Source organism: Bos taurus, chromosome 17, assembly GCF_002263795.3.
Source record: "Bos taurus isolate L1 Dominette 01449 registration number 42190680 breed Hereford chromosome 17, ARS-UCD2.0, whole genome shotgun sequence".
In the NCBI taxonomy this organism is placed as follows: domain Eukaryota; kingdom Metazoa; phylum Chordata; class Mammalia; order Artiodactyla; family Bovidae; genus Bos; species Bos taurus.
The window spans coordinates 56,537,673-56,609,761 of NC_037344.1; positions in this window are offsets into that span (position 1 = coordinate 56,537,673).

The following is a 72,089-nucleotide window of genomic DNA, read 5'->3' on the forward strand; positions in this document are numbered from 1 at the left end:
CCCACTGATCGTGAACTTGATCACACAGCTTGCTTTGACTAGTGGGATGTTAGCAGATGTGACACAGGGAGCATTTAAATATGCTTGTGAGCCTTGGATAGTCTCTCTTCTCTAGTGAACTGCCAGAAGTAGAACAAGCCCCTTCAGCCTGACCCCTGAATGAATACAGAGCAGATAAGAAGTCTGTGGGACCCAAGAATTGAGTCCATTTGTTCTCAGTCTGATGTAGAACTACCCAGCTGAGCCCAGTCTGGATCGGGCACACTGTGGTTGACCCACAGACCTGGAAGTCTGAGACTAGGCTAGAGGTTAGGAAACTATATAGCCCAAGGGCCAAATTCAACCTTTACCAGCTTTTGTAAATAAAGTTTTATTAGAACACAATCATGCCCATTAATTTGTGTGTTGTCTATGCTGCTTTCACCCTACAAAGGTAGAATTGAATAGTTGCAGTGGACAGTGTGCGATCAATGAGGCCAAAAATACATAACATCTGGCCCTTTACAGAAAAAGTTTTCCAGCCCCTGGAATGAAAACAAGTTTTAATAAGGCACTGAGTTTTGGGGTAGTTTGTAACACAGCTATTTCATGATGATAGCTGACTGATGTCTCCCTTGAAAGCTGGTTTTGAAGATTAAAACTGGAAAAGAAGGTTGATTTGTAAAGTACTCATCACTTAACAAGCACGTGGTAACTGGCTCCAATTCCTCACTGCATGTCAACATTTATGCATTCTCTTTAACTACCTGGAGGATCTGGACTTTTCCTCTGTCACATGCATTTGTGTGACATTAAAAAAAAAAAAACGTTTAGTACCCTTTTTAAACTTTTTTTTTGTGTGGTAAAAGTCACATAATATGAAACATACTATTTTAACCATATTTAATTGTACAGTTCAGTGGCACTAAGTACATTCATATTGTTGTCAACTCTCACTATTATCCATCTCTCCAATTTTTCACTTTCCTAAACTGAAACTCTGTCTGTATTAAACACTAAGTCCTCATTCCCCCTCCCCACACCCCCACTCCATCCCCAGCCCCACATATATATATATATAGTGTTTATATATATATGCTGCTGCCGCCAAGTCTCTTCAGTCGTGTCCGACTCTGTGCGACCCCATAGACAGCAGCCCACCAGGCTCTCCCGTCCCTGGGATTCTCCAGGCAAGAACACTGGAGTGGGTTGCCATTTCCTTCTCCAACGCACAAAGTGAAAAGTGAAAGTGAAAGTGAAATTGAAGTCGTGCCCGACTCTCAGAAACCCCATGGACTGCAGCCCACCAGGCTCCTCCGTCCATGGGATTTTCCAGGCAAGAGTACTGGAGTGGGTTGCTGCTGCCTTCTCCAGGCATATAGTGGAATAGTACTCAGGCATAAAAAGAAACAAAACCATGCCAGTCACAGAGATGTGAGTGAACCTAGAGACTATCATACAGACAGAAGTAAGAAAGAGAAAAGAAAATAATATATATTAACATATATGTGAAATCTAAAAAAAAAATAGTACAGATGAACCATTTGTTAAAACAAAAATAGAGACACAGGCATAGAGAAGAAATGTATGAACACCAAGGGGGAAAGGGGGGCAATGAATTGGGAGATTGGAATTGACATGGACACACTACTATGCATGAAATAGATAACTAATGAGAACCTACTGTATAGCACATGGGAGGAGAGGACATTTTTTCCCCGTCCCTTCTCTTTTACTATGTAACATTTTTTAAATCTATATTCATTCAGCTGCTTCTCAGCACTTCTGTCTTCTTCTCATAAAAACAATTTTATATTATTTTTAATTTTATTAAATTTAATTATTATTAATAATTTTAATGAAAAGGGAATTTTTTCTTTTCCCTTAGAGTTTCTTTAAGGATGGAATTCATGTAAAGCTCTGAATTATGAAAATATATCCTATTTAATTTTTTTGTACATGGATCATTTTCAAATACACACCAAAATAAATTCTGAAGAAAAAAAAGCAGCAAAACCTGTGAAATTGGTATTGCCCTCCATTCCTTGTCGTTAAGAAGAAACGTTTAATATGACATACTATGTTTAACACCCTCAAACTCCTGATGAGATTGGTACAATTTGGATTCTGGGATTTTTTTAAGTAAATTAATTTGTTGAAGTCGAAGAAAGCTAAGCACCGAAGAATTGATGCTTTTGCAGTCAAATGCTCTACCACTGAGCTATACCCCCAGAATTGATGGTTTTGAACTGTGGTGTTGGAGAAGACTCTTGAGAGTCCCTTGGACTGCAAGGATGTCCAACCAGTCCACCCTAAAGGAGATCAGTCCTGGGTGTTCTTTGGAAGGACTGATGCTGAAGCTGAAACTCCAGTATTTTGGCCACCTCATGTGAAGAGTTGACTCATTGGAAAAGACCCTGATGCTGAGAGGGATTGGGGGCAGGAGGAGAAGGGGAGGACAGAGGATGAGATGGCTGGATGGCATCACCAACTCGATGGACATGAGTTTGAGTGAACTTCGGGAGTTGGTGATGGACAAGGAGGCCTGGCGTGCAGAGATTCATGGGGTCGCAAAGAGTCGGACACAACTGAGCGACTGAACTGAACTGAACTAAATGTGTATTCAGAAAAGTGTATATATCCTAAGTGCAGAAGTTGATGAATTTTCATAGTGATCACAGCTGTGCAACAGCTCCCAGATAAGATCAGCACCCAGATCAGAGAAGCCATATGTCTCAAGCCAACCACTATCTGGATTAGAATAGTTCAGCTAATTTTCAACTTTACATAAATGGAATCATACAGTATTGTTTTAGCAGAATACTGACCTCCCCCCGCCCCCCCCCCCCCAACACACATATACAAACATCTTCAGCTTCCGAGGTGGTGCTAGTGGTAAAGAACCCGCCTGCCAGTGCAGGAGACATAAGAGATGAGAGTTCGATCCCTGGGTTGGGAAGATCCCCTGGAGGAGGGCATGGCAACACACGCCAGTATTCTTGCCTGGAGAATATTCTTGTCCTCCATGGACAGAAGAGCCTGGTGGGCTACGGTCCATAGGGTCACAAAGAGTTGGGCAGGACTGAAGCAACTGAGCACACACACACACAAACGTATCCAGGCCCTAACACTTAGAATCTGTGAATATGTTACCGTGCGTGGCAAAAGGTACTATCTGCTGCTGCTGCTGAGTCGATTCAGTCGTGTCCGACTCCGTGCGACCCCATAGATGGCAGCCCATCAGGCTCCCCTGTCCCTGGGATTCTCCAGGCAAGAACACTGGAGTGGGTTGCCATTTCCTTCTCCAATGCATGAAAGTGAAAAGTGAAAGTGAAGTCGCTCAGTCGTGTCCAACCCTCAGCTCCTCCATGGACTGCAGCCTACCAGGCTCCTCCGTCCATGGGATTTTCCAGGCAAGAGTACTGGAGTGGGGTGCCATTGCCTTCTCCGAAGGAACTGTGTGGACGTGGTTAAATTAAGGACTTCATATGAGGAGATTCTCCTGGATTTGGATCCCAGTTTTAAACATGTAGCCCAATTTTTTTTAAAAAAAGAAAGATTCCCTGTATACAACAGGGAATTAATGGGCTTACCCTGGTGGCTCAGATGGTAAAGAATCTGCCTGCAATGCAGGAGACCTGGATTCAATCCCTGGGTCAGGAAGATCCCCTAGAAAAGGAAACTGCTACACTCCAGTATTCTTGCCTAAAGAATTCCAAGGACAGAGGAGCCTGAGCCTGGTAGGCTACAGTCCATGGGGTTGCAAAGAATCAGACACAACTGAGTGATTAACACTTTCACTTTTCATAAGGAATTATACCTAGTATCTTATAACAACATATAATGGAATATAATCTGCAAAAAAACCCCTAATCATTAAGCTGTACACCTGAAACTAACATAGTATTGTAAATCAACTACACTTCAATAAAAATAAATTGAGACACACAATTAGGAGAGGCCGCTCATCTTCCCTGGATGTTATATCTGAACGTGACACCTGGAACCACAGCAGCCATTTCGTGACTTTGAGAAGAGCCAGACTGAAGACAATTCTCATGAGTTTAGAGGTGGAAAGAATCCAGGTTACACGATATTATTGAAATACTAATTAACCAACCACAGAACAAAATGTCCTCCAAACCCCTGATAGGGATATTATAAAGTCTTTCTTATTTAAGTACATTGAGTCAAAGTTTTCCATTACTTGCAGCCAGGAACACCCTCACTAATACCATGAACCTTAAATTCTGGGGTGAAACTGCATGGGTTCTAATCCTCACTCCACCATTAATTAGCCATGTGACCTTGGGCAAGTCTTTTGATCCTCTGAGCCTTGGTTTTCCTCCTCTGTAAAAGTTGGTGGGTCATAATAATCCAGGGTCATTGTGAAGATATGAGAGGATAAAAATCAAAATGCTTTGCGAATAAAAAAGACTGAGGTATCGTGAAAAAGTTGGCTTAAAGCTCAACATTCAGAAAATGAAGATCATGGCATCCGGTCCCACCACTTCATGGGAAATAGATGGGGAAACAGTGGAAACAGTGTCAGACTTTATTTTTCTGGGCTCCAAAATCACTACAGATGCTGACTGCAGCCATGAAAATAAAAGACACTTACTCCTTGGAAGGAAAGTTATGACCAACCTAGATAGCATATTCAAAAGCAGAGACATTACTTTGCCAACAAAGGTTCATCTAGTTAAGGCTATGGTTTTTCCTGTGGTCATGAATGGATGTGAGAGTTGGACTGTGAAGAAGGCTGAGTGCCGAAGAATTGATGCTTTTGAACTGTGGTGTTGGAGAAGACTCTTGAGAGTCCCTTGGACTGCAAGGAGATCCAACCAGTCCATTCTGAAGGAGATCAGCCCTGGGATTTCTTTGGAAGGAATGATGCTAAAGCTGAAACTCCAGTCCTTTGGCCACCTCATGCGAAGACTTGACTCATTGGAAAAGACTCTGATGCTGGGAGGGATTGGGAGCAGGAGGAGAAGGGGACGACAGAGGATGAGATGGCTGGATGGCATCACTGACTTGATGGACGTGAGTCTTAGTGAACTCCGGGTGTTGGTAATGGACAGGGAGGCCTGGCATGCTGCGATTCATGGGGTCGCAAAGAGTTGGACACGACTGAGCGACTGATCTGATCTGATTGCTGGATATCATTATTGTTGCTGATGTTATAGACTCAGCAGGGCTGGAAGAAGCCCGGGGGATCCCAGGGAGCCCAGAGCCTGCCCTTGTTCCTGGCAATGGACTCAAGGAAGGGAGCAGCTGCACACACTCAGATAAGGCCACATTTGCATTCCCCCAGCCTCTCCTGCCCACAATCTGCAGGCTGAGCCAGACAGCAGCCCTTCCCAGGGGCACAGGGCCAACAATGAGCATATGACGGAGAGAGGGATGCTGAGGTGGGGGCTGAGAGGAGGCTGCACCTCAGGCACGGAAGCCCACCAGAAAAGCTCATATGCCGGAAATGGTACAATATTCTAGCTGTTGTATTCTGACAGGCTCCTGGGTGGCCAGATCCCTTGATTTCAGCCTCTCATTCAACCCTCATAACAATTCTATGAAGTAGATTTATTCCTATTTTATGGATGAAAGGACTGAAGCTCAGAGAAGTTAACAACATGTCCAAGTTTAAACAGCCAGGAGTGGGAGAGCCAGACTCCAAAGCCATGCTCTGAACCACGATGCTGGAGCCAAGAAAATTATTAGATGCCCCTCAAGCTGCACAAATGAGCTTCCCAGGTGGCACTAGTGGTAAAGAACCTGCCTGCCAATGCAGGAGACATAAGAGAATCGGGTTCAATCCCTGGGTTGGGAAGATACCCTGGGGAAGAAAATGGCAACCCACTCAGTATTCTTGCCTGGAGCATCACATGGACAGAGGAGCCTGGTGGGCTACAGTCCATGGGGTCGCACAGAGTCAGACACAACTGAGCACTCATGCAAGCTGCATGAAAAGAAGAAAGCAAGAGCAGCACTAGGAAGAACTGGACTCCTGTGCTCACTGACCTGGCCTTCACGGATCTCACTGCCCAGCCTATGAGGGAAGCATTCAGGCTTCAGCTCCTTTTGACATCCTGGCCTATCTCAAAGTTTTCCTTTTCCTTCCCTGTCAGCTCTCTCAGTAGGGATCCTAGTCCCCAGGAGAGAGTTCTTGAGGGAGACAGTGCTCTCTGAAAATGGCTCCAGAAAAGTAGAGACAACACCTTTCACTAAGAGTCTAGGGGCCCGGGAGGGCATGTGGGAGAGTGCTGGCGACACTCCCCTATCCAGATGCACTCTCTGCCATTCTCTGCTCTGCTCTCTGCCTCGGGAGGCCCACCTGTAAGAATGGCATCCATAGGCTCCCTGCCCTCCAGCTTCCCTGTGAATTTAGTTAATGAGAGGCAGTGGTAGAAGTTGGAAAGCTGCAGGAGAGAGCTGGAGGTATTTCTCCCATCCCTCTCCTAGTCCCTAAGTCAGCCCTGTGGTTCTGGCTGTGGCTAAGTCCCTCCATGACTCTATTTCCTCTGGCCTCCTGGCCCTGGCCCCTCCTCTCACCAGATTCTGATAACCTCACTCCTCTCCTTTATATTCAAGACTAGGGTGGTATCTGCCCCCCATTTATTGCTAGTGTCTGGGTGTCTCAACATCTCTCATCAATGTCCCTAACCTTGTCCAATCCTCTGTGAGCAGTCTTTTCATCAACTGTTCCTCAAACTCCCAGCTTTCTATTTCCTCATGGAGTCCTGACTGTTGGGATGCATGTGTTGGGAGAGGAGGCCAGATTGTAATATATTCTCGAGGAGCTGAAACTTCTTGGCTCTGCCATTCAGTAAGTTGCCACTGGGAGGGGTTAATGGAACTGTCAGCATTTGGTGAGATCCCGTCGATGCCCTTGGAAGAAGATGGAACTCAGTGGTTAGGGGAGTTCTCCATTTCTGAAGGATGCAAGTTTGGAAAAGCCAGATTCCACCTGGCCTAGTCTGCCTTGCTCCTAGTGAAACTCAGAATGGTAAAGAGGAGACAGCCTTTGACAATGAGATGACACCCAGCTCTTATGCACAGTAGCTACATGGCACTTTTAAATTGACAAGATATCTTTTCATGAATTCACTTAGCTGAGCCTCACAATTATCCTGTGAGTCAGTTAAAGGCCAACTTCCCCCACTTTACTGATGAGAAAGTTAAAACCGAGAGAAAGGAAGGGACACATCTAAAGTCACACAGCCCCAACAGCTCTCAAAGCCCCAGCCATAGTGATCCCGAGTCTTTCCAACACACCTCACACTTCTAGCTGATGTACTCTCTGCCTCAATGGCTAAAGGATCGCTTGGCAAAGCTAAGAAGACAGTCCATCCCTTAGATTAAAAAAAAATAAATAAGTGGAAAAAGAACTAGGTGGCATTTGTCCATTGAGCACCTATTATATACCAGGCATTGGGAAAAATATTTTATATACACTCTATCCTTTTTAACTCTCAACAATACTAGGAAGCTGGGGCACAGAGAGTTTAAGTGATTTGCCCAAAGTCACACATCTGGTAAGCAACAGTCCTAAGATTTGAAACCAGATACTTCTTATGCCTCTGGTGCTTAACCATTGCACTGAACTGCCTCACAGCCAAATGCTCTGAAAAGAGAGCACTGACATGATGGATGAAAGGCACATTCTTTCCCTCTGCCAATGCCTGGAGCTGTTAGCAAGAATAGTGAACTGCAGTCTGCAGGCAGCACCCACAGCAAGGCAATCCTTCTCCTTGTGACTTGTCTTAAGTTTTCTGGTCCTACACAACAGTGCCCTGGACTTGGGGGATGAGAGAGTCAAGTTTCCATAGATGGAATGAATGATACCGCATACACCTCCAGCATATCTTGGGATGTGCTTTGACTTCATCCTTAAAGTAAACCTGCTGGGAACACAGGACAAATATTCCCTATCCTATCTTTCTTTAGAGAAAACTAAGGATGCAGAGAAGTAGAGATTTGCCCAAAGCCACACAACTGGCATGGGTGGATCCTGGGTTTCAGCTTACATAGATTGGGCCCTGAAGCTTATGATCACTCTGCTATAGCATGCTGTTTGGCTTGGGATATGAATCTGAGAGGGGAAGTGACTTACCCATGGTCACACAGCAAGACGATGTTGCTGGAATTAAACTCAACCACCACGCCATGCTGCAACCTGTCAGCCACCCAGACTTCTTCCTCTCCATCTCCTCCTCCCTTCCTGGCAGTTCTCCCCTCTAGTGGCTTCTTTCCCTCAAGTTCCTCCTCTAGAAGCAGCTCGAACTAAGAGATGTCTCCCACCCATGGCCTCCTTGGAGACAAATAAAGGAGAAGGAGAGACTAATGAGAAGGGGGAGAGCCATTATGGGGCTTATTTGCATGAGCTGGTGATAGCATGGTTTCCTGAACTCTTGGCACTATCTGCCTCTCTCTGCCTGTAGGAAGGAGGTGGAACAGCTGTGCGCACATCTGCCGGAGGAATTCTTTAAAGAGCAGAGATGACGCTGTTTTTCTACCAGCAGTAGCAGCAGCAGGGCAAATGCTTGAGGCTCATTGTGGGTTCATTCTCTCTCTGTCTGAGGTTCATGTCTTTAGAACAGCTGTACACACAGAGCAAGGCTGTGAGGCAAGGAAACCTCTGAAGCAAGATCAGGAGCCCCCAGCCAAATTCATGTAACTGATTATTCACAGAGGTTGCTTACAAACAGAAAATAAGGGCTGAGATACACTGTGTGCCAGGCACTCTTCTAAGCTATATATATATATATATTTTTTATTTTACTTACATTTCATATATTAATTTAATCCTTAAAACAGATAATCTAAAAAATCTCTATGCCGTAACTACTAGTACTATAACCAGTGATTCTCAAATTTCAGCGTGTTCATTGACATTGTTTAAAAAATAATATTCCTGAACTCCTGCCCTCTGAGCTCAGGAGAGCTAGAGAGCTCGGGAATCTTCATTTTTGACTATGTTCCCCTGTTTGATTCTTGTACAGGTAGTGGATAGAGCACTCTTTGAGGAAGACCGGTAAAGAGATGCATTCATTTGCAAACTTTATGGTGTAAAAACAATATGCCAGTACCTGGGATAGGCATATAGGAGTTGAGGAGAAGCAATTATAATGCTAGATGTTACCTGGATGTTAACTATATTTCAGGTGCCTTGCTAAATGTCTTACATTCACTAATGGTTAATTATCACAACACTGCCCCCCAACTCAGGTTTATATTATTACCTCCATGTTACAGGATAAGGAAACTAACTGAAGTTCGGAGGTAAAGTAACTTGTTCAAAACCTCAGTTGTCCAAAGCCTCACAGATAGCAGGTAGAAGAATCTGAATGCAGCATCTGAATGCAGGTCTCTCTGATTCCAGACACTATGACCTTAATCATGGGTGCACATTTTCTATCCCTGGGGAACTCCCAGACTAGTGGAATAGCCAAGCTAATGACCTAAACAATCAAAATAACACAATAATAATAATTTTTTTAAAAAAGAACCAAGGAGTTCTATAGTTCTAAAAGTTGTGAAGGCTAGTAGGGAAGATACATCACTTCCTACTAAAGGACGACTCTGGTAGGCTTCCTAAGGAGGGTGATATTTATATAGGGTCTTTTTTTAAAATGGCAGGATTTGAACACAGTAGTGAGGGAAGAAAATTTCAGGAAAAGGGAATATCATAAGCATAAGCACTGATGCCAAAGAACAGGTATTTGATGGGAAATGTGAGCAATATCACTTGATGAGTGTGAAACTATAGGCAAATCTGAATAGCTCACTCCCCCATCTCTTTCAAATGTTTACTCAAATGTCATCATTTCTATAAAGTCTTAGCTGACCACCCCATTTAAAGCTGCAATGAAAATTCTGCCCAGCATATTTCGTTACTCTGCTTTATTTTTTTCCCCAAAATACTTTTACCCTTCTAATATATAATTTGCTTTTATTTTTTAAACTTCTTGTCTGACTCCAACCACTAGAACAAAAGTTCCAAGAGGGCAGAGATTTTTGTCGGTTTTATTGTTGAATCCTGGGGGTCTATAACAGGGCCTTGGATGTAATATGTGATTGATTTAAATTTTTAAAATTTTCGATAGAGGGAACAAGGAGGAGCATCAGAGGAAGTGTGCTTGGGGGTTTCAGCACCTCGGACAGAGACCCATTGTTCTTGCTTCAGGGAGTTTTATCCTTGGCTGCCTCAGTTCAGTTCAGTTCAGTTGCTCAGTCGTGTCCGACTTTTTGTGACCCCATGACTCACAGCACGCCAGGCCTCCCTGTCCATCACCAACTCCCGGAGTTCACTCAAACTTATTGCCTAGCAGATCGCAATTTGGTAGATCTAGGATAGGGCCTAAATTCCTTCCCCCCCTCCTTCCTTCCTTCTAACGCTACATTGATGAATCTAATGTACATCGTGGATAAGACACCAGTCATATCATGCTGTGGCAGCCTACACAAGCCACTCCTACTGCAGACATCAGTAGAGTTTCCAGGATACTGATATTGAGAGGGTAACAGGCAGGAAGGCCAGGGGTCTCCAAGCAGAGGAAATAGGCTGCAAGTGTCTCTTAAAATTCTGTGTTTCCATGACGACACCAGGTTCCACCAGAACTTAACTTTTCTCAAAACTTGAGCTAACCAATGCGTTTTTCTTATGGAAATGTTTTTCTTAAGCTTTGTTAATGCAATGTTATTTGCTTTGGAATTTGCCTTTCTTCAAAATGGTTCCACCTAAGACTAACTTAAGGGGATGACAGAGAATGAGATGGTTGGATGGCATCACCAACTCAATGGACATGAATTTGAATAAACTCTGGGAGTTGGTGATAGACAGGGAGGCCTGGCATGCTACAGTCCATGGGCTTGCAAACAGTCGGACACAACTGAGCGACTGAACTGTACTGAACTGAAGACTAACTTTTTTTCTTTTCTCAAACTTTGGGCTGATAATAGCTCAACAAACCAGTGTTCATATCAATTGTTTTATGGCTGGGGGATGACACACGTCATGCCATCCTATCTCAAAAATGCATATTGTGGGAGAGGGGCCTGGTGAAACTTTGTCAGCCTTGAGGTGTCTCTCTTATCTGATTAATAGCTTCCTAACAGACATAAAACAGCTTGCTGAAACTAACAAAGGCGGCACTCTCCATCCCCTTCTGACGTCTATGTCAGAAGCTTTCTCTGTCCCTTTGCACTTTAATAAAACTCTATTACACAAAAGCTCTTGAGTGATCAAGCCTGGTCCCTGGTCCCGAAGTTAAATATTTGTCTTTGGAGATCACGAATCTGACACCTTTCACCGTAAGCTGTCAATATTCTGACCAGGCTGGTGACACAAACAATGTCCCAAGTCTGAGAGATACGGTGGAGTTCTCCCATTAAGGCAGGCTTAGCCCACTGGGGCGATTCCTAAATCAATCCCCCACTTCAAGACAGCCTTCTGTACTCTCTTCTCCACAGAAAACATCTTTGACAAATCCTATTCTTCTTGCTCCTCCTTTCTGATGAGTCCTCAGAGACTCCCACCAGTCCGTTCTGATTCATATTTATCAGCTTGGGGCTGTCTTCCCTTCCACCATCACCCTCGTATTCTCTCCCAAGTTAATCAGGGAAGGCAGATGGATGATGGTACCTCGTGTAACCTAATTAAGATAAAAGCTTCCACTGATCTCCCTGCTGAAGAGACAAAAGATGTTGCCAGCAATAACTTCTGGTGCCGACGTGTCTGATATGTGTAGCCCCATGGAGGCTAGGGTTCTGGTAGTTAACTTCAGAATTAAAGGATCCCAGTTATGCAAGCTCCCATGACATGGACAGCAATGGAAGATAGAGTAGATAAATCCTGAACCTCATGTTTGTGAAAAACTCAGTCTCTGTATCCAGAATCTGGCTACTCCTCACCACCTCCACCTGGTCCAAGCCCTACTTCATGTCTTACCTGGATTATTGCAGTAGCCTCTTCACTGGTCTCCTGGATTTCACAATTACCCTTCTATAGCCCATTCTCAGTGCAACAACATTGGCATACTGTTGTGCTCCTTTTGAAACAAACTGACTCATGTCATTCTTCTTTTCAAAATCCACCAATGGTCCCCCAGGTCACTCAAAGTAACAGGCAAAGTCTCTACCTGTTTGGCCACAGCTACTTCTATGATTGGACTCCCAGGTGGTTCAGTGGTAAAGAATCTGCCTGCCAATTCAGGAGACTCAGAAGACATTGATCCCTGGGTCAGGAAGGTCCTTTGGAGAAGGAAATGGCAACCCACTCCAGTGTTCTTGCCAGGAAAATCCCATGAACAGAGGAGCCTGGAAGGCTACTGTCTGTGGGGTTGCAAAGAGTCAGGCATGACTAAGCACATACATACAACCTCTATGATCACATCTCCTACTCCTCTCTTCTACTTGGTTCCAGCCATATTGATCTCCTCATTGCTCCTAGAATACCCAGCTTTAAACTGGCTACTCCCTCTTGACTGTTATAACCATCCCCCAGGTAGCAATTGGGCTCATTCCCTCATCTCTTGACTACCTTGTTTAAGATTCCAACATATGCTATCAACTACCAATCACCCTTACCCTGATTTATATTTTTTCCTATAGAAGACATCACCTTCTATTATACTGCTGCTGCTGCTAAGTCGCTTCAGTCGTATCCGACTCTGTGCGACCCCATAGATGGCAGCCCACCAGGCTCCACTGTCCCTGGGATTCTCCAGGCAAGAACGCTGGAGTGGGTTGCCATTTCCTTCTCCAATGCATAAAAGTGAAAAGTGAAAGTGAAGTCGCTCAGCCGTGTCCAACTCTTAGCTACCCCATGGACTGCAGCCCACCAGGCTCCTCTGTCCATTGGATTTTCCAGGCATGAGTACTGGAGTGGGGTGCCATTGCCTTCTCCTAGATAACCCATTTGTCCATTATTGGACAACTAGCACATGAACACCACAAAGACAGATTTTGGTCTATTTCATTCCCTGCTGCTTCCCCAGCCTATTAAATAGTGCCTGGCACATAATAAGCATTCAACAAACATTCACTGAATAAACAGATAAAAAATCAATAGGAATACAAAAATTAACATCACTCAAGATGGCTAGAAGGAACAAAGACAACTGTGGCAAAAACACGAAAACCATCATAAAATAACATTCCCTGAAGTGTAATCATCAAGTGCTTGATGTATAAGTGCTTGAAGCTTAATCATCAAGTCTACAGGTGTGCAACCCAACTGTATCAGTCCTGCAGCTTACAAGTACATCTCAGGTCATGTTAACATCCTTGCTCTGCCATTCCCAAACTGTGTAACCTTGGGCAAGTTACTTAACCACTCTGACCTTTGATTTTCTCATATATAATAAGGGGATAACAATAGAAACCCATCTCATGAGGTTGTTGGGGGAATTAAATGACATAATATATCTAAAGGGCTTAGAATAGTGCTTAAGCTTAGTGAGCAGTTATGACTTGGAGCCCTCATGTGCTGACATAGGTCCTGAAGAGGGACAGAGAACAGAAAACAGGGTCTCAGAGTTGCTCAAAGCTCTCTCTATGGCTCCTGCCCCCTGGCTATATCCCCTAGAGGCCAGAGCCTCACTGAGGACCTCAGGCAGAGTTGTAGAGATGAATTTTCCTTAAAGCAGGCTCCTATTTCTTTCCCTAAGAAGCCCTGCTTGGGTCCAGAACCACATATTTCTTGCACCTGACAGCTCTGACTTTTCACCTTAACTGATAATTTTGTGCGGATGTGAGTGCTGAGTCACTTCAGTCATGTCTGACTCTTTGCAACCCTATGGACTCTAGCCTGCTAATTTCCTCTGTCCATGGGATTCTCCAGGCAAGAATATTGGAGTGGGTTGCCATGCCCTTCTCCAGGGGAGCTTCCCGACCCAGGGGTTGAACCCATGGCTCCTGTGGCTCCTGCATTACAGGCAGATTCTTTACCACTGAGCCACCAGGGAAGCCCTCTAACTTCATTTGAGATCAAAATTAGGCCATTAGCTAGGTGTGGTGTGGCTGTAGGTAAGGGGAGGGACAGACACTTGGCTACTCTTATTTCCCTCTTCTCTGCCCCCACCCCCAGCCCTCCCTGGCCCCAAATCTCCCTTCTCCTTAACTACAAAGCAATAGTACCCATGCATGTCAATGAAAGCAAGCAATTCTAGTGAAATAGTAAATATTCTTTGTCAAAGCTGTGAAGTTTCAGAGTTATTTGTTATGCACAATAGATAACTAATACATTCGGAAAGAGACCTGAAAATCTGCACTTCTGACAGCTCCCAGGGGATGTGCTGCTTCCATGGACTACTCTATGAATGGCCAAGAGATTGGATGATTTGTTCAAGAAAAATATGGCTAGTCATAAGTGGTTGAACAATGGCTCTAAGCTCAGATCAACCTATCTTCATCCCTTTGGCACTCATTGTTCTAACACATGCTGAGAGTGTTTGACAGCAAGTCTCCAGCTGAGGGCCTCCTCTCTACCCACTCAGGACATTCTGGGAGTTCTCTGGGTTAATGCCCAATGGCAGCATTTTACTGATGATGGCTGGGAGCTGAAAGATAAACACCCCAGCTTCCTTACTTCTTCATGGGATAACTGAGGTGTGTTCTACAACACCTCCCAGAAGTTCCCAGTGAGATTGAATTCCTGTGGTTCACAGTGCTAATTTGCTCAATAACATCACTTTGTTGGCTTTTCCTCCCCTTCCCTATATCATTTTCCTACTACCTTAGCAATAATTCTTGGGTTCATTTCCCAAATAAACTACCTGAACTCAAACCCTTGCTTTGGGATAGTTACTATATGCCAGCCACTGTGCAAAGTGTTCTAAATATATCATCTCAATCTCTACAACAAGTAATATTTCCATTTTATAGACACCTGAGGCACAGAGAAGGTGACTGACTTACCAAAGTTTACACAGCTAGGAATGAGCAGCCAGTGATTTGAAAACAAGCATCTCTGGCCTGAAAGCCTAGGTTCTTATACCTCTATCCACACTCCACCCACTGCTATCTGCTCTAAAGCCATCTGTCTCCATTCTCACATCCTTTTCCCCAGCTTCCCTTATTGAAACTTCCATGTCTCAGGCCCCTACCCAGAGTGTCTTTCACTGCAGGAAGAGGCTACAAAATCAATATGAATGTTCCCTAAATTAAGTCCCTAAGTAACTAAGATCTTCTCAAGACCTGTACCCCCCAAAGCAATCCTAGCAATAGAGAATGTCATCAGGTTTTCTGGCACACCTGAGGATCCAAGCACAAGAGAATCCACCGTGACAAGTGGGTCCTAAATCAGTCCTCACGGGTGACAATTTAACTCAACAAATAGGGCTTCTTCCTAGGGATACAGGTAGAAGTTTTGCTTCAACTCATTCCCACAAATATTAAACATCTACCCTGTTTCTGGCTCATATCAGGCTCTCAGTAAATATTTCTTGAACAAATGAATCAATCAGTGAATGGATCAATGTACTGATGAATACAGGTGGACCACCTAGCTAGGGACAGAGCCTCTGGCTAAGACCCCACCCACTCCCTGGATATCTCCTGCCTATTTGATTTGACAAATGAGCAAAGTGCTGAGCCACCTTTAGTAAGAATCGTGCCTCTATTCATGTGGAGTGCTTTCCAAATTTTTCAAGATTCCTATGTGACATCTCATTTTATACCCATCCTATCCACAACAACCTTTGAGCTTGTTGGAGTGGGAATGGAGACAACTGAGTGTGAATGAAAGAATTTTAGCTCCTAAGTTCCAAAACCATTAAGTTCGAGTTCTGGTTTTGTCACCATCTGCCACTAACATGTGATGTGAACTGGGGATGGCCTCTTCTCCATTCTGAGGACCAGTTTCCTTGTCTTTAAAATGAAAAGGGTCAAACTAATTTAAGATCAAAGAGTCCCTTCTGGTGCTAACATTTTAGGGTTCCAATATCTATCCAAATAGGAAGGAATGGCAGAAGAGGACCAGATTTTATACGTCACAAATTTCCCCATGATTCCTCAAATCTCATCTGTGAATCTCTGAGTACAATTATTCCTACCAGTAGGAGCCGCTATTTTATCCTGGGCTCATCATGTTCTTGCTTCCCAGGTGGCGCAGTGGTAAGGAATCCACGTGCCAATGCAGGAGACTCAGGAAATGCAAGTTCAATCCCTGGGTTGGGAAGATCCCCTGGAAGAGGAAATGACAACCCACTCTAGTATTCTTGCTGGGAGAATGCCATGGACAGAGGAGCCTGGCAGTCACAAAGAATCAGACACGACTGAGTGTCGGAGCATGCACACATCATGTTCTTGGGATTATGCAGGGAACGCTATATATGTTATCTTGCTTATTCCTCACAACAACCTGTGAGTCTGGGCTTGATGTGTCATTTATAAATGCTTTCAGCTGCCAGAAGCAGGAAACCTTAAGCCATAAGGACATTCTTAACAAGGAAATTGGATGTCCCACTGCTGGTTCAGCATCTCAATGACATCATTAAGTATCTTGGTTCTTATATTCTTCTGTCATTCTTAGAGTGCTGGTTTTTCATTTACAGATACATTGCCTCATGATCACAGGATGGCTACCATGGTTCCAGACATCATATTCCAGACATTACAACCCCCCACAACACTCAAAGCAGAAAGGAGGATAGGGAAAGAGAGATTTATCCTGAAGTATGTACTGCTCTCTTTTTTACTGGAGAAAAGTCACTCCCAGAATCCTCTATGCCATCTTCCCTTTTAACTCACTGGCCAAGACTCAGTTCACATGGTCACCTCTGGCTGCAGGAAAGGCTGGAAAAGTATCTGCCATGATCAACTGCTATAATGGGAGGTAAACAAGACCCAAAAAATGACATATGCTATTGGCTAGTGAACCAATAGTCTGTCTTAGTCTTTATTTCCATTTCTTTATTTCCCAGAAGACTGAGGCTAAGAGGGGTTAAGTAACTTGTTCAAGGTCACACAGTGAATAAGCAGCGGAAGCATAACCATCATTGTGCCCAGCTCCAAACCCTGTGCTCTTAACTACTGCCAAATCCCACCCTGGGCACCAATTAGACCTCAAAAAGTTGAATGGTGGACAATTTAAAGAGAGTCATGTTTCCTAAAAGGATATTGTTGAAGGAGAAAAGGATTTTAAGTCAGACTTGAAGATCCAATGATGAAAAAAGTAGGAAATGAATCTCCTCTGGAATGCAACAAGATTGTACTCAGATACCTGGCAGGCTGGTGAAGATGAGGCAGCATATTCCCAAGCCCTTGGCATCCTCCCCCAATTACAAGTTTGGCTCCACACAGCTTTTGCCTTGCCTGTGTCAGCATAAGCAGCTGAGTCAGAAGATGGTTCTCCTGAGGAGGGAAGCAGGAACCCTGGAATGAAGCTGGTCAATCCTGAGCCATGTGTCAAGGGGCTCTTTATAGCATAATCACTCTCTCTGATGAAGGCCAGTGGTGACAGGCCTTTTAATGAAGGGTAACAGTATTTTGCATTTAAATATACTCTGCCACTGACTCATTACTGCAGTAGCCACCATAAAGACAAGTAAATCAAAGGGGAGAAAGAGTTTATCAGGCTTAGGGAGAAACCAGGCTAAGACGTAAACCACCTGGGACCCTCACGATCGCTGCAGCCAATGCAGGTAGCTCCTGAGCCCTCTTTGGTGAAGAACGAGACTGCATGCAACATTTCCATCATCACAAAAAGTTCTATTGGACAGTCCTAAAATGGAATGGGGCTGGAGGACAGTTACTTTCCCAAAGGAAAATCAAGATGCTGGGACTTGAAGAAGGGTGCATGGATATTGAAGGAGCAAAGCAGAAGCCCACTGAGAGTCATTCTTAATTTAAAAGTTGCAGACTTCTGAAAGTAAAAACAGCTATGACCTTCTCCCCAGGGGAGCATAAAAATGCAAACAATTCCACAAACACCGATTTCTGCTTAACATTTCAGAGGGGTCATAGGCTCTCATAGGCTCCCTGAAGCCAAACAATGAGCAGTGACCCCAGTTCAGAATGACTGGTGTTCAGGGAATTTTAGCAAGACAGTAAGGGCTGGAGGGAATAACTTTTAAAGGCTTTACTGCCTGAGCGCTGTCTCCAGAGCTTCCTTTATTCTCCACCTCAGTGCCCTTAGTCTGGGAAAAAGAAGAATTTGTCTCTACTCCTAATTATTGGGTAAGGCACAAACGATGCAAATATTATGCTAAATGAGGCCCCTTAAAATAGCAGAGAGCAAACCAGCGCTGAAGATGCCTTGTCATTTGCAATTTGCAAATGGGTTTGATGCCTTTCTTCATCCTCTCCCCACTCCCCACCTCTGTAGTTGATGTTAATCTGAATTCCTGAAGGAGTCACCTTGCCCCTAGAAAGGTGTCCCTTGAGGGGAGGAGGGGAGGAAAATGGGGGGATGGAAATGTGGCTTGATTGCCTACATCTGATTAGTAATTACATGCCAAGAGTCATTCTGGAGAGGAAACACTGTCACCTTCTGATGAGGAAAAGGTTTTGAGAGGCAGATCTCCCAGATGGAGGGTGGAAGAGGAAGCTGATGAGAAGGGGAGGGAGGTGGTAATAGATATGCAATTGAGGGGTAGAAGCTAGCTGGACTGGGGGAGAGGCAGGTAGGTTATTCCCTCCTTTGTCAGCATTTGCACTCCACCATTCATCAGCATGTGTGACCTTGAGCTATGGTGGCTGAAACTGTGTGCCTCAGTTTTCTTATCTGTAAAATGGGGATAAAGCTGGTACCTGCTTCTTAGAGCTGTTGTGAACATTGAATAAAATCTTATTACAGCCCAGGCATCCACACACACTTAAGTTCAGCCTCCAATTGACAAGACATCATGCTTGGGATTCTGCGAGACCTCAGGAAGGCCACCCTGGTCTCTGCCAACACAGACGCACATCTTTTAAAAAGGAGAGTCCATAACCAGCTTCCAACTACTTGTGTCACCAGAAAGTGTCACCAGAAAGGAATGCTGGCTTGGGCAATCCTAGACAAAAGCAACCAAAAATGTCATATTTGGTTTTAGCTATTTTCGTGAACTTCCTCACCATAGGTGATGAATGAGAAAGGGATTCAGCTCACCCAGCATTCTCAGTTGTTCTAAACGCAGGCAAGACTCTGGAAGGAAGGACTCTCTTTAACTACCTCTCCCAAAGGGACATGGGTGGCACAATACCTAGTGAATGTTCCTCCCCATTCCTCAAAAATTAGACATGTGACTCAGCTGTCAAATGCTGAGTGACCTTGGGCAACTGGCTTAACCTCTCTGGTCCTCAGTTTCTTCATAAGTAAAATGGAAATAATAAAACCAGGTTTCTGCCCTGTTTGTTCTTCCCTCTGCATTTCCTTTTTTTTTTTTTTTTCCTCTCTAAATGACTTAGGTGAAAGCCCCTCTCCTCTGCCTTTATAAAGAGCACATCCATCTCCTCCCAGAGCATACAGGCCCCATCTCATCTCCTGAGATCTGCTTGGCTTCACCACACCCTATTTTCTGTTCCAAAAAGAAAGAGGTCCATTTTGGTATTGTGTGTACAGTAGACAAGTACAGCGATTAGACTGCAGTTTTGGTAATTTGTACTGGTGACATCATTCCAACCATGACCCTTTCCACTGAGGGAAGACAGGAGCTAAAGAAGTGGTCCTTAGCTGTGGCTGCCCACTGAACTCATCAAAGGAGATTTTAAAATATTGATGACCAAGTTCAACCCCATCTCCTTACCCCTTCACTATTATCCTCCACTGAGATTCTGATTTAATTCATTTTGGGTGTGGCCCAGGCATTGGGAATTTTTTTAACCCAGGTTAGAGTTGGACATGACTTAGCAACTCAGTCACCACCAATCACCATATTAATTTGCAGTTATACTTGAGGACCACTAAGCTAGAAAAACTAGGGCTAGCAAATAATATACAGTGACAGGGTAAAGTCTCAAATTCATATTTTAAAACTCAACCATAAGGAAAATAATGATATATTTGACCAGTTTTTTGGGCAGGGGGGCATACCACATGGGTTATGAGATCTTAGTTCCCTGACCAGGGATCAAACCCATAGCCTCTGCACTGGAAACGTGGAGTCTTAACCACTAAACTGCTAGGGAAGTTCTTGACCACAATTTTTTAAAAATCATTTTTGCTCTTCCCAAAACTATTGGACAAATTAGTATGCCAAACAGATAACTTCTTAAAAAGAAACTGAAATAGATAGGGAAGACCAATGAGAAAGTATACATCCCCTGAGTTACCCCCAGACCAATTTTAAAGTTCTATCGTATATAAAGAGCCCCTGAAAATCAATAAGAAATATATAAAAAACATAATACTCTAACAAAAGAAAATGAACAAAGACATGAAAAATGATTCTCAGTAGAATAAATACACATGTCTAATAAGCTTATGATTTTTTTTTTAACTCAGCCTTTTCAATAATCAAAGAAATGCAAATAGAAACAAGCCACTGGCTTTAAATCTATTAAATTAGCAAAGACAAAAAGAAAACCTCTATACTGGCCTGGGTAAAGGAAGCACTCTCAAACTCTGCTAGTGGAATTGTAAATTAGTTCAACCTTTCTAGAAAGCAATTTGGCAGGACAATCCCAATTAAGTTAAAAAAATATATATGTACATTTAGCCATATGAAAAATGCTGGGAGGATATAAAACAAATGTTAACAGCAATTTTCTTTCTATAATAAGATTAGGGTGATTTTTATTTTCTTTTTTATACTTTGCTGTATTTTCCAAATTTCCACAGTGAACATGAATTGCTTTCATAATGAGGAAAAAAGAAAAACAATGAAAGGAGACACATTTTTTAAAAACCTTGTTATGTTCTTTTGAAATGTGTTTTTTACCGTTTCATTCCAGGATGCTTGGTTTTACAATGCTAAGCTCTTTCTGAAGAGTTTTGTGCTGCATCCTGAGAGAATTGTCCAATAAAAGGAATTGGTTATTTTAGTACATCTAGTAAAAGAGAAAGCACACCTGCTCTGTACTCGGCAGACCTGTGTAGGTATTTCCACTTTGCCCCTTCTTGGCTGTGTGACCTTGGGTCAGTCATTCAAACTCTGTGAGGTTTGGATTCCATATCTTTAAAGGAAGCCATTTAAGCATTCCTACTTCATGGGACCGAATGAGATAGTTTATGTAAAGTGTCTCGGACCATGCCTGGAGCATAGGAGGGGGTGATTAATGGAAACCTATACAAACTACATGATAGGGTAAGTCATGAGATTCTTACAAATGGGAAGCAGTCATCCAGAGAAGAAAACTGGAGAAAATCCCTCTTGGAGAAAATTATCTTGGAGATAAGCACACCTCATATCATCATTCCCATTTTACAGAGGGAGTTCTATCAGAAAGGCACTGCATAACACTTGGCCCAAGACCCTCCCAGGACTTCAGGGTTAAGAGCCGAATAAGCAGCAGAGCCCAGCTTCCTTTACTCTTGGAATATACTCTGCTGTTCCCTGAGCCCAGAATGACCTGCCGTCCATCTTCCCAGGTCTCCCCAAACCAACGGCAGCATCTCTTCCCACCGTCCACCAATATGATCCTCTCTTGTTCACTGCGGCACATTTGTAACAGGAGAAGTTTCAAGCCATCCAGATGTCTGTGAGCTCCCCAAGGACAAGAACCGTGTCCATTTTGCAATCCCTGTGTTGTGTCCCTAGTTTCGAGTCAGATGTGAGCTGGAGTAGAAAGGAAACAAAGAGCCAACACATTGGAAAAGACCCTGATGCTGGGAAACATCAGGGCAGGAGAAGAAGAAGGTGGCAGGGGATGAGATGGTTCTATGGTATCATTGACTCAATGGACAGGAGCTTGAGCAAACTGGGAGATAGTGAAGGACAGGGAAGCCTAGCGTGCTGCAGTCCATTGGGTTGAAAAGAGGAGGACATAACTGAGCAACTGAACAACAACAACAAAAAAGGAAACAGGAAGATTCAAAGGGCCCTGACCCCTGGCTCCCTGGCCACTCCAAACAGGTGATCTCATTCCGCTAGCTGCTGTCAGCAGAGTCAAGAAAGTCAGCTACTGGATGAACACAACGGGAAGGCTGTGTAAGATCTTGTAGGTCACGGTGAGCTGTGTGGCTTTTAATGGAAAGGCAGAGATTTTTGCCTATTTGTTCACTGAAGTAGCCTCAAGAGCACTGCCTGGCACAGGTACTGTGCTGTGCTTAGTTGCTCAGTTGTGTCTGACTCTTTGCTACCCCATGGACTGCAGCCCACCAGCCTCCTGTGCCCATGGGGATTCTCCAGGCAAGAATACTGGAGTGGGTTGCCATGCCCTCCTCCAGAGGATCTTCCCAACCCAGGGATCAAATCCAGGTCTCCTGCATTGCAGGCGGATTCTTTACCATCTGAGCCACCAGGGTGGGAAGCCTATCTGGCACATAGTAGACACTCAATAAACAGTTGCAAAAATAAATACTATGCAGCCAACAAAAATTCCTGCAACAGGAAGATATTTAAAATATATTGTTTCAGTGCTTTTATGTGTTCAGTGTTTTTAAAAATTGATTATAGGAGGACTTCCCTGGTGGTCCAGTGGTTAAGACTCCACCTAGTAATGCAGGGGAAGTGGGTTCGATCCCTGGTCTGGCAACTAAGATCCCATGTGCCATGGGCCAACTAAGCCTGAACACTGTACCACTGAGTCCACGAAATCCAGAGCTTGCATGATACAACTTAGAGAGATCATGTACCATAATGAAAAATCCCCACAAACATAACGAAGATTCTGCAAGAAGCAACCAAGACCCCGTCAGTCAAATAAATAAAAATAAATACAACTAAATTTAATTTAAAAATGAAACTTTTTTTTAAAAGGCTGATTACAAAAGAGTATAAAACTGGGCAACCACAAATTGTTAACAGTGGTTGGCTGTGAATTTGACAGCCAGTGAATTTGCTCCCCTCCTTATTTTCTGTTCTTCTAACTGAATATGTCCTAAAGAACTTACAACATCTGCGTAAGAAAGGAGAGAAATAAATGAATAAATTGGATGAAGGAGTGGGACAGAAGAAAGGAAAGAGCTAGGGAGAAGACAGGTTAATTCAGGCTGTGAAATCTAGTTCATGCCCTCACCTCCAACCTCCATCTCTTTCACACACACACACTAACATTGGGAAGCCCTCCTTCCCTTTCTTGGCCTTGTGCTTGGCAGCATTTCAGACTCTCTCTGCTTTTTCCAGCCCCCTCACCTCTTCCCTGAGGCCAGTGCCAGCAGCCCACTGCTGCCCAGGCCACAGCAGAGGCTGCCTTCAGATCTTTGAACAAAGGCAGCTAGCAAGGGCCTGCTGCTTTGCTCTTCTAATTGCCCACACTCCCGAAAAGAAAGGAATGACAGCTTTTAATGAGGAAAGTAAGAACAACTCAACCATTAGGCCCACAAGTGTGCAGAGCAGGACTCCCCAAAGAATACCCAGAAATTGCCAGGGATGGGAATCACATGACAAGATGGCAACACTGCCCCAGGAGAGACAAGGCTGGCTAACCAGAATGGCCCCTTGCCTGGCTCTCTGAGGACTGACCGTTAATCTCCTAACATGAAATCAGATCTCTAGAAAAACTGGGTTCAAATCCCATCTCCATCATTCACTAGCTGGGTTCAGTTCAGTTCAGTCGCTCAGTCGTGTCTGACTCTTTGCAACCCCATGAATTGCAGCACGCCAGGCCTCCCTGTCCAACACCAACACCCGGAGTTCACTCAAACTCACGTCCATCAGGTCGGTGATACCATCCAGCCATCTCATCCTCTGTCGTCCCCTTCTCTTCCTGCCCCCAATCCCTCCCAGCATCAGAGTCTTTTCCAATGAGTCAACTCTTCACATGAGGTGGCCAAAGGACTGGAGTTTCAGCTTTAGCATCATTCCTTCCAAAGAATACCTAGGACTGATCTCCTTTAGAATGGACTGGTTGGATCTACTTGCAGTCCAAGGGACTCTTAAGAGTCTTCTCCAACACCACAGTTTAAAAGCATCAATTCTTCAGTACTCAGCTTTCTTCACAGTCCAACTCTCACACCCATATATGACCACAGGAAAAACCATAGCCTTGACTAGACGGACCTTTGTTGGCAAAGTAGCCTGGACCAAATCACACAACCCAGCTGAGCCTTGACTATGAATGGGAGCAGTGACAGCATCAGCCTCACGGGGTTATTGTGGAGCTAAGAGAGAAAGCACCCAATTAGAGCTACTGACTGCTGTCCTTTATGAGCATACCATTGCCTCTGCCTACGCACCCTTCCCCAACTCCTTCCCCAATTTCACTAATTCTTATTTGTCCTCCAGGTTCAGGTGTTCAGGTATCACCTCTTCCAAAAAGCCTCCCTGACCCCTTCAGGCTGAGTTTGGTGCCCTTGCCCTGTGCTCCTGGTTTACACACACTTATCTGTGCAGGTCAGGGCACATTGGTCGTGAATGACAGAGACACAGCCTCTGGCAAACTTAAATAGCGAGGGAGTTTATTAGAGGGATGTCAGAGCTCAAGAAATCAATGTGAGGCTGGAGAATGGCCCTTGAGAATGAACTAAAGACGCTCCAGGGAGCCAGAAAGTAGATTCTGGGCATGAGGTCACTGCTGGGATGGAAACAGAACCTTGATCCTTTCAAGTGCCTTGTCCCTCTGCTCAGAATCAAATTCCATAGAGAAGGGTAGACAGCCCTTGCTAAAGGCACAGGCCAGGGTAGAGCAGAGCCTCCAATTACAGCCCCTCTATGGGGAGAGGTTACCCCATAAAAGAATTGATCTCTGAAATATGAGTGGGTGCAGGTCAATGAGTGAACAACTGAAATCTGTCTCAAATACAAGCAGGAATTTCGTCTTATTCACCCCTCTCCGAGTCTCTAGCACTTTACTCAGTGTCTCCACTAGTTTGAATGAATGTGTAATGGGGAAACCACAGCCTTCAAGGCAAGCGGAGCTAAGGGTCCCCTTTGGGGACCAAGGGCATTAATGGTTAGAAACACGGACTTGAGAGTCAGACAGAGCTGAGTTCAAGTTCTAGCTCTGCCTCATTTTTGACTTTGCTTTCTTTGACTTTGAGCAAATTGGTTTCTAGGCTTCAGTTTCCTTATCTGTAAAGGTATCTTTGTAAGTCTATTGTAAGGATCCAAGAAGGTTCATGTAAAGAACTGATACAATGCCTGTGACATAATGGGGTCCCTAGGTAGCACTAGTGGTAAAGAACTCACCTGCCAATGCAGGAGACGAAAGAGACATGGATTCAATCCCTGGGTTGGGAAGATCCCCTGGGGAACGGCATGGCAACCCACTCCAGTATTCTTGCCTGGAGAATCTCATGGACAGAGGAGCCTGGAGGGCTACAGTCCATTGGGTCACAGAGTCAGACACAACTGAAGTGACTTAGCACGCACGCACGCACGCTGGGACATAATAAGTGCTCAATAAACCACACTCCTAATACTCTCTTGTTTTTATCACTGTTGTGATTATAGCAGGAGATGAGGGGGAGGGGAGAGATCTGCTAATTGAAACGTAGAGCCTTATGGAGAAGGAATCACTGTGATACGTGTGGGCCCTGTGAGAGGCCCCTAGATGACCCTGCCCCAAGGAAGCTCAGAGCAGAGTGGGAAACATGAATTCTCACCTGAGTAAGAGTGTAAAAGTCATATTTTTTAAAAAGGGACAAAAATGAAACTAACATATGATGTATGCAGCCAGTAGAACCAGATGCAGGAAGAAGCAGAATTGAGAGTAGTCAAGGACTGACTTACTCAGCTCACTATATTCTGGGGGTAGTGATGAAACCACCCAAGTCCTGGGGAAGGGAGGAGACTGCTCCAGAAGCCACCTGAGGCTGGAACTTGAGTTGAGGTTTGAGTTAAGAGGCAAGAAGGAGGGCACTCCAGGCAAGGGGCATGGAAGGAAACTAGAGTGTCAAGCCTTAGGAGGCTGTCTTAGCTCAGGCTGCTCTAACAAATGCCATAGGCTGATGGCTCCAATGATAGATACTACTTACAGTTCTGAAGGCTGTAAAGTCTAAGATCAAGCTATCAGTAGATTCAGTTCCAGGTGAGGACTCTCTTCCTGAGTTACAGACACCATCTCCTCGCTGTGTCCTCATATGGTGGAGAGAATGAACTCCTGCCTCTTGCTCTTATAAAGGTACAGATCGCACTATGGGGGCCCCACCCTCATCACCTCATCTAAACCTGCTTCCAAGTACCATCACATTGGGAATTACAGATTCAACATATGAATTTGGATGGCAAAGGGACACAAATATTCAGTCCATAACAGAGACCTAGGCTGTGGGCAGGGGGAGCTAAAAGGGAGATGGTGATTCTGCAGCTGGCTTACATTTTTGCCAAATCCTGTCTCCTCTCTATATCTTTATTCGCGTTCAGATAGGGGCACCCAAACCTGGTCTTACATCCAAAGCAGTTGCTGAGTGCAGGAATAGAGATGAAGACATAGAGAACAGACTTGTAGGCTCAATGGGGGTAGGCGAGGGTGGGACGAACTGAGGGAGGAGCATTGGAGCACATACATTATCTCACATGAAATAGACAGCTAGTGGGAAATTGCTGGATCACACAGGGAGCTCCACTCAGTGCTCTGTGACAACCTAGAGGGGTCGGGGTGGGTGGGTGGAACAGAGACTCAAAAGGGAGGGCTGCTATATATGTATATAAAGGGGATATATGTATAATGGCTGATTCACTTTGTTGTATGGCAGGAAACAACACAACATTGTAAAGCAATTATCCTCCAATTAAAAATTAAAACAGACCTTGTTCAAAGCCAAGGTCTAAAAATAGTAGTGAAAAAAAAAAGAACAGTAGCTGCTGAGGTTTCCTTCTATAATTCAGAACCCTAGCTGTGCCCCTGATATACTAAAGCAGAATCTCGTGGGACACAGCTAGGAAATTTGGATTTTTTTCATTTCCTCAAGTGATTGTTCTTAATTGAGATAAAATTTACGTAATATAAAATTAACCATTTTCAAATGTATGACACGGTGGCATTTGGTACATTCACAGTGATATGCAACCACCACCTCTATCTAGTTTCAAAACACATTCATCATCCTGAAAGGAAACTCCTCATCCATGAAAAGGAAACCCTCATCTCCTACAGCCCTTTCCTCCAGCCCCCGGCAACCACTAACTGGCTTTCTGCCCGTATGAGTTCACCTGCTCTTGTTATTTCATATACGTGGAATCATATAATGTGAGTCCCTTTGTCTCTTCTTTCACTGCACATCATGTTTTCAAGGTTCATCTTTGTGTGTGTGAAAGTCGCTCAGTCATATCCGACTCTTTGCGACCCCATGGACTATACAGTCCATGGAATTCTCCAGGCCAGAATACTGGAGTGGGTAGCCTTTCCCTTCTCCAGGGAATCCTCCCAACCCAGGGATCGAACCCAGGTCTCCCGCATTGCAGGTGGATTCTTTACCAGCTGAGCCGCAAGGGAGGCTCAAGGTTCATCTATGTTGTAGCAAATGTCACAATGAGATGAAATTCTGACAAGGCTCATCTATATTGTAGCAAATGTCAGAATTTAATTTCTTTTTATGCCCGAATACTATTCTGTTGTATGGATGGATCACATTTTGTTTGTCCATTGGTCCACCGATGGACATTCAGGCTATCATCTTTCAGTGACTGTGAACAGAGCTGTCCTCCAGGTGATTTTGAGTTCATCGACTTGAGAGTTGTCATTTGGGAACTGCACTTAAGAAAACCAAAGTTCTGAGACTTCAGGGTGCCTAAGGTCAGAATCACCCACAGTGCTCGCTGAAACCACACATGCCAGGGCCCTACTTCCAGATACCCTGACTTGGTAGATTTGGGTGGGCCTGGAAACCTTCATTTTCAATGAGGTCCCACCCTTCACTCTCCCAGCTTTTGGTATAAATGACCAAACCACTGTCCTGTAAGAAACTTAAAGAAGGAAGTCATCCATGTTTGAATTGTGGGTACATTTTTTTTCTATTTTTTTTAAACACTTGCCAATGTCAAATATTCTATAGTGAGCATGTTTTATATTCAAAGTTATTTTAAGTATTAATGAATTTTTTTTTAAAGGAAAAGGATCTAATGGCCTGCCTGATTCCTAGCCCCTGCCTCTCTCCAGTTCCCTCCCTGCACCAAAGAAGGCTTCCTGAGCCCCTCCAGTGCTCTCCCAAGCTCAGGCTCTTTCTAAAAGCACACACACACATTATGAAAGCCACCCTCTTATTTCTATGCATGGGACACTGTTGCCTACGGCATGTCATACAATTTGCTTACTTACTGTGTGCTTTTTGGAGCATCTAAAGAAATCAAAGCTAGGGGCTGGATCTCTGTTTGTTTTCCTACAGATAATGATATTCTCCCACCACCTAAGTTAATAGATTGAAGCTTGCAGGCATTTATGAGTGGTGTTTTTAATACGGTGCTGGAATATTTGCCCTATAAATTCTTAAGAACAGACTTATAGATTGCCTATTACCAGCATTATGGACTATTAATAAATCAGTTACAGGCACGTATTTTTTTTTTTGAAATTGCATTTTCCCTTTATGTTCACATTCTAAGCACCTAAAAATCAGAGAGAGACAGAATACTTGTGTTGGATGAGGGTTGCAATTTCCTACAGAGAGATGGCAGGGGAGCAGAGTTGACAGCTAGGTCTGCAAAGGCAAACAGTTTGGAGCAAGGAAGAAAGAGGAGCAAGAGGCCCCCAGCAGCTGGGTGTTGTTGCAACGTTTTAGAGTTGCAATCCATCTCCCAGTGTCCTCGGGCAGCAAGGCTGAGCCTGCCAGTGTCACTGTGATTCTGTTGCCGTAAATCCCCCCAGTAGTTCTCTACTCAGGATGCTTTGTGTTAACTTTGCATTTAATGCTATGCTGCCTTGTGTGGACAGTCACTTGAGCCTCGCTGAGACTCCAGCAATACTCAGCATGGTCACATGGGTGGATGGATCCAAGTTTCTACAGCTCCCCAGCCCCTTCTCCCTCAGGAGGAACCCTGGGCCTCCTTCAAGTGTCCTGTCCCAGTCTGGAAGTTGGGGGGTCCCTGGGGCTGATGATGCATTCACATCCAGCATTTCAGGCAGCTGCTGCTTCCCACCCTCCAGCCCTACTTGCACAGCACTGCTCCCCAGCTGTGGGACTCAGAGCTCCCTCAACTGGCACTGACCTCCCCAAAGCTGAGCATCATTCACCCCTCAGCCCGCCCCACGGGAGGAACCCCCAGCACTGGCGCTGGGCCACAGTGTCATACGCTTTGCATTTTACACATACGGCTCTTTGCTCTCACCAGTGCCAAGTCCACTTGAAGAAAGTTAAAGCTTCATTTAGGTTTTTTGTTTGTTTGTTGTTTTTATCAGATCCCCTCTTTTCTTCCAACCCCCAATCTTCTTGCTGGGACCAAGTCCCTAAGCCCCTGGAGTGTTACTCTCATCAGCAGGTTCACTGGAACAGACCCCTCTGTCACCTCACAGTCTAGTCTCTTCTTGCTGAGCCTCCCCTGCGGTGCCACACTGCTGTGTGTGCGTGCCTGTTGTGTCTAAACACCACTCCAGAATTTTTTCCCCAGAATCCTCCAGTGCAACTCAGTCGATTCAAAGAGATACAGGGAAGAGCCGTTTCTGGCATCACACACCCCGTGTGATATAAGAAGGTGCAGCTACCTGCTCTTACAAACCAGCTCCATGTCTCGACGGCCTAAAACAATTAGGGTTTATTTCCTGCTGACCTCATAGTCTGATGCAGAAGGACAGGCTTTTCTGGTGGCTCTCCTCCAGGTGATGACTCAGGGATCCAGGCTCCTTTCATCAGGAGCTGCTGTGATCTTGAATACCTGACCTCCACAGTCACTGTAGAAGTGAGGGGAGAGGAACTATCAAAGAGATGCTCACATTTTAGCCAAGGGGCTAAATCACAGTCAGTGGGGGTCCAACATAATTGTAAAGAGAGCTGGGAAATTTGATGTGTGCCCAAGAAGCAGCAATGGGATTGTTGCGGCATCTAGCCAGTCTCTGCTATCTACTCACTTTCCACTTTGGCTCAGCCAGGAATCCAGACACATGTGGATTCCCAAAGATCTTGTATATTTTTTATATTGGATTGGCCAAAAGGTTCATTTTGGTTTTTCCATATGATGTAACAGGGAAACTTGAATGAACTTTTTGGCCAATCCTATCTATCTATCTGGATTCTCAGGTGGCTCCATGGTAAATAACCCACCGGCCAATGCAGGAGACGAGGGCTCGATCCCTGGATCTGGAAAATCCCCTGGAGAAGGAAATGGCAATCTAGTATTCTTGCCTGGGAAACCCTATGGAGAGAGGAGCCTGGCAGGCTACAGTCCATGGGGTCACAAAGAGTCAGACACGACTGAATGACTAAGCATACACACATCTATCTATCTATCTAGAGAACTCTGACAAATATAATACAAACACCTAGTATCCATCAAGAGCTAAAAGATGTATAGTATCTCATTTAAAACCCACAAAAATCACATGAGATTATTTTTATAATTGTCCCCAGGCTATACAGTATCAATGGTATAAATTGTATCTGAGCCAAGGCAAGAGATTCTAAAGCCCTTGCTGGTGACTGCTACTCAAAGGAATACACAGTAAAAGCTGTCTTCTTTGAACACCCTGTTCTACGAAATGTCTCAGATCCTCCTAACATGACTGCTACTAGAAGTATCTGAGCCAGTTCTGGGTGGAGGGAGGGGGTAGGGGGAAGCACCCACCCTCCTGTGTGCTAGGGGCAGGTCCATGTAAAGCAAGCTGCATTGCCATCCTGGGACACATAACCTTGTCAGTACATACCTCCAGTCTTCAAGCCCCCAGTCTCCCAGCTTCTCACCCACACAATAGCCCTGGAGACACTGGGGCAATATCTCTAGCCCAATCCTATCCCCAACCTCCCCCTTTTCAGGTCAGGTGCTTCTTAGGGCCAGCCCCTACACATCCTGTCCCAAGCTCCCAGCCAGAATTGGACCAACTGACAATCAACCAGGAGAGTTGAGATCTCTGAGAAGCTTCCCAGACTATCCCCCACCAGGCACTTGTTACTGAATCAGAATATTCCCTAATGGAATCACACCTTGGATGGATAAAATGCTATTAACAATGCTCCTTCAAGAGAAAGTCCCTCGCGTGGAGTTGCAAAGTTCACTTATCAAATGAGCTCATTCATTCATCCAACATCATTGACGCCTACAGGAACTCAGGATTGGTGATACTTGTGACAAGAGTGTCCCCTTAGAGAGCAGCAGGCAGAGTACCCCAAGACAAGGACACAGGAAATGGGTGGATGGAAATGGGTAGCACCTGATCTGGTCATGGGACTCCAGAGTGAGGATGATCCGAGGCATTCAGGGAGCACCAGGGACTTCTCTGGTGGTCCAGTGGCTGAAATTTCACACTCCCAATAAGGGGGCCCAGGTTCAATCCCTGGTTGGGGAACTAGATCCCACATGCCAAAACTAAGACCTGGAGCAGCCAAATAAATAAATATTTAATTTTTTTTTTTTTAAGGAGGCACCAAAAGGCTCTGGGTATGAAACACAGGAAGCTAGAGAGGAGCTATTTGCTGATTTTGCCTGAGGCCAGCACTGCCCAAGATGACTTTGTCCTCCAGCCTCTGTCACACCTCTGGCCTATTTCTTTGAAGATAAGGTCTGGGGTTTAAAACCAGAGGCTTTCAATGTATAAACAGAAAGGCCTCATCAGCAAGGTCACTCAGCACAGGGGAAAGGCTGGACTGGAAGGCAGGACCTGGCTCTGGGCCTGGCTCTGGTGCTGACTTTCAACCTGGTGATGGTAGGTCTGTCACCTCTTCTCCCCGGGCCTCAGTTTCCTTGTGAGCAGTTGAGCCACACTGGAGACAACAAGAGGACTGATGGAGTTGGGGGAAAGTCTGAGGCTCTGGTCTGAGTAAGATCTGAGTTCACATCCCAACTCAGACATACATTTAGCCCATGTGACCAATATGATAGATTCACCAGCACAGCCATCTACAGCCCTTCTTCTTATTTTTCTCCTCAACAGAGGCCAGAAAGCTAAGTTCTCACACTTCTAAAGGCTCTTATAGCTTGAGGCAGTTATGGTCCATGAGGAGACACAAGTCTCTAGGGAGAGTATCCCTCCTAGAATGAAAGGACAAAGCTTCAAGAGAAAGGGTTTGCCATCCTTCTTCTTGTGTAGATCACGGACAGGATGCTTGAAGGTACAGCAGCAGCCATGATGTAACCATGAGGAAGAATGTCACACTATGAGAATGGAGGGTAGTAGAGCAGGAAGACAGAGGGAGCCTTGGACCCTGTGGATGTTCTTGTGGATGAAATCTTGAGCAGCTGACAGCAAGCCTCTTAATTCATGAACCAAATAAAACCCTTGACAGATCTGTCACATCTCAGATACTTGTGTGCGTGCTCAGTCATGTCTGACTCTTTGCAACCCTATGGACTGTAACCCGCCAGGCTCCTCTCTCCATGGGATTTTCCAGGCAAAAACACTGGATTGGGTTGCCATTTCCTCCTCCAGCGGATCTTCCCAATCCAGAGATGGAACCCGCATCCCTGCTGCATTGGCAGGCAGATTTTTTATCACTGAGTCACCTGGGAAGCCCCTCAGATACTTGTACTTGTAGCTGTGTACAATTCTTAGTGAGCTTGAGCCGGTTCATTAACACTTCTTAAAAGTAATATTGATTGAGCATTTACTTTGTGACAGGCATATACCAAGCACATCATATCTATTCTCTCCAATTGCTCACAATAACTCATTTCATAAAGGTAAATTTTGAGGCTCAGACAGGGTAAGTAATTTGCTCAAGGTGAAACAGCATGAGTCTGACCTCTAGAATCTGAGCTGTTGACCATGACCCTTGCTTCCCTTTCCCAAGTCTCAGTTTCCCTATCTGCAAAATGAGACAGCAGGAGGCAGTGTTGTAAAGGAGATAAGGCTTTGATAAAGGTAAAGAATTTGAATAATTCGGAGAAACTCCAACTCAAATCCTGTTTTCACCACTTGGTACTGTGTGACTTGAGGAAGTAACTAAACCTCTCTGAGCCCCAGATTCTTCTTCAAAAGCTGGGGACCATTAGGGAACCTACCTCATTGGGTTGTCATAAAGATTAAAGGTCAGGTAAAGCTTCCCTGGTGGCTCAGATAGTAAAGAATCCACCTGCAATGCGGGAGACCTGGGTTCAATCCCTGGGTTAGGAAGATTCCCCTGGAGGAGGGCATGGCAACCCACTCCAGTATTCTTGCCTGGAGAATCCCGTGGACAGAGGAGCCTGGTAGGCTATACAGTCCATGGGGTCACAAAGAGTCGGACACAACTGAGTGACTCAGTACAGCACAGCACAAAGCTGTGAACAGGGAACCCAGCGTGGAACAGGTGCTTCTCTGTGACTGAGACCACCCCTCTCCCTTCTAGCACAGGCTGTCCATGATCTTGGTGTCTGATTGTACATCAGTGAAATATCTCACATCCTTCCCTGGGGGAGAAGCACTCCTGTGGTTTTCCACATACAGATGACAAATTGAATATAGGAATTTTTCATCTGAAACCAACCATTAAAAAAAAAAAAACAACTGTTTACAACTTTGTTTACTCCTGGCAAGGGTTAGACCAAGGCATCCAGCCCCTTGATGCCGCGGGTAATAGAGGAGAGAGAGAAGGGAATCACTCTTTAGGGTGCTTTGCCGGACTCCACAGCTAAACTCGAAACTTAAAAACCTGCAAGTGGGAGGGAAAAGGGTTGGGGGCGCAGAAACAAGAAGCGGGTTCCAGGGAGGTTATATAAAAACAATGAAATCGTAATATTTTCCATGACAGATTTCATCAGTGCCGCCTGAGTGCGTTCTATTAAACCTCATTTATTAAATTTTGAGGAACATAATTTAGATATAAGATCCTGGACAAACAGTTTTGCAGAATAGCGGAATCCGGACGCCTCGCCGTCCCCCCATGCGTGGAGAACAGGCTGGCGTTTTTCATCTTGATGGTCTCACAGGGCTCTCCCTCTACAGCTTGTGTGGGGGAAGGAGGTAGTGAGATGAGAGGATGGAAGGGGCTCCATGCTGTTATCTGCCGCCTTTCTCCCCACCTCAGCAGCCGTTTGGAGGTGTCAGGCTTCCTGCCCTGTAGCATAAACATCTCTGAAGTTGATCGGGCATGCTTAGCTGTATTGAGGAATCCGTGGGCTGAGAGGAAATAGGGGCAAAGGTGCCACAAGCAACATTCGCACAGCATAAATTACTTATTGGTTATCTAAGGGTCTCCCCGGAGCCTCCCAAGATTCCCCTACCCACCTGCAGAACCTCATTTGCAGGGATTTACAAAGCAGGACTTGACCAGGGTCTTCCCAATGGATGGAACAGACGATATTTGTATTTGGGGATTTCCAGGTCACTGGGAAGTCTCCTTATCCCCTCTCAAACTCCCAGCCCAACACACTTCCCCTCACCTCTGCCCCTTGCTTTCTAATGGTTAAAATGTCTCTTTGTAGACTTCCCTGATGGTGCAGTGGATAGGAATCCACCTACCAATTCAGGGAATATGGGTTCAATTCCTGGGTTCGGAAAACCCCACATGCCACGGAGCAGCTAAATCCATGCATCATAATTACCAAGCCTGAGTGCTGCAACTACTGAAGCCAGCAAGCCTAGAGCCTTTGCTCAGCAACAAGAGAAGCCACTGCAATGAGAAGCCTGCGCACGACAACAGTGGCCCACACTCGCCGCAAAGCAACGAAGACCCAGCACAGCCACAAATAAGTAAATAAATAAAATGGCCCTTTGTGAAAACCAAAGTGGTTAAGGCACGCCAGAGACTCTAGGTTATTTCATTTACTCCTCTCCTCAGCCCACTCAGGGCATGGGCTAGCGATCCTGCTTCACAGAGGAAAACACAGATTTGGATTGGTGAAGCGACTTTGCCAGGTTAACTCAGTGACTAAGTGGCAGAACCAGGAATCCAGGCCCAGGGGATGCTGTATACTATTTGAACACTCTTTGAATGGCAGGACACAGCACATCGATGCTCAGATATAGGAAATGCAGAAGCCTTTGTCACTGACAGCTCCAAATGAGAGAAAGCCATCGTGCAGGGCCACCCAGGGGTTGTACTCTGGTTGCAACTCCAACAGCAACCAGTCCCCAGTAGGGACATCTGATGTATGGTGAGCACAGCAGGGCTGTCTGGGTCTCTGAGGTTCCCTGTGGACCATCTGGTGCTTGCTCTGGCATGACTGGGGCAGATGCACCATGACCCCAGAGTGTGAGAGCCCTATAATCAGTTGCTCAAGAAGATGAACTGACCAGCCTCCAAAAAGGGCCTCAAATCTGAATCAAGACAGGGTTCGATGCCTGGGTAGGGAAGATACCCCTGGAGAAGGAAATGGCTACCCACTCCAGTATTCTTGCCTGGAGAATCCCATGGAGAGAGGACCCTAGCAGGGTACAGTCCATGTGGTCGCAAAGAGCTGGACACAACTGAGCGACTAACACTATACACACACACACACACACACACACACACACACACACACATATATATATAAATATTGTATATATAATGTGTGTATATATATGTATATATCATACATGTTAGAGCTGAGTCTAATTCTAAATCCCATACACTTTTCCTCCCTCTGTGCTGAAAACACCTATAAACCTTGGGGTCACCTATCCTCAAACATTCACTTGGTCACCACATCTTGTTGGCCCCAACATGTCTTGAAAAGTCTCTTGGATCAGTCCCCAGCTTGAGAAAGACATGCTCAGATCTCTTTCATGAACTATAAGGCCCTTCAAGAGAGCATCATGGGGCTAAGAGAAAGAAAGGGAGCTCAGAGGTCAGCCTATGTGTCAAATAGTGGCTGTACTACTTGTTAGCCTCATGACCTCAGATATCTGTCTCCCACTGAGCCTCACCCACACCTGCCAAATGGGAATCAGAGGATGGTCACCACTACTGATGGCCAGGAGGGATGAAGGCAGATTATCTATCGGCCATCCTGGCAGAGAGTTCATCCTCCCTTAAAATACTCAGTGCTGCTGCTGTGATTCTGTCCGCTCCGCACAAACCTGCATTTCAATCTCACCAGCCACACTCTCTTCCCCAAATACCACCGTGCTCCTCCTTACCTCTACCTTAGCTGGGATGTTTTCCTCTATACGTTTCCCACTTCCCAGCATGCCCTAGTCATCCTTCAGGGCTCACCCCCATGGTCTTCTCCTTTGAGAAGCCTTCTGGGGCCTCTCTTGAGAGTCCCTTGGACTGCAAGGAGATCAAACCAGTCAATCCTAAAGGAAATCAGTCTTGAATATTCATTGGAAGGACTGATGCTGAAGCTGAAACTCCAATACTTTGGCTACCTGATGCAAAGAACTGACTCATTGGAAAAGACACTGATGCTGGGAAATATTGAAGGCAGGAGGAGAAGGGGATGATAGAGGATGAGATGGTTGGATGCCATCACCAACTCGATGGACACGAGTTTAAGCAAGCTCTGGAAGTTGGTGATGGACAGGGAGGCCTGATATGCTACAGTCCATGTCCAAAGACTTGGACATGACTGAGCGACTGAATTGAACTGGAGCTTCTGCCCACCCCAGCAGAATCCACCTCTCCCTGCTCAGTGCTCCCTCCCACTCCATCAAAGTCTGAACACAGTTACCTGGTGAGAAGGAAGTCAAGTTCTTACCTAGCTCCCCCACAGTGAGCTTCGTGAAGAAGTGCAGAACCTTATCATACAGTGGAGTGGTAGCTGCTTGATGGATTAGTCAGGGTCCTCCAGAGATAGATATACATACATACATATATATATATATATATATACACACACACATACACACACACACACACACACATACACACACACATATATATATATATATATATACACATATACATATACATATACATATACATATACATATACATATATGTGGCTTCCCTGGTAGCTCAACTGGTAAAGAATTAGCCTGTAATGCAGGAGACCCTGGTTCGATTCCAGGGTCAGGAAGACCCCTGGAGAAAGGATAGGCTACCTATTCCAGTATTCTTGGGCTTCCCTGGTGGCTTAGCTGGTAAAGAATCCACCTGCAATGAGGGATGCCTGGGTTTGACCCCTGGGTCGGGAAGATCTCCTGGAGGAGGGCATGGAAACCCACTCCAGTATTCTTGCCTGGAGAATCCCATGGATAGAGGAGCCTTGCAGGCTACAGTCCATGAGGTCACAAAGAGTCAGACAACTAAGCAACTAAGCACAGCACAGCACATACATAGCTAGATAGATGGATACATAGATAGTTTATCTATAGACTATAGATTTATATCTATCCATATATATATTTGTATGGTGATACTTATTATAGGGATGCTGCTGCTGCTGCTAAGTCGCTTCAGTTGTGTCCGACTCTGTGCAACACCATAGACGGCAGCCTGCTGGGCTCCGCCATCCCTGGGATTCTCCAGGCAAGAACACTGGAGTGGGTTGCCATTTCCCTCTCCAATGCATGAAAATGAAAGGTGAAAGTGAAGTCGCTCAGTCGTGTCTGACTCTCAGCGACCCCATGGACTGCAGCCCACCAGGCTCCTCCATCCATGGGATTTTCCAGGCAAGAGTACTGGAGTGGGGTGCCATAGGCTCATGTGATTATGATCTGCTCTCTACAAGCTGGAGACCCAGGAGAGCCAGTGGTATAATTCAGTCAAATTCCAAAGGTCCAAGAACCAGACACATCAATGTCCAAGGACAGGGGAAGTCAATGGACCACTTCAAACAGAGAGAGAGAGCAAATTCACTGTTTTTCCATCTTTCTGTTGTATTCAAACTCTCTATACATAGGATGATGCCCACCCATGTGGTGGGCACATCTTCACTCAGTCTACGAATTGCAGTGCTAATCTCTTCCAGAAACACCCTCGCAGACACATGCAGAATTAATGCTTAAGTAGCCAAGCTGACACTTGAAATTAACAATTGATGATGCACCTTTGAGTTAGCTGCCTTCCCTTTCTTGTCTCACTCTTCCACTCCCTCACCTCACTCCTCTCCTTGCACTCAAATTCTTGTCTTGGGGGCTGCTTCTGGGGGAATCCAAATTGACACATAGTCCCCACTAGTCGTGAGATCTCGAGCACGTTACTTAAATTCTCTGTGCCTCAGCCTTCTTGTCTGTAAGTGAGAATACTTTTACTTATGGAATTGTATTATGACGATGAGATGAGCTAAACTGAGCTTGGAAAAATGCCTGAAAATAGAAAACACTATAAATATTAGGTCTTATTATTCTCAAGGTCTAGCAAAGGACCTGGCATATGCTAGGGCTTCAGAAAATGTTTGCTGGTTAAAGCACATTTAGTCTCTCAGGATGGAGGAAAGCTGTATATTACACCTTTTCACTCCACGTTAGACAGGGTCTTCTGGTTGCCAAGAACTTACTCAAGCTAACACAAGCAAGGCAGCCTGTTTGAAGAATGTACCTGCAGGAACAGAGACAGGAAACTCTAAGGAACTGCAGAACCACCAGCCAGGCAGACCATACCAAGGCAGGAGCATAACTGGGGAACACAAGGGTGGCTCAGATTCCCTGAACAGCGCTGTGTGGTAGTCGCTCAGTCATGTCCGACTCTTTGCAACCCCACAAACTACAGCCAAACAGGCTCCTCTGTCCATAGGATTCTCCAGGCAAGAATACTGGAGTGGCTTGCCATTCCCTTCTCCAGAAGATCTTCTTGACCCAGGGACTGAATCCTGGTCTCCTGCATTGCAGGCAGATTCTTCACTGTTTGAGCTATAGGAACAGCACTAACGAATGGGTTATCTTGTCACCCTCCTCAAGCGGTAAAATGTTTTTGTATCTTCCCTCTAGAGACCTATCACTCACACAGCTCATCTGCTCCCTCTGTCTTGCCTCTCTTTGTACAACTTTCTGGTTCCACAGAGGTCTCTGAGTTTCCAGTCACATCTCTTTCCACTGTGAGTTCTGATCCAGGTGAGAAACAGTCATAGGAGTCAAACTGGGATGAAGACATCAGCTCTTGTGTGATAAAGCTATGCTGAGAAACACAGTTTAGACTTGTGACAAGAGGCAAGGATTCCACTCCTTCCCCCACCTCCTGGTCTAGACCTTGATTCTTCCCTGCTTTCTAGCCGATCTGCCCCCACATCCACTGAGCAAGAAAAGACCAGACAGGGGAGGGAATACAGGTCATCTCACTCCCCAGGAGCAGGAGCCGAAAACAGACATTCCTAACAGCAGGGCGACTGTGAAACCAGTTCTTGAAAGAGATTGAGCTGACCACTCTCAAACCTGTTCCCAGCCTCACCAACAGATCATCTCTTCACCACCATTGATAGAGTAAGAAGAGGAGGGGGAGGAGGAGGGATGGAGTGATACCCTCCCTGATACTTTCAAAAGGGTAGAAAATGTTATTTTAATGGACTATGGCAGACTAACTCTGGTAAATACTGTTTTACTTATAAACCCTAAAGCAGGTTTGACTGTATCTTATTTAGAGGAAAAAAAACTTAAAAAAATAATAAAGTACATAGATTTAAAACAACACAATGTAGAAATACTGTGTACAGAAACACTGAGTAGTAGAGTGTTGCAGATTGTGGTAAATGAGCTTACGTGTCTATTCTGAAGGGCATACACAAATTCCATGTGACACTGGCTCTGTGGGTTAAAGGTATACAGAAATTCTCAGGATTTACAGACCTCTTTTTCTCCTGCGACCAAGGTCAATGTCAAAACAAATAATCTGAAGGTTTCCTGGATTCCTGTACCTCCCTGAGCTGATGACTTTATGGCAATCACTGCACAGGCAGGAAGCCTGGGGCAGAGAAGAGAGATTTTCTATAGTCTTGGATGGGTCTTGTGACCCTAGCCAGTGTTTAGGTGGGCATGGTCTTAATTGTTCTCCAGTTTTTGCTGCTACTGTGGCAGGTTTGACCCTACCAGGACATGGAAAGTGGGAGATAGTTGTGTTGATATAGGGTTGGTTGACTTTCCCAAAGAAATGGGAGATTCAGATTTTTATGTACAATCATTTTGTCTCTTAACAGCTTTATTGGTTTATACTTGGAATAGAATAAACTGCACTTACTTAAATTGTGAAGCTTGCTAGGTGGTTCAGTGGTAAAGAATCCCTGTTAAGCAAGACACGTGGGTTTGATCCCTGGTCAGGAAGATTCCCTGGAGAAGGAAATGGCAACCCACTCCAGTATTCTTGCCTGGAAAATCCCATGGACAGAGAAGCCTCATGGGCTACAGTCCCTGGGTCACAAAAGTATCGGGTATGACTTATCAACTAAACAACAAATGGAAGACTAGGCAAGGGAGGGATGAAACTTTTTTTTTCTTGAAGCTACTAACTGACCAGCATTGCCTATGTCTCTAGTTCAGTTTCCCAGGATAGAGGACATGACTGGCCCAGGGACTCATCTTCATCTCTGAATAGCTAGGCTATGAATTGCTACCTCAAAGGCGATTGGTCAACCTACCCCTTAGTGCAAGCTGAAATTACCCTGTTCATTTATGTGTTTATCATCTGCCCATACACCCACCAGGATGCTCCTGAGGAATGGGAATCTTGTCCGCTATGGCCTTTGTTTCATCCCCAGCATCTAGAAAGGAAGATGACACAAAGTAGGAGCTGGATAAATACTTACTGAGCATAAGATTGAGTGACTGATTAATGCAACAAATACATGAATGAATGAACAAACCTAATAGGTTTATAAAAATCCCTACCTACATCCTCAAAGCCTCTCCTCTATCACTCAGGGAACCCAGCTCTAGCCCACAGCTTATTTAGCCCATGGAGCCAAATCCCTCAGGTAATGAGACCCCACTCACCTAGAAGACAATTGAGTTTCTATTGCCATGGTAATGTGCCTCTGATCCTCATAAAAGCAACTCAGCCAAATGTTCCTTCCAACCACTGGAATCTTTTTGAGAGATTTTCTGGCCAACATAATTTTCTCCATCTTATTCTATTTGCAGTGATTTTTTTTTTTTAGCCCCTCTTGAAACTGGACCACTGCCCTGATTATCTGCTTCTTAATCCAACTCTCTCTGCACCAGTACCCTTGATTAACGCATTTCCCATAGACAATAAACTCTTCCTCCAGCTAACAATCCAGGGCATTATTTAACAGAAACCTAAATCCAGCATGCTAATGAAAACAGCTATTGCAAATAATCCTTTAAAGGGATTTTAAGTACCCAGTACCTACTAAAACTGATGCAAATTAATGACCTTTCGGGGGCTTCTAAAAATCCACTATTCTTTTACCCAGAATGGAGAATCGATGAGGTCACAGATAATAAGAAGCACCAGGACAAGTCAGTCCCAAGTTTCATCACTGCTGAGCCTGACACAGTGTTAGAAGGGGACAGTGCCCTGGAGAGCTCAGAAGAACAAGGACATCAGCGTTGCTGAGATAGACAGAGATGCCCCAAAGGAAGGGACTTTGTCCCATTTTCCTCGCATTGGTCAGAGGGACTGGGAAACTTAAAAGTTGAGCTGCACTCATGAATAAATAAGACCTACAGGGTGACTGTGCAGATCAGAGATAATATATGAGAAGTGCCAGCATATATCAGATGCTCAGTAAAGGCTAAATGTTGTTAAGATGAAAGGCACACACCAGTGCCATGAGAGTAGGGACCTGGAGAAAGAGGATCAGACCAGGAGCAGGGATGTCTAGGCACCAAAAAGAGTTTTGTGCTCTAACCAAAGTGGAGGCTCTGGAGCTCTGAGTTTTGTACCTCCAGGACATGGGTTTAAGGGCCTCTACGAAGGGTCAGTTTAGGAAGGTTCTAAGTTAGCTGGGTGGCTCAGCGGTAAAGAATACACCTGCAACCCAGGAGACACAGGAGACGTGGGTTTGATCCCTGGGTTGGGAAGATCCCCTGGAGGAGGAAATGGCAACCCATTCCAGTATTCTTGCCAGGAAAAATCCCATGGACAGAGGAGCCTGGTGGGCTAGCAGGCACGTAAGTTAGTTGACTAGTTGAAAGGGAGAAGAGAGGCTTCCCCTAAAGAAAAGAAGACCTCTCCTGAGGCCAGGGTGAATCTCTCCAATGCTGAGAGTCTACACTGAACCAGAAGAGTCTTTCCTTGAATTCCTCTTCAAATTCACAATGTACTCTCTCTATCCCTTCTTACCATCCCTGTCCTCTGATTTACAGCTTTAGGTTCACCTCCTCCAGGAAACACTCCTAGACTTTTGCAAGCTACATACTACTTTTCCCATCTCTATATCCCTATGACATTCACAATCTGCAGCAAACAGTCCAGGCTGCTTTTCTCACTTTACACCTTACTGGTTTCTGGTAAGGAGTTTCCCAGGTGGCATTAGTGGTAAAGAACCCACCTGCCAATGTGAGATCTTGAAGCCCTCTTGAGGGTTCAGACTCTGGCTCATAGCCTCATGTATCCCTCACAGTTATGTTTTCTAATCTGGGGCTTCTCATGCTGTAATATGCACATGAATTCCCTGGAGATATCTTGAACCTGTAGATACTGATTCTGCAGGTCTTGCATAGGGCCTGTGACTCTGCATTTCTAACAAGCTTCCAAGTGATGTCGTTGCTACTTTGAGTAGCAAGGATGTAGAGCATCTTACCAACATTGTTTCTTCAAGCTTTTAATGCATTACATATCTGAAAAGATAACAAGTCTACTCCAGGAGTTCTCTGAGCCTTTAGTGGGTATTATGGACATCAAAGAAGAAGTTATGGTGGGCAGTGTCTCCCAACAGAAGCCTCTGTTCAAGGGCTTGTCCTATAGCATTTATCTCATTATCAGACACACGTCAGTTGCTAATAATAAGAGCAAATATTTATTGTATCCTCACTACAGGCCAAGCATTTTATACATATCATCTTATATAATTATTCCACTTAACACTGTGAGGTACATACTATAGCGCTCCTCATTTTAGAAGAGGAGATGGAAGCTAAGAGGAGTTAAGCCATGTGCCCAGGTGTACATGGTAGAGTCAGGAATTGAACCCCATTAGTTTTGACTCCAGGGTCCTCCATTTTAACCACTGCATTTGATTTCTAAGCCTGGGCCCACAAATCTTCCTTCTGCCTTTAATAATGTGTAAGAGTCCTAACTTGGTGAGGGTGGACCTCTGTCTCAACAGCAATCAGTTTTGTCTAGATGTTCTTTATTTATTTATTTTTTTCACAGCTATGAGGTTTTCCCCCCTATGGTAAACATTTACTAATCACATATTCAAAAGAAAAACAGCACACTTCTGTTTCAGCTCAGAATGTGTCTGCCTGCAAGTAAAGAGGACAAAGAGGTGTTTGTTCTTATACTACAAGATGTCCAGAGATGTTGTTGTTAAGTCAGTAGGCTGTGTCTGACTCATTGTGACCCCACGGACTTCAGCATGCCAGATGAAGTGAAGCAAAGTGATGTCTCTGCTTTTTAATACACTACCTAGGTTTGTCTAGGTTTCCTAGGTGGTGCCAATGGTAAAGAATCTGCCTGCCAGTGCAGGAGATGTTAGAGAGATGGATTTGATCCCTGGGTCAGGAAGATCCCCTGGAGAAGGAAATGGCAATCTACTCCAGCATTCTTGCCTGGGAAATTCCGTGGACAGTGGAGCCTGGTGGGCTACAGTCTATGGGGTCACCAGGAGTCAGACATGACTGAGCACGCACACAGTTCTGTCTAAGCATGTTTGTCATAGCTTTCCTTCCAAGTATCCAGAGATGGACAGAAACTGGTTAGTTTAGCCAACAGAAACCCAGGTGCTTTCTTTCTCCCCAGGTGCCATGAACAAATATGAAAAGACACAACCGAGTCTATGGGTTATATACGATTATACAGATAAGTAATCTCACAATTATGATACCATGTAGTGACATTTATTTCAACCCTGGATTTCTACAGAAAGGATCTGAGGCACTAATGTACTATTATAGGTATTGTAAGAGAAGTAAGCACAGGATCTCTGGGAGCCCAGAGAAAGGGCCCCTCCACTACCTGGGGGTGAAGAAGATCATGAAGGGTCAGGAAAGGGGTAGATCTGAGTTTTGTAGGGCAAACAGAAATGAGCTGGGCCAGAGAAGGTCAGGTAGGCAAGGCATGCTCTGGATATCATAGAGGGATGGAATAATGTTCTCACCTTTCTCTGAAGTTCCCCTGACACCTTTGCTTTTCCAGGAAAATTTGCTCACTTTGTGGTGTAGCACAGTAGTTTGCACCTGGGCTAGGATGTTAAATTAGATGAGATCCAGTGGAGACACATACAGTTTTAAAAGAACTGTATACTTGAAGAAACAAGTATGACCTTGAAATGAAAGGGACAGAAACATACGAAGTGAGAAGAAATATTCAGATCATTAAATTTCTACAAGCAGAAGGCAGAATGAGAAAACTATTCAGTATATATGCATACTACTTTTTATACAAAAAGAAGGATGACTCAGAGGGTAGAACCAGGAGTCTAGAATTTGGAATCAAGAACCATGGAGACTTACTCCCAGGCCTCCAGGCTGAATCAAGGAACTGCCAATCTGTGCCCAGCTGGATTTCAGAATTGCTATGAAGCAGTGACTCTAGCATTGCATCACATCTTCCCCTTTATGAACAAGAATATCTATCAGGGGACCTCAGAGAAAGGTGAGAACATTATTCCATCCCTCTATGATATCCAGAGCATGCCTTGCCTACCTGACCTTCTCTGGCCCAGCTCACTTCTGTTTGCCCTACAAAACTCAGATCTACCCCTTTCCTGACCCTTCACGATCTTCTTCACCCCCAGGTAGTGGAGGAGCCCTTTCTCTGGGCTGTGGTTATGCTGTGCCTGCTCCACCATAGTATCCAAAGATAGTTTGTCTTCAAATCCTGGCTCTAAGCTTGGTATTTTGGGCACATCCAACCATACTTTGGCCACCTGATGCGAAGAACTGACTCATTGCAAAAGACTCTGATGCTGGCAAAGATTGAAGGCAGGAGGAGAAGGGGACGAAAGAGGATGAGATGGTTGGCTGGCATCACTGACTCGATAGACATGAGTTTGAACAAGCTCTGAGAGTTGGTGAAGGACAGGGAAGCCTGGCGTGCTGCAGCCCACGGGGCCGCAAAGAGTCGGACACGACTGAACAACTGAACTGAACTGAACCATAAGCCAATTTCTTCATCTGTGGAATTGTAACAATAATGCCTAGCTATCTCACAGATAGTTATAAACAGTCAATAAGCTAATGCATATAATCACTCCACAGTGTCTGGCACATAGAAGTGGTGTTCAGTAAATGACTAGTATTATTATTTTTCATTATTCTTGCCTTTGTGTTTTGAATATACCCTTATTATAGCACCTGTCATTCTGCACTGGAATTATATGCATGTCTGTCTAACCCATTAGGTTTGAGTACTTGGGGGTTAGAGAAGATATTTATATTTGTATCTTCAAGAAATATTAATACCTGAGCCTATGGTAGATGCTCAGGAAATAGTTATTAAGAATGAATACAATACAGTGGAATGGAATGGAATAGAAAGGGATAAAAAAAATGTATACCAATGATTCTGCATTCCTTTCTGCTAGCTTTTAATAGATGAGTAGCATGATTTTCTTTCCTGGTTGTTGTTGTAGGAAATGATTTAAGAAAGGCAGGGGACCTCTCTGTTAGTCATGATGACGACACAATTCTGGTAACCTAATGGTGAAGGATTCCAGAAGCAGTTCCTACAACAAGAATTCGCAGTGGCTGGGATGAAAACTCTGGAAAATGAAGAACTTCTCCCAGTTTGGAGATATCAGAGCTTCAGAAACACTCAAAAAAAGCCAGCTCTCTTCAAGCCACTTCCCTTTCCCAAATAACTGTGGACCACCCTTCTCCCAGCTCTGTGTTGTGAAAAGATGAAGTTCAGAGACGAGATTTCTCTCATAGCCCCAGATGATTGAAGGCAAAATGGGGTGTGGACACATGGATATTTTTTATTGACTCTTCTTTAGTGCTTCAGGGGACACTATATTTGGCTAATTTAGGAAGAATATCAAATTTAGAGATACCTATCTGCATAAGGATCAGAAATAAAACCCTCAAGAAGCAAGGAGCTGTGGCGCTTAAAGTGACCTATGACCTCCTCCAGAGCTAGGATCCTTCACAAGCACCAACAACAGTCCTAGCATAAATGCCAACAACGAACAACAAATGCCTAGCATAAATTATGCCTCTCACAGCAGACATTACTAATCAATTATAGCATACTTCCACCCCAGAAAGTGAAAGTGAAGTCGCTCAGTCGTGTCCGACTCTTTGTGACCCCATGGACTGTAGCCTACCAGGCTTCTCCATTCATGGGATTTTCCAGGCAAGAGTACTGGAGTGGGTTACCATTTCCTTCTCCAGGGGATCTTCCTGACTCAGGGATTGAACCTAGGTGTCCTGCATTGCAGGCAGATGCTTTACCCTCTGAGCCACCAAGGAAGACCTCCACCCCGGACCAGACATAGATTCAAATGCTTCTCATCCCACTCACTGAAGAAAGTCACTACTAATTGATTGGGAGTGCCATGCAAAATTAAACCTTCTTTCCTACTCTGACCTAGATGTTCACACTACCGGTATAGTCCTCATGATTATCTTCTTTATGTCCCTAACAACATAATCCTAACAGCATCCTAAGTAATCATGAGCAGACTACTTCTATTTTATCATATTGCTTCCTCTCTCTAGGATCCTCTTACTTTTCTGAATTGCACTTTAGTAGGACATACGGAGTTGGTGATGGACAGGGAGGCTTGGCGTGATGCGATTCATGGGGGTCGCAAAGCGTCGGACACTACTGAGCGACTGAACTGAACTGACTGAGGACATAATATGAAACAGTGGAATAAAATCACGTTTACCATGAGAATATTATTGAGGATATTGTTCATTACTTTATACACAGTCTTCTCTATGAGGCTCCAGGAGGGAAAAAAAAAACATCTTCTGATCTTAGAATCAATAATGGATGTATCTCTCCTGAGCCACCAGATTTTCTTGCTTTATGAATCATATGCATTCTGTAACTAACACGTTTGCTTCTTTGCACTGGCTGCAGGAAGCTTATACACTACTTGCCTTATAATTCATGCTTTAATCTAATTACAGAACCCAAATTATCTTTCTGGGTTGTTTCCCTCCATTGTTTTATTTATCTTACTTTTCTTTTCTTTTATTCTGCTACATTTTGTGCATCTTTGTAAGACATTGAATATCTAGGGGAATAAACTTGGTATAAATAGAGCGGTGGATAACTAATAACTCAATGAATGTGAAGCGTTATTCGGGCTTTTCACTATTCAATTCACGTGCAAATATTGGGGATAGGACGCATCAGAGTTATGTTTATTGGGGGAGGGGAGTACATAAGACCATCTTTCTCTTTAAGCAGCCACCCTTGTTCCTCTTACTCTGAAGGACCTAAAAAAGGGGTGTGTGTGTGTATGTGTATGTATAACTATGTTTGTGTATATATCCTCACTTCCTTGCTTCATACATGCTCTTACAGGTCTGAGGCCACCTCACAGCAACCCCAATCAGCTTGCCAAGAGGCACATAGTTTAACCTTAATACCAAATGCCTACAGGGTATTTGAAATACCAAGATGACAGAACAGTCACTCTCACTATTTCCCAGAGCCCAGCTCTTCACTGACTAAACTACCTTCCAGTCACATGGGAAATACCCTGGTATGCCCAGTAGCTAAGACTCTGTGCTTCCAATGCAGGGGACCTAGGTTCAATCCCTGGTCACAAAACTAGACCCCAGATGCCACAGGGAAGATGGAAGATCCTGCATGCTGCAACTAAGATCTGGCACAGCCAAATAAATATTTTTTTTAAAAAGTTAAACACATGGACTTTAAAGTTGCATTTATCTATGTTTAAATCCTCATTTTGCCATTCAAAATGTATTTACTTAGCCTCTTTTTCTAAGCCTCAGTTGCCTCTTCTACAAAATACCTACTTTCTGGAGTGAGATAATACACGAAAAGCATTTAGCACAATGTTGGGCACATGCAAAGTCCTTAATAAATGATAGCTATCATTCTACATCTTTTATTATTATTGTCTCTCTTAATCTTATAAATGGTAGGCTCTGCTTCACTATGCCTGGTGGAGAAAGAGAATAATTTGGTTTATTTCATCCTTATTAGCATCTAGACCAGGGTCAGGTACAAGAAGATGTTCAAAACCTAGCTGCTGAATATCTGGTAGAATGCATACCTGGAGACGTTAACAATATATTGAGTGTTTCCCATGCGGTCCATCCCACTACACTGTACCACTTCCTCCTTCCTTCTACCACTTCTCTCTTCAGTTGGCATCAGTTGTATTGATAGCGCCCTCTGCTAGCTGGCAGTAGCAACAAATAACCATGAGATTTGCTCTGAGGGAAAAGAAAGGAAGAAAACAGACAGGTACTGAGTGCCCGCTGTGTGCCAGCCAATGTCCTGGACATGTCCATCATCTGTGCGTAAAACTGTGTGGTCAGTGAGTGAAATCCACATCAGCCCCCTTCAGGTCAATTCTCCCTGTGTGTAAATTCTACAACCAGAGCACCTAGCAATCTATACTCTTTTCTGGGTCAAATGAAATGACAAGAGGATTAAAAATGTGTCTCAGAAAACCTTAGCCAGAGCTCAAGGAGCCAGCAACTGGGAGAGTCCTGGTTAATTTCAAGATGCCAAACAGCCAGCTTTCCATCAATTTCCAGGACCTCATTCCCCCCCTTCATTCTCAGAATTGATGTTTATGTTTCCACCAGGATAGAGACCAATTCTCCTTGGCATCCTCTGTCAGAGAGAATCAGAAATTTTCCACCTGGGATGCTACAAATTGCATTTCTCAACACAGTTCTGGAATACGGGATATGACCAGCATAGCTAATACTGAGTGATCAAAACTCAGGTGCTCCAACTTTATAACAATCATCATCAGGCAGGCAGAGCTTCACCCAGGGATGGGGCCTCCTGTCCTCTAAGATTCAGAGAGCAAGAGCACAACGAGCTGAAAGCAGCTCCCAGGGGAGACTGCAGCATGAACGGAGGCTGGGTGAAGGCTCTGCCAGCTCCACCCATGCAACTTGGGGCACACTGCCACATTGATCTGAGCCTCAGCTTCCCCATGTATGGAATGAGGATCAAAGCAGGACCAAATTCAGTGAGCTATTGGCAAGACTGAATAAGAAAACACTATGTGAAATACTTAGCCCAGTGCCTGGATCGTGGGACGTGTGTGATGTCTTAGCCAAGCTAGAGTGGGCAGCTTGGTCCAATGTTTGTTCTTCTTCTGTAAAGATACCTCTTATTCTACACTCTGGTTAAACCCTTAGGAGCTATATTTATCCTATCTGGAACTCCCCACCACCCTCCAAACTTCCCAGCCAATGTTGATTGGAATGCAGAGGAAACCTCTCCCAGACCAGACCAATCAGACTCTCCTCCAGAAACCTGGAATGGAACTAAAGAAGCTAGTCTCTGCTGGTTGTCTCAAGTGAGAACATGTAGAGTTAGGAGCTAGGAGCGTGCCGTCTTCCATATGGGACTAAAGAAGCACAGAAAGAGTCTTTGGAAAAAGAGCATTCTCTTCCAGGTCTGTGGCTACTCTGGGAGAGACAGACACAGAGAGAACAAGAATTTGCTTTAGTTCCAGACCTTTTCTGGCTCATGGTTCCAGGGCCATGGAAGGCCAGGCTGCATCTGTTCCCCATGGGTCCCTGAGTCAGCACTGTGGGCCTTTGACAAACCCCATTTTTTCCTTAACCTATTCTAAGATTTCTCTTTGAGGCAAAGGCAAATAGACTTCAGGCCCCAAACTCTTTTCTTTGAATATGCTACTCCCTGGGATTTAATGAGGAATTCTATGAGAAAGGAAAGAAAAAGGACAAAAATAAATACCATCTAATGAGCATCTATTGGATACCAGCCCCTCTTCTTGGTGTTCTCTCATATTACCATCCAGATGTGAGACAACTGTATATGGCTGGGACAACTATCAATACTTTATGCATTATTTTATCAATATTTTAAACCTCTGAGAGGTTAAGAGCCTGACCCCAGATCACATAGCCCAAAATCATGGTGGAGCTCAGAACTGAACCCAGATCCATCTGAACCATGTAAGCATTTTTTATGCATTCAGTATTAACAACTTGGGACTTAATTCAATGTCTGCTTCATGGTCACAATCATCATCACCATTACTAGCACATCATCATCATCTCTGATCACCATCATCACTGTCATCATTACACCATCATGATCATTATCACTAGTATCATCATCGTTAGCATCATCACTATCATCAGCACCATCACTATTATCACTATTGCAACCATCACCACCACCATCGTTATCACTATCATCACCATCATCAGCCTGCTCATGGCTAACGTTTATTTCAGTCCACTCAATCAGTCTTTGTGTTGAACACGGTATGTATATGTGTTAGCATACAACAAGCCTTTGAAGAAGGTATTATTATTATCTTTGCTTGACAGCTGAGGAAACTGAGGTACTGTGAAGTGAAGTCACTCATCTGAAGTCACATTTTTGTTGTTGTTTAGTCACTAAGTCGTGTCCAACTCTTTGCGACCCCATGGACTGTAGCCCACCAGGCTCCTCTCTCCATGGGATTCTCCAGGCAAGAATACTGGAGTGGGTTGCCATTTCCTTCTCCAGGGGATGTTCCCAGTCCAAGGGCAAACCTGAGTCTCCTGCATTGCAGGCTGATTCTTTACCACTGCACCACCGGGGAAGCCCCTGAAGTCACTTAAGAGTCAAACCAAGTCTATCTGAATCCAGAGCCAACTCTGTATGACTATACTGTCCTGGAGGGCAGGGGCTGCATTTCCTATTTCTTTTGAATCCCCTGTGATGCCCAGCATTGTGCTCTGCATGCAATAGTTTCCAAATAAATATCCGCTGAGCTGATGAAAAATGTGGAAAGGATCATAGAAATGCTGAAAGGGAAAGAGTTAAATGCTCTGCTCCAGGTCACTGACAAAGACAGCAGGAGAGCCAAGCCCTGAGCACCAATCTCAAGGCACAAAAGGGTCTCTTTCAAGTTGGTAATAAAGATGTTCATCAAAATGCCTTTCGACGTGGGGCTGAGAGGCTGGTGGGAGCGTGATGAGCATCTCAAAGGCTGAGGTTCGCTTCTTAGTTCTTTACCTTATCTCCAGGGCTGAGTCAGGACATGAATTAATGCCAGAGAATCTGTCTCTGACCCTCAGCTCAAGCCAAGGAGACAATCAGAAGAAAAGATTCCATTTAGTGAGTGCTTGTATGTACCAGGTGCTGTGCTAAGTACTTTACTGAACAGGACAAAATTGCTGAGGTCACCTGATACTACAGTATAGTGATTAAACAATCAGGCTCTAGAATCAGCCTGCTTTCAGCTCCAGCTCTACCACTCACTACGGGTGTGTCCTCAGACCTCAGCCACCCTGGTTATAAAGTAGGAATGATATTAATGCAAAGCAAAGCTACAATGAGGAATCACCTCACACCAGTCAAAATGCCATCATCAAAAAGTCTACAAATAATAAATGTTGGAGAGAGTGAGGAAAAGAGAACCCTCTTACACTATGGGTGGGAATGTGAATTGGTGCAGCTACTATGGAAAACAGTATAGAGGTTCATTAAAAAAACTAAAGGTAGAGCTATTATATGATCCAGCAATCTTGGGCATATATCCAAAAAAGACGAAAGCTTTAATTCAAAAAGATACACACACCCTAATGTTCACATCAGCATGATACACAGTACCAAGATACGGAAGCAACTTAAGTGTTCATCGACAGATGAATGGATAAAGAAGATGTACACAATAGAGTATTATTCAGCCATAAAAAAGAATGAAATAATGCCATTTGTAGCAACATGGATGGACCCAGAGATTATCATACTCAGTAAAGTAAGTCAAAGACAAATATATGATATCACTTATACGTGGAACCTAAAAAATAGCACAAATGAACTTATTTACAAAACAGAAACAGACTCACAGACAGAGAACAAACTCATGGTTGCCAAAGGGGAAGGATAGGGGAGGGTTGAACTGGAAGCATGAGATTAAGTAAGGAAGGAAGGAAGTGTTAATCGCTTAGTCATGCCCGACTCTTTGTGACCCCATGGACTGCAGCCCACCAGGTTCCTCTGTCCATGAGATTTTCCCAGCAAGGATACTGGAGTGGGCTGCCATTTCTTTCTCCAGGGGATCTTCCCAACCCAGGGGTTGAACTCGGGTCTTCTGCACTGCAGACAGATTCTTTACCGACTGAGCTAGAGATGCATATAATTACGTATAATACAGATAAACAATAAAGATTTGCTCTACAGCATGGGGAACTATATTCAATATCTTATAGTAAACTATAATGGAAAAGAATTGAAAAAAAGAGTATAGAGATAATATATATGTATTTCAGCAGTATGCATGTATACATACGTATTCATATATATACATGAATCACTTTGTTGTACACATGAATCTAACACAATACTTTAAATCAACTATACTTTAATTCACTGGAGAAGGGAATGGCAAACCACTTCAGTATTCTTGCTTTGAGAATCCCATGAGCAGGATGAAAAGGCAGAAAGATATGACACTGAAAGATGAACCCCTCAGGTTGGTTGGTGCCCAATATGCTACTGGAGAAGAGTGGAGAAATAACTCCAGAAAGAATGAAGAGACAGACCCAAAGTAAAAACAATGCCTATTGTTTTTAAAACAATTAAAAACAATGTGGATGTGAGTGGCGACGGAAGTAAAGTCTGATGCTATAAAGAACAATATTTCATAGGAACCTGGAATGTTAGGTCCATGAATCAAGGCAAATTGGAAGCGGTCGAACAGGATATGGCAAGAGTGAATGTCAACATTTTAGGAATCAGTGAACTAAAATGGACTGGAATGGGCAATTTTAACTCAGATGACCATTATATCTACTACTGTGGGCAAGAATCCCTTAGAAGAAATGGAGTAGCCCTCATATTCAACAAAAGAGTCTGAAATGCAGTATTTGGATGCAATATCAAGAATGACAGAATGATCTCTGTTTGTTTCCAAGGCAAACCATTCAGTATCATGGTAATCCAAGGTCTATGCTCCTACCAGTAATGCTGAAGAAGCTGAAGTTGATCAGTTCTATGAAAACCTAAAAGAACTTCTAGAACTAACACCCCAAAAAGATGTCCTTTTCATCCTAGGTAACTGGAATGCAAAAGTAGAAGGTCAAGACATATCTGGAGTAATAGGCAAATTTGGCCTTGGAGTACAAAATGAAGCAGGGCAAAGACTACCAAGAGAACATACTGGTCACAGCAAACACCCTCTTCCAACAACACGAGAGAAGACTCTACAAATGGATATCACCATGGTCAATACCAAAATCAGACTGATAATATTCTTTGCAGCCAAATATGGAGAAGCTCTATACAGTCAGCAAAAACAAGACTGGGAGCTATCTGAGGCTCAGATCATGAACACCTTATTGCTAAATTCAGACTTAAATTGAAGAAAGTTAGGGAAAAACCACTAGACCATTCAGGTATGACCTAAATCAAATCCCTTATGATTATACAGTGGAAGTGACAAATAGATTCAAGGGTTTAGATCTGATAGAGCGCCTAAAGAACTATGGACAGAGGTTCATGACATTGTACAGAAGGCAGTGATCAAGAACATCCCCAAGAAAAAGAAATGCAAAAAAGAAAAATGGTTATCTGAGGAGTCCATACAAATAGCTGAAAAAAAAAGAGAAGTGAAAGGCAAAGGAGAAAAGGAAACATATGTACCTTTGAATGCAGAGTTCCAAAGAATAGCAAGGAGAGATAAGAAAGCCTTCTTTAGTGATCAATGAAAAGAAATAGAGGAAAACAATAGAATGGGGAAAAGACTAGAGAGCTCTTCAAGAAAATTAGAAATACCAAGGGAACATTTTATGCAAAGATGGGCACAATAAAGGACAGAAATGGTATGGACCTAACAGAAGCAGAAGATATTAAGAAGTGGCAAGAATACACAGAACTGTACAAAAAAGATCATCATGACCCAGATAATCACGATGGTGTGATCACCCACCTAGAGCCAGATATCCTGGAATGCAAAGTCAAGTAGGCCTTAGGAAGCATCACTATGAACAAAACTAGTGGAGGTGATGAAATTCCAGTTGAGCTATTTCAAATCCTAAAAGATGATGCTGTGAAAGTGCTGCACTCAATATGCCAGCAAATTTGGAAAACTCAGCAGTGGCCACAGGACTGGAAAAAATCAGCTTTCATTCCAATCCCAAAGAAAGGCAATGCCAAAGAACGCTCAAACTACTGCACATTTGCACTCATCTCACACGCTAGCAAAGTAATGCTCAAAATTCTCCAAGCCAGGCTTCAACAATACGTGAACCATGAACTTCCAGATGTTCAAGCTGGATTTAGAAAAAGCAGAGGAATCAGAGATCAAATTGCCAACATTTGTTGGATCATTGAGGATACAAGAGAGTTCCAGAAAAGCATCTACTTCTGGTTTATTGACTACAGCAAAGCCTTTCACTGTGTGGATCACAACAAACTGTGGAAAATTCCTAAAGAGATGGGAATACCAGATCACCTCATCTGCCTCCTGAGAAATCTGTATGCAGGTCAAGAAGCAACAGTTAGAACTGGACATGGAACAACAGACTGTTCAAAACTGGGAAAGGAGTATGTCAAGGCTGTATATTGTCACCCTGCTTATTTAACTTATGTGCAGAGTATATCATGCGAAATGCCGGGCTGGAAGAAGCACAAGCTGGAATCAAGATTGCCAAGAGAAATATCAATAACCTCAGATACACAGACGACACCACCCTTATGAGAAAGCAAAGAAGAATTAAAGAGCCTTTTGATGAAAGTGAAAGAGGAGAGTGAAAAAGTTGGCTTAAAACTCAACATTCAGAAACTAAGATTGTGGCATCAGATCCCATCACTTCATGGCAAATAGATGGGGAAAAAATGAAAACAGTGAGAGACTATTTTTTGGGGCTCCAAAATCACTGCAGATTGTGACTGTAGCCATGAAATTAAAAGATCCTTGTTCCTTGAAAGAAAAGCTATGACCAACCCAGACAGCATATTTAAAAGCAGAGACATTACTTTGCCAACAAAGGTCCAGCCAGTCAAAGCTATGGTTTTTCCAGTAGACATGTATGGATGTGAGATTTATACTATAAAGAAAGCTGAGATGGGAGGGAGGTTCAAAAAGTAGAGGTATATGTATACCTATGGCTAATTCATGTTGAGGTTTGATAGAAAACTACAAATTCTGTAAAGCAATGATCCTTCAATTAAAAAAATAATATAAAAAAATTTAAAAAATGAAAGAAAGCTGAGCACTGAAGAATTGATGCTTTTGCACTGGGGTGTTGGAGAAGACTCTTGAGAGTCCCTTGGACTGCAAGGAGATCCAACCAGTCCATCCTAAAGGAGATTAGTCCTGGGTGTTCATTGGGAGGACTGATGCTGAATCTCAAACTCCAATACTTGGGCTACCTGATGTGAAGAGCTGACTCATTTGAAAAGACCCTGATGCTGGGAAAGATTGAAGGCAGGAGGAGAAGGGGATGACAGAGGATGAGATGGTTGGATGGCATCACTGACTCGATGCACATGAGTTTGAGCAAGCTTCAGGAGTTGGTGAAGGTTAAGGAAGCCTGGTGTGCTGCAGTTCATGGGGTCGCAAAGAGTCGGAGATGACTAAGCAACTGAACTGAATGAACTAATACTTCAATTAAAAATAAATAAATAAAATCGGGGTGATATCCTTCATTGTCCCTTCTTCATAGAGTTATTTTAAGGGTAAATTGAGCACATGGTTAGTGTTTCATATATATTAGCATGTATTGGTCTTCCAAATGACCCTGTGAAGTAGGTACATCAACCCATTTTTCAGATGAGGATATGGAGGCTCATGGGCAGAAATGGCTTGCCTGATACCACACACCTAATAAATATACAGAAAACAGATTGAAATCTCTGTCATATTCATCCCAATGCTAGACCCTTTACCATTCATACTGAAAGTGAAAGTGAAGTTGCTTAGTCATGTCCGACTCTTTGCGACCCCATGGACTGTATCCTACCAGGCTCCTCTGTCCATGGGATTTTCCAGGCAATAGTACTGGAGTGGATTGCCATTTCCTTCTCCAGGGGATCTTCCCAAACCAGGGATTGAACCCGGGTCTCCCGCATTGTAGACAGACACTTTACCGTCTGAGCCCATACTGTCTTGTTACTATAGGGTACCCGGTCATTGTGTCCTCAGCTTTGGGACGAAGGAAGAGGTCAAAGTCTTTTGTCTTTACAGACTTGCTGTCATTCTTCCAATGGTTTAATTTGTCACACGCACATATACATGGGAGTTGCAGGTACAAAGAAGCCAAGTGTCAAGGTTTATATCACTCATGTCTTAATTCATCACATATTTACTAGGCCAGGCACTGAGGAGGTGCTCCGAATAAAGTCACTGACAAAACAGACTCAACCTCTGACTTCATGGAGCTCAGAGGATGCAAACATAAATCCAGTTCAGTAACATAAATTAGTTATGCACATGTACTATTGTGGCTATAACATGTGTAACATGTATGTAAAGCAGTGATGTTGATGCTCAGAGGGCCTGTGATAGAAAGCAATGACAGAGAAAGCAGTCAGAGAAGGCTTCTTGGAGAAGGTGATGACTGAGCTAGAGTATATAATAGTCAATAGCCACAGAAAAAGTGAGGGAAAGTCATTTCAGGTAGAAGGGATTGCATATGTAAAGGCCCTGTGGCAGGGGGAGCATGTGAGTAAGAGGGACTGAAAGCCAACTCGTATGGCTGGAGCAAAGGGATGCACGTTATGGGAGGCAGCTAGGGACACCACTGGGAGTCAGGCCAAGTAGGACTTGAGGCCAGAGCAGAGGCTCAGACTGATGCAACAAAGCAAATCAGAGATGCCTTGGTTTATTTGCTTGTTCATGTTGCAAGCTTCATGAGAACAAGGATGTTGTCTATCGGTTTACTGCTGCATCTACACTGCTGCATGTCTAGAATGGTACCCAGAACACAGAAGATGCTCAGTGAACATTTTGGAATGAGTACATTTATATATTCATCCCACAAATATTCACTGCTTTATGCCAGACCCTGACCAAGGTCCTGAATGAATGATGGACCTTGAGTAGTTGTGGGTTAATGAGAACGGCAGAGGGTCCACCAGACTGAATGTCCTAAGGACAGAGACCGTGTCCTTGGTTGACTCTGCACCTTTATAAGAGCAAGTCTTCGCCTTCATTATGCAGATCCCCAGGACCCTGGTCTCAGACAGTCTAACCTAGAAGTTTATATGTGGACCTGGGATGCTGCATTTTAACAAGGGCTCCTGTTGATTCTGAAGCAGGTAGTTCCCCCAAAACAGTCTTGAGAAACACTGTTATAGAACATTGCATGGCACAAAACATTACCTGTTCAATATAAAGTTGACAAATGAATAAGCAAAAGGACTGAGCCATTGACTGAAAACAACCTATAATATAATGTAATGAGATGGAATGCTGTAATAATGAAGGCACAGAGAAAGAACTACAGACTTGCTTATAGGAATGCAATCGCAGGACAGGGAAGGCTTCCAGGAGGAGGTGGCTTTTGAGTTGAGCCCTGGAGACTGAGAAGACATTTTCTAGGTGGGCATGTCTTCATATGTCTGAACTTCAGTTTTCTCAATTGTTCAACGGGAATAATAATAGCTTCACCAGGATGAGAGTGTAAGAATTATATGAAATTTACTTGTTCATCCCATAAATACTTATGGAGCATCTACCACATGACAGGCACCATTTTAGGCACATACTCAGTTGCTTCAGTCATGTCTGACTCTGTGACCCCATGGATTGTAGCCCGCCAGGCTCCTCTGTCCATGGGATTTCCCAGCAAGAATACTGGAGTGGGTTGCCATTTCCTCCTCCAGGGGATCTTCCTGACCCAGGGATTGAACCTGCTTCTCCTGCGGCTCCTGCATTGGCAGGCAAATTCTTTACCATTTGAGCCACCACATGAGGCATCAACAAAGCAGTGGAAGAATCCTGTCTTACTTACACACTAGGAATAAGACACACAATAATCCTAATAAATGAGTGTATTATCTAGTATTTTAGAAGGCAAGAAATGCTATGAGAAAAACAGTAAGGAAATGTATCACATCAACACATCAGACACCTTAAACTTACACAATGTGGTGGTTTAGTTGCTAAGTCATGTCTGACTCTTGATGACCCCATGGACTGTAGCCTCTCTGTCCAAGGGGTTTTGCAGGCAAGAATACTGGAGTGAGTTGCCATTTCCTTCTCCAGGGGATCTTCCCTACCCAGAGATCGAACCTGGGTCTCCTGCATCACAGGTGGATTCTTCACCAACTGAGCTACCAGGGATAGTGTATGCCAATTACATCTCAGTAAAAATTAAAAAATAAAGACAACCATTGCTGCTATCATGAGCAAACATATGTCGAATAAATAACTGCTCTTTTTGACAGATCTTATATTTTTGTGGCTTTCCTTGCTTGGGATGATAAATCCTTGCTCCCTCAGTTTCCATGAGGACAAAAGAAGTTCTTCCCATCCAGAAAAATGGCTTTTTCCATTAAAAACAAAAACAAGCAAGCAAACAAACAAGCAAATCTCCTACTTCAAACACTTGACAAATGGAAATGTAAGGTCTGGTACCCAAGAGCTCCCCTTGCCCCGAAGCACAGGTTCTCAGTGCGGGTAGTGCTGCCCCCTAGAGGGAAATCTGGAAATGTTGGTAAGGGGTTAGATCATCGCTAGGTCTGGGAGTGTGCAATGCATTCATACCAATGTCCAGACAATATCCTGGAAAAGTAAATTCATCAGAACCAACTGAGCCTGACTCCAATTCCTTTGTACATAGAAACAAAAAATATATTTTCTGCATGGTTTAGGAATACATTGAATTTTAAAGGAATATAACTACTGGATAAATTGAGCAAAGGTTGTTCTTTGCTTTGTTCAGAACGTTACCAAAAGTTGTGTGCCATTTCAGAAAACCAGGTCAGGGACAGCAGTGCTGTGCATGATATTTTTTTTTTTCTGTAGGTGACACAACACATCTGTGTAAGTTTGCTGCTGTTGTTGCAGCAGTCACAGTGATTATATATAGAAGCAATTATCTGGCTATATCATTATGTTTTATCGTAGAGTCATATCCAGGCATTTACATATTGAAATATACACTGTCTTATTATAGACTACTTTCACTTTATTCTCTGTTATAATGCTGTTAGGACATTATATTGATTTTTTGAAGTTATGTGTATATATAGATTCTATTATCTGTGAATTTCATTTCTGGATAGTAAAAAAGGGGTTATAAAATGCTTTTTTTTCTTTGTATATAAAGGGGCATTGAATCTGACTGAGGATCAATTCATCTAAATGCTACTACTGAGCTTTAGAAAGTATGCCCTGTGGATTTCAGCACTATTATTGTCCGATCTCTGCATATTTCAAGAGAAACGGGGCATCTAGGTGTTCACAAGCAGGCTTCTGATTTTTAAAGAAACAGCAACACATTTTAAATACGTATAAACATTTAATGAAAAGATGAGTGGTGTCAGGGATCTGGGTGAATAAAGGATGAGTGGGCAGAACACAGGCTTTTAAGGCAGGGAAACTATTCAATCTGATACTAAAAACGTATGTCAGTATGTGTGTGTGTGAGACGCTTAGTTGTGTCCGACTCGTTGCGACCCCAGGGACTATCGCCCTCTGCCCATGGAATTCTCCAGGCAGTAGTACTAGAGTGGGTAAACATTCCCTTCTCCAGAGGATCTTCCCAACCCAGGGATTGAACCCAGGTCTCTTGCACTGCAGGCAAATTCTTTATTGTCTGAGCCACCAGGGAAGCCCATATGTCATTATACATTTGTCAAAACCATAGACTGTACAACACCAACAGTGAACCCTAAAGTAAACTATGGCCTCTGGTGCAATGATGTCGATCCATTCACTGTAATAAGCATATCCCTCTGGTGTGACATGTTGGTTAGGGGGAAGGTTGTCCATGGGTGGGGGTGGGAGGTGTGTATGGGAACTCTCTGTCCTTTCCACTCAATTTTGCTGTGAACCTGAGACTCTTCTAAAAAACTAAAGTCTTTTTTTTTTCTTCTATAAACACTGAAGTGAAGTGAAAGTCGCTCAGTCGTATGTCCAACTCTTTGCAACCCCATGGACTGTAATTCTCTAGGCCAGAATACTGGAGTGGGTAACCTTTCCCTTCTCCAGGGGATCTTCCAAACCCAGGAATCAAACTCAGGTCTTCCACATTGCAGGCAGATTCTTTACGAGCTGAGCCACAAGGGAAGCCCTCTATAAACATTATTCAGGACAAATAATCACATCTTTTGGCTAAATATAGCCAGACTGTGATCTCAAATTTTTTTTAAAAAATGATGTATTTGATGGAGGAACCAAGAGAGATATGTGAGCCTCTCCAGGGTGTATGTAGTCATTTCAATTGTCAATCACTAAACATATGTATTGTGCAATATTAGACACATTATCACTTCATTTCGCAAGAGGCATCTAAGGTAAGTAGTGTCCATGTCACAGACGAGAAAGCTGAGGCTTGGAGAAATGAACTGACTTGGCTTCAGAGGTAAAACCAGAATTCCCACTGAACTCTGGAATTAATTGTACTCTGTGATTAACTATAGTAATCGCTGCTCAAAGCATTTTAGGGCTCACCATTTTCCTGACCCTGTGCACAGGGCATTTCAAATATTCTCTTACGATTACTATAGACACATTTTGAGAACTGCTGCTGCTGCTAAGTCAGTTCAGTCGTGTCTGACTCTGTGCGACCCCACAGATGGCAGCCCACCAGGCTCGCCTGTCCCTGGGATTCTTCAGGCAAGAACACTAGAGTGGGTTGCCATTTCCTTCTCCAACGCATGACAGTGAAAAGTGAAAGTGAAGTTGCTCAGTCATGTCGGACTGCTAGCGACCCCATGGACTGCAGCCCACCAGGCTCCTCCATCCAGGGGATTTTCCAGGCAAGAGTACTGGAGTGGGGTGCCATTGCCTTCTCCATTTGAGAACTAAATATATATATATTTAGTTCTACCTGTTTATTGCTACCAACCCATCTCCCTCTGACTCCTTCATGCATGTGTGCTCAGTCATGTGACCCCATGGACTGCAACTCACCAGGCTCTTCTATCCATGGACTTTCCCAGGCAAGAATATTGGAGTGGGTGGCCATTTCCTACTCCATGAGGCATATATTTTTTTTTTCATGAGGCACATATATTTTTATCCCCACTTTCTAGACTGTGAACCTGACGCTCAGAGAGCAGGACCTGCACAGACCATACAGCCAAAAAGCCTCAGAGTAATCTCAGAATGACTCCAGCCAGATCTAGTTGATTCCAAAGCTCATATGATCAACTACAATTTCTATATTTACTCTAAAAATATTAGCAATACTTACAGTGGGAATGGCAATCCACTCCAGTAATCTTGCCTAGAGAATCCCATGGACAGAGAAGCCTGGTGAGCTACAGTCCGTGGGGTCACAAAGAGTCAGATACGACTGAGTGACTAATACTATAGTTATATTCATTCACTGAACCCCTTCTATGACAGGAAATTCATTCATGGTCTCTACCAGAGATTGTCAATCTTGACTACACATTAAACTCACCAGAGCTCTTTAGAAACTATTCATTCCAGGACCTCCCATCATTGTTCTAGGATATGACCTGAACGTCAGTATTTGTGAAAGTTCCCCCATGTAATTCCAATAGTTGGTAGTAATTAGTATAATGAATTAAAAACTTCAAAGTTGGGTGGGAATCCCGACTTTCCCTCTTGAGCCAAGTCACCTCTCTAAGCCCTTTTCTCATCTGCTACATGGACACTACTTGTCTTAGGTCTTCTATGAAATTAAGTGTGACCTCCAGGTGATGCCCACGACCCGGCCAGGTCAATGGTTCTCAGGGTCTGTGTGCTAGGATCATCTGGAGGGTCTTCTTTTCTAGTTACAGATGTCCAGGCTCATCCCAGATTTTTTTCAGCTGGTCCATTCACTGGGTGCAGATAAAAAGGCTCCCAGGAGATTCTATATAAAGGTCAAGAGCTACTGAACAAGGTGTAACTGATACCCTATTTTGCTTATGAACTAAGTGAGGCTCACAGAGAAGTGACTTATTCAAGGTTCCATACCTAGCAAGTTGTGCTTTTAACCATTATCCTACACTATCCTGAAAAATTAAAACCATCTTTTTCTTGCCACTAAATCCAGATTGTTGCTAAAACCTTCCTGTCAAGCCAGAGAATCATAAGATCTCAGGGTAAGTATGTCCCTTAAAGACTACCTTAGTCCCACCCACCATCTGATGCTGACCTCCTTGCCTTAGTGGTTATCTTATTCTACTTGGTTCCTTTGAAAACTGGGAGATCATTAGCACTTAAGCAACCCGATACGCCTTTGAACAGCTCAGACTCCTAGAGAGAGCTGCCGTACTTACTACACAGCTGTTGAGATTTTTGAGATAGATCTGTTTGAGCTGAAAAAAATCTCTGAGATAAATTATTAAAACCAAAAAGCAAGTTGAAGGACTATATGCCTAGGATGATCTAATTGTTATGCAAAATACAAAACCTTCTGAATGTGTATGTAATTGCATAGGGGAAAAAACCCTGGAATCGTAAGAACAAGTCAGTAACAATGGTCCACTTTAATAGGGAAAGGGAAATTTAGAGGGAGTAAGTGTGTATTTTTTCTGAATAGTAATGTTATGGACCTCACAGGTTGTTGTGGGAATAAAATGCAGAAAGTAAGAGACTTAAACTGATCCTATCATAAACACTCAATGAATGTTAACTAAATATTTTTTAGTCATAAAAAAGTTTCAAAAGGATTCAATAGTGATTATTTATGGATTTTTCTGCTTGGTTGTTTTTAATATATTTTTTCTAAAATGAGCATTTGGTTAGGGGACAACAAGAAAGAAAAAGAAGTCACTTCTGTATCAACTCAGAATGCATTTGGCTGCGAGTAATGGAAAACCTAATGAACAGAGGCTTATACAAAGAAAAAATAATAAAAGACGTATTTTCATCTCTTAACAAGATGTCCAGAAGTAGGTGGCTGCTGTTAGCTCGGTCATCAGGGATACAGGGCCACCGGGCGTCCTTGCACATTTGCATTTAGCCCCATGCTCCTTGCACGGTGGCCACTGCATCTGCAGGCACCACATCCACTTTCCACACAGAAAAGGGGAGGAGAGCTGGTGCCAGCTGCATGTTTTCCTTTTTGTTGGGAGACACACTTGTTCCCAGAAGCACTAACAGCAGATGTATTTAGGTCTCCTGGATCTCATTCATGTCACTTCTAACTTCAAGGGAAGCTGGCAAAGTTAGGAACAAGATTGTCATGACTGGCTTCAGCTCACCATTAACTCATAGTCTAGGACTGGGTATACCAGTGCCTATTTTTTAAAATGTTGTTCTGTTATCAAGGAAGAAGGGGGGTTTAGATATGGGGTATGATACACAAGTGTGTGCTACAGCTTCCATCTGTGGAGCCTCTATTTCTCCCCCACACATCTACCACTGATCCTCGTTGTTTACAAAATTACATGCATTATTAATAACTGCACTTGTAGGCTGCTTACAGTGTGACACATAACTAATTTAAAATCTCATGGGGAAACCCAGCAGGGTCAGAGCTGGGATGTGCAGACTCCCACCTGTGGAGATGAGTAATAGTACCACCCCCAGTATTTATTTATATCCAACTGAAATACAAAACTGAGCAGGGAGCGGGGAAATAACTTGAATCCCAAGTGTGGGATTTATACACATTCAAACACCATCTGAAAGAGAAATGGATAAGGAGGAGTAGAGAATGGGAGCCTGGTTTTAGGGAGGGATGGCTCAGGTTCTGAGAGAAATGTCACCATAAAAATAAAAACGTGACAGAACAGGGAAGACTGACCGCAAAGTCTGCAGGGCAGAGGGAGACAGGGGGTCCAGGGAACTGGCAACAGGTAGAACATAGCCTAACCCAGATAACGGGCTGTATGTGTGAGAGTGTGTGTGCCCTGGGAGAAAGGGGACTCTCAGACAGAGTGACATGAAAGTTCAACTTAAGAGACAGTAACTTGTCTTCTCTCTTCACAACACAATACTCAGCTTCTGTGGCACCGTGAGAATCAAGAGCTGCTTACAACAGAGGGTGAGGACTTTGGTTCTAGAATCACATGACTTTGCTGCACACCCCACTTCTATCATCAACTATCTCTGTGACCCTGGCCAAGCTGTTTATCCTCTCCTTCCTCAGCTTCTTCATCTGTAAAATGGACATAATAAAAATATCTACCTTTAAACAGGGTCATGAACATTAAGCCTAGAGAGTGCCTGGGACTTGGTATGCTCTTGCTACTGGTTAGCTGGGGGCTCAGACAGTAAAGAATTTTCCTGCAATTTGGGAAACTTGGGTTCAGTCACTGGGCTGGAAAGATCCCCTGCAGAAGGGAAAGGCTACCCACTCCAGTATTCTTGCTTGGAGAATCCCATGGACACTGGAGCCTGGTGGACTATAGTCCATGGGGTTGCAAAGGGTCAGATACAACTGAGTGACTTTAACTTTTCACTGGTTAGCTAGTGGTATTGCTATGCCAAAGGGCTGAGACCACCAACAACTACATGGGGATTTCAGCATAATGAAGGCCAGCAGTTAGAAATCAGAACTGATTTGAGAGTCCACATGTAACCCTAATCAAACACAAGTTCCCACATGGCCAAGTCTGGAGCACTGTAGAATTTGGTTGCTCAGCCCAGCAACCAAAAGTATGTTAGCCTGGTTTTTTTTAAATATTTTGGGCACCATTAAAGAGGTATCAAATTCATGACCCCTTTGCCTCACATGTCAGCTCTCCCCCTTTCCTTTTCAGCACATTTCTCACTCCCAATTCTCCTCTCAAAACCTCTAACCTCCACTACCACACATGCCTCACAAAGCCTCCCTTTCTCATAGAACTCTATTCTCTCTCATCTCTGACAAGTCCATCGAGGTCTTTTCGGACAAAACCCCACCATCTCTTCTCTGGTTCTTTATCCAGGGATTAGCACATACTGCATTTGAGTCTGAGGCAGGGAGACAGGAAATGATAAATGATAAATGGGTAACCCCAGAAATCATCCCCAAAAATGAAGGATGGGAAAAACACTATAGCTAGTCATTTGGTCTCTGCTTTTTATGCAAGGGTACTTTTCCTTTGTTAATATGATCATTCAACAGATATTCATTTGTGCTGGGCACAATTCTTGTCTTGGGCATAGGAGGATGGTAATATGTGGTCTCTACTCTTAGGAGCTCACTGTCATCTCCTCTTACCTCAGCCACTTGCCAGCACAGGGGATGCCCCAGGTTGCCCAGCACCTGAGCCAGAAGTAGATGCTTAGCCCTTCAGAAAGTCCTCCTAAAAATCCCTGGTGAGGTATGGGGTTCCAGCCTGATGACTATTTCCAGCCTTTCCACAACACTCTCAGGAAATGAAGACGCAGAGTTGACAGTGGCCTTGGCAGAGCCAGAGAGAGATCCCAACACATTTATCACTAGCCAGAGAGCTGCTGTTCAGCCTCACTGACCTGTAAAATCCACACTAAACTCAGATCTGGCTCTTCAGCTTCTGAAATTGATTTAGACCTGAGTAAAGGCCCCTAAGGCTTGATACTGACAAATCACCATTAAATCGTGACTGATCTGCTTAATGTGGATGTCTGAAGGATGCTAGTGGGAAGAACCAGACTTGTCTCATCTACTAGGCACAAGGGACCACAAGCTTCCCCAAATCCCCCCTCAACTGGCACTGTTCCCTCATAACACTCTCCACGTTTTAAATTATCAAAACAAAATCAGCCTCTTATGATGGAGTAATGAGTTTCAGTTCCAGGAGGGCAGGGACCATATCCGACCCATTCATCACAGGGCTCTTTCACATATTAAGCTGAACTTTCCCGAGGACACCTGAGTCCTTTCTCCTCCCATCAAATTTTTATATCCTTGTGGGTCTGCATGCTTCTGGGAGATAGCTACAACCATGTTAAATTGCTTTAATAAAGTTAATTGTGAGCCTTAGATTGCTCAGCTTTTCTGGAAGTTACGTGAAGGTTTTGAACTGAAATCTGTCTTAGCACTAACCTAATCCTCAGGAGGACCAGCTTCTACTTCTTCAGGGTCACCCTAAAATATTTGGAATCACTATATCCTAGAGGAATGATTCATAACTGTTCAAAGGGAAAGCATGGCACAGACCCTTTTAAGAACCTGACGAAAGCTCTAGACTTCTCTATCTGGGAGAAAACACCTTTGCACAAAATGTTAAATACAATGTCAGGAGCATGGTAGACACCTCTCAAAACTTCATTTTGAGATTAGGTTAAAACCCAGGGATGAGAACATCAGAACTGGGAGAAATCTTAGAAATTATCTAGCTGAGCTGGTCCACTGACCAATAATGATAACAACAATGATCATGATTATAAAGTCTATCAAGTATAGTACCTACTATGTCCTAGGCACTCTGCTGAGACTTTATATACATCATGTCTTTAAGTGCTTACAATAATCCATCCTGCTGCTGCTGCTGCTAAGTCGCTTCAGTAGTGTCCGACTCTGTGCGACCCCATAGACGGCAGCCCACCAGGCTCCCCTGTCCCTGGGATTCTCCAGGCAAGAACACTGGAGTGGATTGCCATTTCCTTCTCCAATGCATGAAAGTGAAAAGTGAAAGTGAAGTCGCTCAGTCGTGCCCGACTCTTAGCGGCCCCATGGACTGCAGCCCACCAGGCTCCTCCGTCCATCCTGCTAGGTATTATTTCATCCCCACATCTTAAATGAGGCACCTGAGTCTCCTGGAGTCTAAGCCACTTGCCTGTGGATAGGGAATAATTGAGTGGCAGAAAGCCCACTGACTCCCAGATCCAGGCTCAAAACCACTGTGCATTAGTACCTGCCATTCATAGTTCTTGTTGTCACCCTTGGTGACAAGTAATAGGAACCCTCTGAAGCTAGTTTAAGCACAAAGGGGGGTTGTTGTAAGGAAGGATATCAAGTGTCTTACAGAATCCATAAGCAAGGGACTAGCTGGACTGCAGAATTCACCTGGAACTAGACGTTGGTTTACTATAGGAACTGAAAAAAACAATCCATTTGTTATGGAGAGAATTATTCATATAATGAAGCCCTAATCATCAACGTGACTGTATTTGCACCTAAAAGAAAGTGATAAAGGTTGAAAGAAGTCATAAAGATGGAATCCTAATCCAACAGGGCTGATGCCCCTATATAAAGATGAAGAGACACAGCAAGAAGGCAATCCTCTGCAAGCCAAGAGGAGTGCCCTCACCAGGAACCAAAGCTTGCCAGAACCTGGATCTTGGACTTTTCACCTCAAGAACTCTGAGAAAATAAATGTCTAGTGTTTAAGCCACCCAATGTATGTTATTTTGGGCTTCCTTGCTGTGCTTAGTCGCTCAGTTGTATCCGACTCTTGGCGACCCCATGGACTAGAGCCTGCCAGGCTTCTCTAGCCATGGGGATTCTCTAGGCAAGAATACTGGAGTGGGTTGCATGCCCTCCTCCAAGAGATCTTACCAACCCAAGGACTGAATCCAGGTCTCCAACATTACAGGCAGATTCTTTACCATGTGAGCCACCGGGAAAGCCCAAGAATACTGGAATGGGTAGCCTATCCCTTCTCCAGGGGATCTTCCCAACCCAGGAATCAAACGGGGGTCTCCCACATTACAGGCAGATTCTTTACCAGCTGAGCTACCAGGGAAGCCCTTGGGCTTCCTTAGTGATTTTTAAACACTGCACACTTTTACAGTCCAAACTAAACACATGTATGGGCTATTTTTAGACCGAGGGCAGACCGCTTGTGGGCTGTGTTTACAAAGCCCTATAGAATTCAGTGGGAGGGAGGGAGGGGAGCAAAAAGAGAACTTCCTATGGACTCAACAGACCCAAGTTCAAATCCTGGGTCCAACGCTCACCGTGCTACTTACCAGGTTACTTAACTTCTCTGATCACGGTGAGCTAATCTCTTAATCCTATTGTTTCCAACATTTTGCCAGTACAAACAATGGTGTTATAAATCATGCTGTACATGCCATTTTGTATTTTACTAGTCTGTCTGGAGGATAAATTCCTAAAGGAGAGATTGCCAAATGTCACAGGTTATATTCTCTGGAGCAGATGCTGAGATGGAGTTTGGGTTGAAAAATGTTTACTAGAAACATATGTCAACATGAAAACTTGTACGTAAATGGTCATAGCCACATTATCCATAACAGCCAAAAAAGTGGAAACAACTCAAATGTCCATCAACTAATGAATGGATGGATAAAATGTGTCATATCCATACAGTAGAATAGTATTTGACAATCAAAAGGAATGAACTACAGACACATGTTACAGCACAGATGAACAATGAAAACATCATGCTAAGTAAAATGAGCCAGACACAAAAGACCATGTATTAGATGATGTCATTCATCTGAAATGTCCAGAACAGGTGAGTCTTTAGAGATGAAAAGTATATTAGTGCTTGCTTGGGGCTGGAAGTTCTGGGGGAAATGAAGAACAAAAGCCAAAGAGTACAGGGTTTATTTTTAGGGTTAGAAAATTCACAGTTGTGAATATACTCAAAACTTGACCTCTGAAAGTTAACTGTCCACTTGAAATGGGTGAATAATATTTCAATAAAGTTGTCCCCTGGCTTCCCTGGTGGCTCAGATGGTAAAGAACCTGCCTGCAATGTGGGAGGCCTGTGTTCGATCCCTGGGTTAGGAAGATCCCCTGGAGGAGGGCATGGCAACCCACTTCACTATTCTTGCCTGGAAAATCCCCAGGGACAGGGGAGCCTGGTGGGCTACAGTCAATGGAGTTGCAAAGAGTCGGACATTACTGAGTGACTAAGCACACACACACAAAGTTGTCCCCAGTATGTGAAAGGGAGGGGGAAGGAAAGAGAATTGGGCAGATAAAAAAGTCTAAACTGTAGTGAGGGTCCAGGGCAGTCAGCCAAGCAAGCAGAGAATGGCTGAGCCAAGACAGCCACATCTTTCCAGCCATCTCGTTCAGCCAGGATGTTGACAACTCTACAAGGCATGGCCTTGGCTGGGTGAGGTTGCTCTCAGCAGCTGAAAGTTGGAAGCCACCTGCTGACCACGTTCCCCACAGCAGAAAAGGAAACCCTCCCCTGAAGCGGGGATCTGGGAAACCCATCTCCAGGTCTACCTCACCAACTTAAAAGGCAAATTTAATTAATCTTGATAGATATGGCCACACTACATGATTGTCACTGTTACCACTGTCATCCAAAAATTCCCCCACCACTGGAAATATTTTTATATCTGGCAGGTGGGATCCTATTGGACAACAGCAAAGGATACCTTTTAGAAGTCCACTCCAAGGAATATTCAAACTGCCATATGAGAGATTTTTCATTTTCTCCTGTGATGACTGGTTCTGTTGTTTTCCAAAGAGAGCTGACATGATGTAAAGCTATGTTTTAGAATACTCATTCTAGCGACAGTGTGCAAGATGGATTGGAAGGGGAGACTCAGAAGACAGGGAGACTAATTAGTTGATTATTGAAACCACCCAGCCATGAGGTGGGGTGGGTGGGTGGGTGGTTGCCATAGAAAGGAAAGGAAGGTATAAAAGGAAGAAGTTTTAGCACAGCTGGAGACTGATTGGAACTGGGTGGAAGGGAGAAAGTAACTCCTTTTAGTTCAAGTTCAGGGGCACTGAATGGATGCCTTGGCCCTATCCCACCATATTAACCTCCTAAAAATCTTCCCCATCCACCCATTTCCATCTCTACTATGACCACCACCATCTCTTGCTTGGGCAGCTCTACAACTTTCTAACCAATCTCAGAACATTTATTTTGGCTTGCTGCAATCTACTTCCGCTATAGTCCCTATTCCCCTATAACCAGAGGGACCTTCTTAAAACTTAAATCAGGTCCTGTTACCCCCAGATTCAAACTCTTCCAATTGCACATTGTCCTTCAGATAAAGCACTGTCTAAAGGACCGTTATTGATTGCCTCTGCCCTCCTCCTCAACCTCACTGTTACCAGTCCCCACTCCTCTCGTTGCTGAACTTCCTAGAGGTCTCTGAAAGTTCCATGTTCCCCTTTGCCTTTGATTCTTCACACACACTGTTCTTCTGTATTAGATATTCCATAATCTCTAGCCTATTCCTACTCAAACTGTAGGTGTCCAGTTACATGTTGCCTATTCCAGGAAGCTTTCCCTGACCACCATACCTTAAGGATGGATGAGTTTACTGTAGTAGATTATCGGCAAAGATAGCATCAACAATCTCCCCATCTCTGTTTGCACCTACTCTGCCTTCCTCATCACAGAGTGGACTCTGTTCCCCCACTCCCTGAATCAGGCTGGAGGTTGACCAGCTTTAACCAATAGAAGGTATCAGAAGTGACATTCTGGGATGTCAGATCCAAAACCTTAAGAGACTACAAATCCTCTTCTGTCTTCAATCAGGGGAAACAGCCCCTGAGTAAAGAAGTCCAGGAGAAGCACCGCATGGAGAAGTAAGGTCCTAAACTACGTGAGAACCAACATCATGAGAAGAAAGCAGCCCAGCCATGTGAACAAGCCCCAGGAGAGTCAAGTCATCCCCATGAGGTGTCAGACACGTGACTGAGGTCATCTCAACTCCTGTCCCTGCCCAGCTGCCCCAGCCAATACTATGTGGGGAAGAAACAAGCCAGCCTACTAAATCCTTAACCCAAAGAATTGTGAAAAATAAAATATTTGCTTAAGCTATTGTATTTTGGAAGGCTTTGATATATAGTAATGGGTAATTGATAAAATGCCCCTCCCCTTAGTTCCTGCAGCACCTCCTGATGCCTTCTATCACAGCATCTATTTCATTTTCTATGGTTACTTGTTTAATCCCTTCTATCCTCCCATCCAGGCTTCTATGGTGTATCAGTGGCAAAGTATCTGCCTGCCAAAGCAGGAAACACAAGAGAGAAGGGTTTGATCCCCATGTCAGGAAGGTCCCCTGGAGAAGGAAATGGCAACCCACTCCAGTATTCTTGCCTGGGAAATCCCATGGACAGAGGAGCCTGTCTGGTTATAGTCCATGGGGTCACAAACAGCCAGACACGACTGAGTGACTAAACAACAATCTTCCTATCTACACACACATTAGCATCCTGAGGAAATGCACTAAACTATGTCTTGTTCAACACTGTCTCTCCAGGACCTGGCAAGTGGTCAGTTCAGTCAGTTCAGTTGCTCAGTTGTGTCCAACTCTTTGTGACCCCATGAATCACAGCACGCCAGGCCTCCCTGTCCATCACCAACTCCCGGAGTTCACTCAGACTCACGTCCATCGAGTCAGTGATGCCATCCAGCCATCTCATCCTCTGTCATCCCCTTCTCCTCCTGCCCCCAATCCCTCCCAGCATCACAGTCTTTTCCAATGAGTCAACTCTTCGCATGAGGTGGCCAAAGTACTGGAGTTTCAGCTTTAGCATCATTCCTTCCAAAGAAATCCCAGGGCTGATTTCCTTCAGAATGGACTGGTTGGATCTCCTTGCAGTCCAAGGGACTCTCAAGAGTCTTCTCCAACACCACAGTTCAAAAGCATCAATTCTTCGGCGCTCAGCTTTCTTCACAGTCCAACTCTCACATCCATACATGACCACTGGAAAAACCATAGCCTTGACTAGACCAACCTTTGTTGGCAAGTGGTAGATGCTCATTAAACATGTTAATAATTCAATCAATCAAGATAAGGACACTCTAAGCACCATTTCCCTTAATAAAATGAAGTCATCTCTCCAGGTTGCCAAGTGAAGTGAAGTGAAGTCGCTCAGTCGTGTCCGACTCTTTGTGACCCCATGGACTGTAGCCTATCAGGCTCCTCTGTCTATGGGATTTTCCAGGCAAGAGTGCTGGAGTGGATTGCCATTTC